At 38.6% G+C, this 72,089-nt stretch overlaps 5 protein-coding genes across 5 annotated transcripts; 3 read left to right on the top strand and 2 right to left on the bottom strand.

Annotated features, from left to right (window-relative positions):
• Nucleotides 1-16,680: 16,680 nt before the first annotated feature.
• On the bottom strand, nt 16,681-24,635 carry LOC100892114. The gene is made up of 6 exons (XM_030978398.1): nt 24,523-24,635; nt 23,621-23,785; nt 22,760-22,924; nt 21,200-21,340; nt 18,174-18,544; nt 16,681-17,192 (listed from the first exon to the last, which is right to left on the bottom strand). Exons 1-6 carry the CDS (start codon nt 24,610-24,612, stop codon nt 17,018-17,020), a joined length of 1,107 nt encoding a protein of 368 aa, XP_030834258.1. The 5' UTR covers nt 24,613-24,635; the 3' UTR covers nt 16,681-17,017.
• A 12,506-nt stretch (nt 24,636-37,141) lies between these two features.
• On the bottom strand, nt 37,142-46,184 carry LOC115921182 (NACHT, LRR and PYD domains-containing protein 3-like). The gene is made up of 4 exons (XM_030978397.1): nt 45,914-46,184; nt 41,016-41,314; nt 40,281-40,331; nt 37,142-38,748 (listed from the first exon to the last, which is right to left on the bottom strand). Exons 1-4 carry the CDS (start codon nt 46,006-46,008, stop codon nt 37,142-37,144), a joined length of 2,052 nt encoding a protein of 683 aa, XP_030834257.1. The 5' UTR covers nt 46,009-46,184.
• Nucleotides 46,185-49,200: 3,016 nt separating this feature from the next.
• Nucleotides 49,201-54,635, top strand: LOC115921406 (apical junction molecule-like). Its single transcript, XM_030978869.1, has 2 exons — nt 49,201-50,775; nt 53,476-54,635. The coding sequence occupies exons 1-2, from the start codon at nt 49,347-49,349 to the stop codon at nt 54,633-54,635; spliced, it is 2,589 nt and encodes an 862-aa protein (XP_030834729.1). The 5' UTR covers nt 49,201-49,346.
• A 28-nt stretch (nt 54,636-54,663) lies between these two features.
• LOC115921405 lies at nt 54,664-56,076 on the top strand. Its single transcript, XM_030978868.1, has one exon. The coding sequence runs from the start codon at nt 54,664-54,666 to the stop codon at nt 56,074-56,076; it is 1,413 nt and encodes a 470-aa protein (XP_030834728.1).
• Nucleotides 56,077-56,300: 224 nt separating this feature from the next.
• Nucleotides 56,301-58,247, top strand: LOC115921404. Its single transcript, XM_030978867.1, has one exon. It carries the CDS (start codon nt 56,301-56,303, stop codon nt 58,245-58,247), a length of 1,947 nt encoding a protein of 648 aa, XP_030834727.1.
• Nucleotides 58,248-72,089: the final 13,842 nt, after the last annotated feature.

Raw genomic sequence — 72,089 nt, 5'->3', positions numbered from 1 at the left:
ATATGGATTGTACGAATTCGTTCGTATGGGGTTTGGTTTGTGCAATGCTCCCGCCACATTTTCCAGGGTAATGAATTTGGTTCTCAGGGGGCTAACTTGGGATATTGCACTTGCCTTCTTGGATGATGTTGTTGTGTTAGGAACTTCCTTCTCGGATCACCTAGAGAACTTGAGGAAAGTCCTGGAGCGTTTCAAGGTTTCCAAGCTAAAGCTTAAACCAAAGAAATGTTCGGTCTTCCAGAGAAGAGTTGAGTTCCTGGGCAGGGAAGTAGATGCCAATGGTCTTCATCTCAAGGAGGATCATATCCAAGCTGTGAAGGATTGGCCTGTACCTACTAATACAAAGGAGGTTGAGCGATTCCTCGGTTTGGTTAATTACCATAGGATTTTTCTCAAGAATTATGCTAGTATAGTGGCACCTCTTTATGGTCTCACAGGGAAGCATGCTTTCCGTTGGGAACCGGAACATCAACAGGCTTTCAACGAAGTGAAAGAACTTATGACATCTGCCCCTGTTTTGACTTTGCCTAACTCAACAGATCCGTTCATCCTCGATACAGATGCATCTGCGATTGCGATCGGCGCTGAGTTACTCCAACTCCGAGATGGTCAGGAGAGAGTGATCGCTTATGGAAGTCTTTCTCTGTCTCCTGAGCAACGTAGATATTGTGTCACTAGGCGGGAGCTATTAGCAATTGTTAGATTCACCCGCCAGTATAGACATTATCTGTTAGGCAAACCATTCACAGTATTAGGACTGATCATGGTAGTTTAACTTGGCTGGTCAATTTTAAGGAACCTCAAGGTCAATTGGCCAGATGGTTAGAAGAACTGGGCCAATATGACATGACGGTTAGGCATCGGCCAGGTCGGGCACACCAGAATGCGGATGCGTTGTCTCGAATTCCCGAGACTAGTGATGTATGTAATGAGTACCGTTTAGGCGTCTTACCCCGGGATCTCCCGTGTGGTGGCTGTACTTATTGTCGCCGAGCGCATGATAATTGGTCTCATTTCATTGAAGTTGTGGATTATGTTGTTCCGTTAGCCAAAAAGTCGGATTCGGTCTCGGAACCCAAGTCAGGTCATGTTTCTAAAATTAAGTTAGATAATCCAGGAGATTGTAATTATAATTTGAGCCATATGGAAATTTCTTTTAAGAGCTCTATTTTTTCAATTAATGGAGTTAGTGTAAATGCCACTAATGTATCAGAAAAAGATCTTTCGTCTTCCGAGTTTGTTGTAAAGGAACAAAAACTGGATGACCAGTTATCTCATTTGTATGGATGGATTACATCCGATGATCCTGTTGATGACGGAGTATTAATGTTACTAAGTCCAGGAAGTAAATTCTTATGGAATAATAGAGAGTTATTTTTTGTTAAAGATGGCCTGATTTGGAAGAGAGACCAGGAAGATGACACAAAGGCTCAATTAGTGATTCCTATTTCCTTGCAGCAGGAAGTGATCCGGCTGAATCATGATGTTCCGTCTGCCGGTCATGCTGGTATTAACCGGACCGGGAGTAAAATCCGTCCTAGGTATTTCTGGTATGGCATGTCGAAGGATATTCAAAATTATATTCGGGCGTGTGCTCCCTGCAATCAGAATAAAAAATCTGTTAGGTATGGGAAACATCCCCTGATTAATTATCATGCTGGAGCTCCCATGGAAAGAGTTCATCTCGATTTCATGGGGCCGCTTCCTAGGACCTCCAGTGGGAATGAGCATGTCCTGGTAATGGTGGATCAGTTTACCAAGTGGGTTGAATGTGTTCCATTGCCTTGTCAGTCGGCTGAAGTAACTGCTCATGCAGCCGTGACACAGTTTTTCTGTAGATTTGGTTATCCCTTTCAGATTTTTACTGATCAAGGTCGGAATTTTGAGAGTAAACTTTTTTCCAATCTATGTCAGTTGATGCAAATTCATAAAGCAAAGACTACACCGTACCGACCGTCGGCTAATGGCCAGGTTGAGCGCTATAATCGTACGATTATGGATGCTGTACGGTGCTATATTGGTAAATCTCAAAACCAATGGGATAAGCATCTCTCTCAGATAGCTGGGGCGATTCGTTCAACGGTTAACCGAAGTACCGGTTTCACTCCCAACAAACTCATGTTGGGTAAGGAAATCAATATACCAGCTGATCTCATGTTCCCACTTCCGGCTTCTGAACCTGTGGCTTCATTGGATGACTATTCACTCCATTTGACTGAAGCTCTCCACAACGCTCATGAAGCCGCAAGGAAGACACTTCGTTCCACCCAGGAACGTATGAAGAGGGACTATGATCTCAAGGTGCATGTGAGGGAGTTTCAGGTGGGGGATAGAGTGTATCTTTTGGATACTGCTACCCTGAAAGGAAAGAGTAAGAAATTACAATCTCCTTGGAAGGGTCCAGCTGTTATCATTAAGAGGTATACCCCCTATCTCTATCGTGTGGTTTATCGCAACAAAGCACTTGTGATGAATCATGATAAACTTAAGAGGTGCACCGACAATAGTGCTCGTCCACAGAAGGTAGTTCAAGGGAAAGAATTATATTGTTTTTGTAAGAAGCCCGATGATGGGTCAGTCATGATTCAATGTGATGGTTGTGATGAGTGGTTTCACGGTCATTGTGTTGGAATTACCCCTGGGGAGGGAATGACTCTCGACAAGTATTTTTGTCCATTCTGCAAACAGCAGAGTGAATAATTTATTAATTTCTTTATTTTTGTCTGTACCTTTGTATCTCCTCTACAGGATGGATTCGGTGAATAATCAAGAGCAGAGTGAACCGGTTGCTATGGAAGTAGTAACGGATCTTGCTGCGGCGACCGCGAGCGTAAAACAGGAGGGCCCTGATCCGCTTCAGGATGCAGCGGTACTCCTGGTACACGAGGTCTTGGAGTCAGTGATGACGAACCCGCCTATGGAAGGACCGTCATCACTGGAGGAATCCGCGGATCTGCTTTCTGCAGAACCTGCAGTTCCTCACTCCATGTCCGTAGGGACGCAAACCGTCGGTAGGGGATCCCGGCGTTCTCGAAAGAGAAAGATCTCCAAGGGTGCTGAGGCCCTGCCTCTCGGCGGGCCAAGCAAGGCTCCTAAGGGTGCTGCGGCTCTGACTCCGGTCAAGCCCAGCAAGGCTTCTAAGGCGGCTGCTCGAAAGCAGCGGGGGCAGAGACACCAGTGGTGGGTTGACAGGCAGGCCAGGAAAGCAAAGCGTTCTGTACCGATGGCTACACCAAGGAACCCGCATTCCTGCGGTTCCGGTGTAAGTCAGGAACGGAATGTGCCACGTCCCGTTACCACCAGTTTTCCTGTTGTTGGTCGGGGTAGGGGTATAGCCCCTGTGGCAGGCTCGGAGTCCTCTCCTTTCTCTAGTGGTTCTGCTGCGGTTGGTCGGGGTAGGGGTATAGCTCCTTCGTCCACCGGCAGGAGTATTCTTGTTATGGGTCGCGGAAGAGGGGGTCTTGCCGATTGGTCTGGCTCGTCCCTTCCTGGGAAGCCTATTGAGCAGCACTCTGGGGTATTGCCGGAACTGAAGCGTCGCCATCAGAGGTGTCCTATGGTGGGATGTAAGCAGACCTCGCCCTACATCAAACGGCATATCCTACGCCATCTACCTGGATTTTTCATGGCGCAGGAGATTCATTCTGGCCCTGGATTTCAGGGAGTGCTGCGGCAGCGACTCGCTGCTTTGCGCCTTATTGCGCGATTTGTGATCGGAGAGGGAGCTGATGAGTTTGGGCTAGTCAGGCTAGTAAACTCAGGTTGGCAAGCAGATCGACCTCATGTGACTGAGGTTGATTTGCTAGAGATGAGAGCGATGATCGACCAGCAAAACTGGTCGAGAGTGGTTCCCTCTCTACAACCAGTGAACACGCCAGCGGCGTTGGTTCACTTCAGACCCCTGGTATTTCTGTTCAACCTACTCTCAGATATTCAGAGAAGGCAACTTCGAGAGTTAGCAGAGGTTCAGGCAGGAATATCTACTCCGCAGGTACCAGCGACAGGTCGACCTGAAGCGGAACCTCATAACTCACGGGTTTCCGCACCGGTTCCCCGGCCTGAGCTTCGGCCAGCTCGGGGTCGACCTGCAGGACCCAGTGATACAGCTACAGCGTTTCCTAGGGGTTTCGACGCTCACTTTCACCTGGACCGGATGCAAGCCTCCATCAATAAGTCGTCCAGGGGAAATCGTAACCCGCTGACTCCAGGGAGGGTTCCTGATCATTTGGTCCATGTTGAGGGGGGAGTGAGGAACTACTGTGACCCAGAGTTCTTTGCTAACCCTTTGCTGGGCCAGATGCTCGATAATCCTCAGGATGGAGCGCTGTGGCGGTTCGCGGTGGGGATTCATCCGAAGAAAGCCTCCATGTACACATCCGAACATTGGAGGCGGATGATGCACTACCTAGCTCATCCCCGAGTGGTTGCGCTGAGTGAAGTCGGGCTCGACTTTTCAGTGCACCGGAACCTGTGGGGGCCGCAGGAGGATCTCCTGCATCGCCTCCTGGATCTGGGGACCCTCGGGAAGGTGCTGGTCATGCATCTTCGAGGCCGGCGTGATGACCCCATGGGCTATATAGTCCACAGGATAGCTCTGAGGACACTGCGGAGAAAGTGCATGGTGAGCCAGAGGATCCACTTACATTGTTTCTCTGGTGATATCAGGTTGGTCCGTGAATGGGCCAATGCCTTTCCCCTTTGCTACTTTGGAATTACAGGTCTCGCAAGAACCCTTAACCGAGAGCAACGTGCCGCAGTGCGCGAGATCCGCGGGGATCGTCTTCTTTTGGAGACCGACTCCCCACACCTCAAGGTCCATCCCGAGTGTGAGTACCAGACTCCTTACTTCCTCGGTGATGTAGGCAACTTGGTGGCGGAGATCAGAGGGGTCCCTCTGGCGGAAGTAATGTCATCTACTTTTGCCAATGGACTGAGCCTTTACTGTTAGTCTCTGTAATTTGTTAATTCCAGTTCATTCCAGTTAATACAATCCTGTTCAATTATTGCTTTATTGTACTCAAATTTATAAAGCAGTGCGGATATTGGAAAGGTTATTCCTTTACCTCGGTTTACCAAGCTATACAGCTTCATTAAGTTATAGTCTTGTTTACTAAAGCATTCTAGGGAAGTGGTCTAGGACAAATTGTCCTTTATTTCGTAATAAGTCTTGTTTATTCAGCATTTTAGGGAAGTGGTCTAGGACAAATTGTCCTCGAATAAGTTTGACAGGATTTTCCATTGTTATGAATACAGGATTATTCGTTATATACATGTAACTTCAGGATTGTTTCGTTGTTACATCAATACAGGATTATTCATTGTTGTATGAATACAGGATTTTCTATATACTTTTTTATTTTGGAATGTGCCCAAGTCTCGGTTACTGGACGGTTACCTTGAGTTTAGTGTACTCGCCAAATTATGGATTGTATTAACGGACTGTAACTGGTTATATAGTTTGTAACTCTTTTTTTATATTTGGCTAGCTCGGATATTACTTTCCCCCGGTTTGTTTCTTAGACCCTAATAGGAGAGTTTTTGAGATTTTGCAATATCTTCAATATATGCTACAATCTAATGAACCGGGAGGAATGTTGTAAAATGGCATTTGTTATGCCAATTCTCTCGTTGTGTATTCGTGAACGCGTAGATACATGTGTGACCAGGCGCAGGTTATTTTACCAGAGCGCAGGTATTTCATATACATACACATATGTATGCATCTTTGATGCTCTTACGTATCCGTTCATCATCCTTTTACGGACGCGCGACTCGCGGCAATGATCCAACTTCCTAAGCACCGGGTCATTCGAGATCTTGAGAGCTGACGGTATGGGAAACCTACTCCAAGCCTAGAGACTGCTAGAATCCACACTCTTGACGTCACCCTCCGACGGATAGAGGTTTTAATATCTATACTACTATAGCTGAGCATCAGTAATTAGCTGAGCGTCTACTTCTACTTCTACTTTTATTCTGCTACTTGTTCAGCATCTAGACAAGCATCCAGTATCCTTTTACTTCTAATATAAGTTTAGTTTATCGCTTAGTCGGTGTCTTGTCGTGTCTTCTTCATTTCATACATTTCACCGCACCGTAAGTAAAACGGTGGTAACTCCGCCATCATTCATCATCTATTATATTATACTAACCACTGATTTTACTTCACAGGTAAGAAACATAACAAATTTTAAATCATGATCATTATTTGAACAATTGATGAAGATTTAGTTGATTTTTGGTATGGCTATCTCCACGCTGGAGTTACGGGTAAAAAATGGATACGAAAGTACACTAGCCTCCAAGATCTTGAACAATGGTAAAACGAATGAGGAAAGATTCTTGTTTGGGAAATGAGAGGTCACTGGTTCCAATAACTCCTAACATTCTCAACACTCACAAACGAAGGCCAAAAGCTATATCTGCATGTACCATGCTTGGTGTTCAGAAAGATTTCCGTTTGCGACAGCCACGTACGTACTCTAGCCAACATTCTCTCTTCTCTCCTTCCATTCCTCCTTCAATCTATTCATATTATACGCTTTTTACTCTGAAAGTCTCATGTACTTTTTAGAGAAATTGTAATGTGTTAAAATTAACATTATAAATAGGCCTATAGGCCCTACTAATTATTACCGTTAGGCCTAATACTAGTTATCAGAAGCAGGGCTGTCAACCCTCAACCCTCCCTCATTTGGAGGGAGTCTCACGCCACCACGCTCATTCTCCCGCCGCCCCAAAAGCTTGTAGCAGGAGACTCCCACCATGACTTCCTCCCACTCGCCCGCCAACGATGTAGAATCTCCCGATTTATGAAAAAACCTCCCGCCAAACCATACCGTATACCCCTCCCCCCCCCCCTTCCCCGGCTGGGTAAGTCGTAGACCGAATTTTTCTGTCTCTTTGATTTGGGTAAGGTCGGCTCTCTCTTTAGAGACAGAACAGCCCTATACGCTGTAGTGGCCGCGCGTTTGTACTAAGAAACGTTACACAAAACTTAGCCAAACTTAATCCCTAATTTTGATATTTTACCGGATGCATATCCGATATATTTATACTCAGGCCTTAAATTTCAATATTTTTAGGGCAAGGCCACTTTTCTGTAGGGCACATTCTTATATTACAGCACAAATAGGAAGAATTGGAAAGGGCACAAAAAATCTCCAAGGCCAATGAGAGGGGCATTGAGGCCAACCAAAGGGGCATCCAAGGCCATGGCCTTGGTGGCCTTGGATTAATTTAAGGCCTGTATACTCCTAAATTATCTAAATGCTTAACTACTTCGGTTCCACTTACCAACTTGACTACTTGAATCCGTTTAATGGTCCCTTTTCAGGAAATTATGGGTCAAGATCGACATCCATGAAAAAAATAACGCAACCGGGTCTCATTCCTTCTAGTCTACGCCGAAGGCAAAATGATTATAACGGAAAAACTGTGCACGAGCTACGAGTTCGTAATGACATGCGTTTCTTAGTACAAACGCTCGGCCACTACAGCGTATAGGGCTGTTCTGTCTCTAAAGAGAGAGCCGACCTTACCCAAATCAGAGGCTAACGAACGGAAGAGACAGAAAAATTCGGTCTAGGTAAGTCGTTGCGAAATTTTTCCTCAAAAACTGGCCCCCCAAAAATGTGCTCTCCCTCCAAACTTTAATACCAGATGGTAAATTTCTGTGCCTAAACTTAAGCCGTCGGTCCTATGATTGCTTACTAACAAGCACAGTCAAGTAAAATAACCACCACTAAACTCAACTAGATCTAGGTCTAGATCTATATTGGTTTTGTAAACCACGCGTTCGTCTGCATGCACAAGCTTGTGTGTAGACGTCTACGACTATGGCAGTATACTATGTATGGGTGCAGGAGGAAGAAGGAAACAAATCAAATGCGTGTGAAATCAGGTATATACACTCACCTCTCTGGTGAAAAGCAGCGCTACTAGCTGTGCGGATCGAATCGGAGCAATAGTGGTTTCCTGTACTTTTCACGCAAGTGTCATTTCTGTCTACAACTTGGCCCTATACTAAGACTATAGCTGGGCAGCTTGAATGATGGAAATCAGTGCAGTGAGAATACGATCCGTAATGCTACGCACCGTGTACACTGACCTCTACCATACCATGACCGTGTAGTATTTCGTGCGTGCGGGCGCGCGCGCTCATTACCTCACGGGGAATCCCCTACAATTTCTGCTCTTATGAGAGCACACAATCGCTATGTTTGCGTGCAGAGCCGGGGGTAGGGGGGGGGGGGGGGGGTGGAGGTCAACCTAGCTGGAAAGGAAACAATTTTTTTTCTCCAGTTAAATAATAGTTTGACTAAACAGAATTACAGTATTAGGCAAATATGGTTTTATGTCATTTATAAAGTAAACAGTATTTATAGAAGTCCTGAAGATAAAGGATGTTTATTATTGTGCATATATTTAAAAATCTTCATTTGGATTTTATGCAGCTTGTGCGGGTGACAAAAGTTAGTCTGTAGAATTTGATTTAGCCTAGCTTGCATAAAAGTTACAAGACACTATTTATTGACTTGCTGAAAAGGTTAAGCTTTGCATTTCTGGCATGGTATTTTGACTATAAGAATTGAAAGAGAGTGTTTATTCATTTGTAGAGTTCAACTCAGAAAGGCTTGCTGTAGTGCAGATGTGGATTATCGGAGTAAATTTCAGATGTAAATTACAGATAGTTTATTTTGTATAAAGTGTAATCTCTAGATTATTACTGGGAAACCTGGGCCACTGTGGTTAAAACAACTCTTGGTTGCATAGTTTTAGAACAAGTCAGATATTTAAGTTTAATTAATCAAACAGTGTTTAATTGAATGAAGACATTTTATAAGACAGGTTTTTTATAGGCGAGCAGAAGTATGCAAATAAAGTGCCTGTCAAAGTCCAATATTGAGGTTTTTAGCACTAATTTATGCTATGCAAATAAATGTGAATAATCAAGCTTGTGTATGGAGACAAGATAGAGATGTTAAACAGTTATTTTGGTTTGGCAGTAATCTGTTTAAAGGAAAGTCAGGTCAGTTTGAGAAACTCAGAAAATATGAGTTTATCAAAGTAATGCATATTAGAAAATGCATAAGGTTTTGTAGCCATTGGTTACTCTGATTTTTTGTTAGATAAGATAAGATAAGATAAGATTTTATTCGTCTTTCTTTCAAATGACATACAGAGCATAACATTGGATCATAACACATTTACAAAGCAAAATAACAAATTATGATAATGATAAAAAAACATAGCTAACTAAAAGAAAGACGAGGAGACCCTGGTAAAAGCAGAGCTTGTAATTATTAGGGTCCCCTCTGAACCGTATAAAACATGATGAATAGATATTTGTGACTACCTAAGAATACAATAGGGAAAAGGGGGTATAACAAAACAAGAAGTGTACACACACACAACAACAACAACAACAAAAAGAGAGACGAGACTAGACAAGACGGGAGAAAAGAGAAAATATGAGAAATAATAGAAGACTACAGCACATCGACAATAGGCACAGCACACAACGGGCACAAGACAACAGGGGGAGGGAATAAGAGGTTGACAATCTGAAAATATTCAGTTAGACACATATTAATATCAAGAAGAAAATTTACATTTATAGTAATACATAATATATCTTGGCACCATAATAACTACAAAAAAAGAAATACTCTATGAGTCACAGTATTTATCGAGAAGATAAACCTTAAGTTTACACTTAAATGAAGAGAGACTAACAGATTGCTTAACGCTAGAGCCTAGAGAGTTCCAAAATTTAGGTCCAGTAAAAACCAAAGTATTAAAAGTTAACTTTGTCCTTACTTGGGGTAAGTGAAACGCAGAGGCATTTCGTGTAGCATGGTCATGAACTTGACTATTTTTCTTAAAAATGCTGACTAGAGCCTGTGGAAGGACACCAGAATCGAAGTTGTACATTAAAGAACCCAGTTGAAGGTGATAAATATCTTGCACCTTTAAAATTCTATGCGTATAAAAAAGCGGATTAGTGTGCGTACGAAAGCTAACGTTACAAATAATTCTTAAGACCCTCTTTTGAATCAAATATAACTTTTCAAGGTTAGTTTTAAGAGAGTTACCCCAAGCAAGAACACCATAATTAAGATAGGGGAGGATTAATGTTGAGTACATTAATAGAAGGATGCCTTTAGGTAAAATTGATTTCAATTTATGAATTACGCCACTGTTTCTTGACAATGTCTTATAGAGATGATTTACATGAATTTTCCAACTCATTTGCTCATCAATGTGCAAACCAAGGAATTTTGTTGATGATACCCTATCTATCAATACATTATTAAATGATACATCTCCTGGAAGCACTTTGATTGTATTACTAAAAAACATATAATTTGTCTTTTGCAGATTTAAAGACAATTTATTTGCTTGAATCCACAAAGTAACTTTACTTAGTTCGAAATTAACCGTTTCTAACAGAGTTTGTGAATTTTTGTGTGAATAGTACAAGCTGGAATCATCAGCAAATAAAATGAATGACAAAATATCAGATGAGAAATGAAAGTCATTAATATATACAATAAACAAGAGCGGACCAAGGAGAGATCCCTGAGGAACGCCGCATGTGACATTCTGTAACCCTGAATCAAAACCGTTTAAAGAAACAAATTGTTTCCTGTCAGCTAAGTAGCTCTTAAACCAGTCCAGAGCTGTGCCCCTGACACCATAATGCGATAATTTCCCTAGCAAAATTTCATGATCTATAGTTAAAGGACGAGGTCAAGATTGACAGTTTACAAAAGCAAAATGTGTTTAAATGAATCTTTATAGATACAGTTAGTTGGTTTATTCAGATATTTTATAATATATCATGCATTCTTGTGTATAACATGAATGATGTACTAAATCTGTCATTGTTATTTTATCTGTCTTTACAGATCGGGGGGAAAAAAAGCTTAACAGCTTTGTATCTCCATAATCCATTTACAGCTGGACTCCCAAACTTTTATTTTTCCCTTTCTTCAACTATTCAGCTGTGATGTACGTTTACACATTTGATATGGACATATCAAAATATGAAATCCTTCCTTTCTACACAGAAAATGAAAACCTGTTGATTGCTTTATGGTTTCATATTCCTTTCAGGGGCTACTTTACTTAAAATGTGAAAGACATACCTTTGAGATCATGATTCAGAATTGAGACATAAATGAAAGTATGTCGAGCAAGTGTACTCTTGTGGATTGTAATAATTACATTATTGAACTTTTACATGTTTGTCTAGTTTATGTACATGGGGAGTGTGATTGTGTAAACTAAACAAGAGTGTCTATGTAGAGACCATTTCACAAATGTTTTCAAGCAATTCACGTCTCCAAATACATACATATAGCTTTAGGATTGATGGATATAGCAGCATAATTAACCTGTGATTCTACTCCTGATTCAGTCTCTCGTGAGCATGTAGCATTAGGGGGGGGGGTGGACATAGAGTTGGAGAGTTGAATCAAATACATTTGTGAACTGGTCAATTGTATTTGATATAGGCCAATTAGAGACATGGGGTTGGGCAGTAGGGGTGAGAAGGTGATATAAAGAAGATCAATTTAGCAATGAAACTAGGGAGCAAATACTGAGAGAGATAGAAAGAGAGAGAGGGGTAGAGATAAGAGTTGGGGAGGGAGAGATACTAAGGAAGGTAACAAAGAATGAGAGAGTGATGGAGATTAAGGTAGTTGATGCGGATGGGGAAAAGGGGGAGGTATGAGAAAGGGGATTATATGATGTTGTAGACAGTGACAGTATTACAAGGAGATTGAGGGATGCCGTGGAGAGCAGAGGGAGGGAGGTACAAAAGAGTTTAAATTTGAGATTTGGAGTGAGGGTTACAGAATGGAAGAGAAGCTATGAAATTACAGAAGAAAAGAAGGTCAGGAAAGCTGCTGCGATGGGAGCCATACGCGTACAGGGGGTGGATATGTATTATTATATTCATAACTCCACAATAGTTGTTAATTGTATGAAACAGCAAATTGCCAAATATCATGGATTCAAACAACTGGTGCTCTTAAATAATGAACATTACAAAGCCCCCCCCCCCCCTTCCTCATTCCCCGCCCTCCTTAGCATGCAATGTTGGCAGTTTTCTTCAAGACCCGACCTGGGTCGACGCCCCTTTCTTTAAAAATAAACTTTGTTTTTCATCCACACAATCAGCCTTTGCCTGCCACATTTGTTCATATACAAGACTAATATTTATGCTATACATGTATAGGGGGTCGTTGTTATTATGCGAGGGAATTTTGCAACCAATAAAGAAGACATCAATTTTGGAGTACGGCTGAAACTACGATTTATAGAGCACCTGTAAGAGCCAAATTATGGTATTTCCTGTGGTCCATGAAAAGAAGCACTGATACTGCTTCTCGGCACAAGACCTCAAAGATTACTATATTCCAAAAGCCATTTGTTATAAATCATCCTAACTATAACTGTGGGAAGTCATTTACAACATTCGTCGTTTTGAGTACAGGTTTATACTTTTTGTTTGTACATGTCTATTGTATCTCGTCTGGTATGTCATATTCTATTCCCCCCCCCCTCTCTCTCTCTTCTTCTTCTTTCTCTTCTATTTTCATCTCTCAACTATCTTCCATTTTATCTCTTTTCCCCCTCGGGCTTTCTCTCTCCCTTCTTCTTTATCCTCTGTTTTCATACCATTCTCCCCCTCTCTCTGTTTCTTCTTCTTCTTCTTTCTCTTCTATTTTCACCTCTCGACTATCTTTCTCTTTATCCTCTCTTTATACCTTCCTTAATTTTTATATTCTGTTTTATATCTCTTCCTCTCTGGCGTTCTCTCTCCCTTCTTCTTATTGTTTCTCATTTATTTTCATCCCATCCTCCCTCGCTTTAAATACAGCTTGAACAAAGAGAATATAACGTAACACACATTGCAAGATGGGTGTTTACACTTTATTCACATACAAAAATATACATTCTTATATATATTTGCAAAATACATTAAGATATAGAAAATGTTTGTGGAAAGACGTGAATGAATGCAATGTAATTCCTCAGCTGAGAACAGTATACATGTGACGAGCTCTGGACCAATCACATCTCGGTATCTGTCTAAGCTATCTAATATATATATATATATATTTACATAGTCAATACATTCCGGATATCAATAACACGTTACAGCAGTCCTGCAAATCGATGAACATTGGAAATATAACAACAAGAGGAATCCACACTTTGCTTTTAGATGATTCCAGATTTTATCAAAGCAAGAACAACAATGCTTTAAATAAAAACAGCTCGAACAAAGATAATATAACGTAACACACATTGCAAGATTCCACTTCTCTTTCCCATATTTAGGTGTGCTGCAAATCATCACAACTTGAGTAATAATGGAAACAATCATTACAAAATAGACATAAATGGAAATATATTTATAATAGAGTATACATGTATTAGATGTAATGGTTAAAACACTGTACAGTAGCTATGGGTGTTTACACTTTATTCACATACAAAAATATACATTCTTATATATAATTGCAAAAATAAATTCCTTAGCTGAGAACAGTATACATGTATATATATATATATTTACATAGTCAATACATTCCAGATATCAATAACACATTACAGCAGTCCTGCAAATCGTTGAACATTGGAAATATAACAAAAAGAGGAATTCACGCTTTGCTTTTAGATGATTCCAGATTTTCTCAAGGCAAGAACAACAATGCTTTAAATAAATACAGCTCAAACAAAGAGAATATAATATAACGCACATTGCAATATTCTACTTCTCTTTTCCATTGATAAGATATAATGGTTTATACACTATACAGGAGCAATGGATCTTTGAAATAAAAATTGAAAGAAATTGTCATGGTAGATAAGAATAAACCTTTGACAATTTATAAGATATCACTTGGGTCTATGTCCTATTCAGACCTACTGATCAAAGAAAAAATATAAACATAACTTACATAGCATCATTGTGATGGGAAATAGGCACACAATCTAATGATATTAAATAAAACGACAGTAATCCGGTAAATCAAGAGAAGTGTTCCATAAAACGACAGTAATCCGGTAAATCAAGAGAAGTGTTCCATCAAACGCCATTTTCCAAACCATTTTATTAAAGTTAGAAAAACATGTTCAATCTCAAAAGCAAGAATTGATTGGATATAACAGAAATAAGACTAAAACTTGTCTAGATCAAGTATACACTTTCTACACTCAATATTTTCAACAATCTTTCTTGATAATGGATGTATTGTTGGTTAAACAGGAAAAAGGTGATACAAATTACTTTACCCGTAGTGAATGAAATAAATCCTGGTATACCGGAAAGCTCCTTTGAATTCTTACAGAATACATGTATCACTGTGATGAAGGATATATCAACAGAACCTTACGGATTAGATTCCTGATGACCATGTTATGATTGTGCAATGCATTATATTATAATCATCATTACAGTATAGCCAATATGAGAGAACTCAAACCAGTTGGAGTTGTTATTAAATAATCAACAGAGAGTTTGGATTTGTTCAAATTCACTTCAGTTCAGTTCGGTTTATTTCATATTTCAGGTTACACATTTTCAGCTTTATTTACAAGAAATGTAATGATAGTTACAGTACAGGTATATTTTGAATACACGGAACTTCATAAAGTATATCAAATCACTTTGATGTTTTTGTAGTTACTTGTACATTAAGGACTTCAGCTTGTCGGTTGTAGGTTTTATATTGTATGCTGCAGGTTGTATTGCATAGATTGATTTAAAGCCCCACTGCACTACTTTAACTACTTGCGCCCTCTATATAGCAAACCATGCCTAATTGGTGCCTGTTGGTCCTCCATGATCCCCTTTTTCTTTTGTTAATTGAGAGCTGATTTGATAAGATAACCACCTGTCAAAGACCTTTCAGGGAGGTCTAATCCCTCCTGGCTAAACAAGTGCAGACAGGCTTTAACATAATAATCCATCTTCACCAGGAAGCCTCTTTTTTATTATATTGAATGATGAGAGCACACAAGGCATTGAACCTTTATCTTGGAGCTCCATATGCTCCAACCATAATTATAAAGTTATTCATCAAAAGATTCAAGACATGGTATAATCAATAATTGCTTAAAGCCCCACTGCACTAGCTACTTGCGCCTTCTATATAGCAAACAATGCCTAATTAGTGACCATTCGCCCCCCATGCATGGTCCCCTTTTTCTTACGTTAATTGAGAGCTAATATGATGAGATAACCACCTGTCAGTGGCCATGCTGGGAGGTCTAATCCCTCCAGGCCAAACTAGTGCAGATAGGCTTTAAGATACTGTATTCCATACATGTTAACTCTAATGATCCTTCAATTAGTATACTAGTAATTAGTTATTTGGGTAGCCTGGTTACATCCACATTCGACAGGTTTCATTTTCAAGGCCGTAGTAGTCTGCTGCCATCACGTGGTCTGATGAGGGTCACCTTCTAATGTGTTAAAAATGTTGCTTGATGGCGAAACCACATTACTTGATCGTTATCTTCCATTCATCAATCTTCTTAGAAATTCCTAAGAATACAAGAAAGTAGGTGTAAATGAAGAGAATATAAAAAGTACCATTCAAAGAAGCAATGGATGATTTGCTATTAAATTTGGCATTTGTAATTTCTATGATATTGTGAATTTAATTAAAAAAATTAAGCTTCCGGAGATTGTAATTTTTTGGGGTCAGATTTCTATTTGTGTTAACGAATAGATCATGCACAATCGTTTTTATAGAGATGTTTTGTTTGATTTTATTTAACCTTCAGTCATTAACAAAAAAGGTAAGGCTTAACAAAAAAATTGTTGCATTGCCCTTTGCGACCGACCCAAATTTTTAAAATCTACTGTTGGCTTTTTATTTATTTTTTGAATTTTTTTAAAGATTTTTTTTTTAATGAATAAGAAAATATGTATTATATGTATTATGTTTGTTTAAATGGGATATAAATGCATAAAATCATCAAATTATTCCCAAATTCTCACTCATGTTCTGCCCTAGTTTGAAATCCTGCTAGCGTAAACAAGTAGACCCCGGTCTGGCCTCATGTACGTGTATATACAATGCAGTGAGTTCAAACATTCATGTATTTGAATTGTTTAAATGTCTTGTCAGATTTGACTGATTTCAGACTCAAGAAAACGTACGCTGGGAACAATCCCCAGAACTGAAACAGGAATGAAGAGCGAAGTGGGCCAGTTTAAATACAAACATTTGTAATTATAGGCTATGATTTGAACCTCTTGCATGCAAAACTGTCTGGCTGTCTTTTCCTGTGTCAGTTTCGGTCCCTTCTTTGGTTAGTAAAAAGACCACTTTGTGGCCGGGACTACCTGTAAAATGTGCCAACAATCTTCACATTGCTACCAAGTTTTACAGGTAGTTGAAAACCAACTTCGTCAGCTGGGAAGCACAGAGTGTCGTCTCAAGACAACATTGTAAACCATAGTTTAATATGAGGTGAAAAGATATGAATGGAATGATGTCGCTGAAACACATGTATTAACATTCAAAACTGAGAAATATCAGCCCAAAGAGGGAAAAAGCAACCAACAAAAAACACAACATTTGGCTGACTGACCCAGGTACTAAAAGCAGGGCAATACAACATATATTTTTTCAATCATATATTCAAATTGATTACATAGGCCCTAATAATTCTAGAGTATTTGAGTAAAGTATTTCAAAACATTGGTGAGGTATTTACCGAAAGGTACTACAAGCTTTACATTTCAGGCAGGGAAAATTTAATAATATGATCTCAATATCATGACTGTTATATCTATGTCTGTTATATTTCGGTTTTCATATACCGTATCAATACACAGATCAACAACGAACCTATTGCTAGACGTGATCAATTTAATCAGGCCAGAATAATAAATACATAAACCAAAGCTTAAATTATGTGCATTGTTTATTCTTGGGTAACCGATTGGGCAGGTTAAATATGAATAATTAAAAAAAATAGCCTAATTTGAATCGATGGAATGCCAGAAAAAGGGAGAAGAATCAGTCGGAGAACGGACATGTAATCTAGTGTTATATCTTACCGGACCATGCATCACGGTGACAGTCACCTTGCCTTCACTGTTCACCTCAGAAATCAGTGGATCCAGATCTACGTTGGTGAAACACTCATTCAACCTATAGTAATAAAACAGAACATTTCGGGGGCTCAATGCATGATCATTTAAACAAACCTGACGTACAATACTCTTTTAAAAAGCAATCAGAGATGTATGCTATGTTGTGTGAGATTAGATAACAATAATTACACATCCAACCTTGCATAGTATCGCTCTGTATTTATATTGCATGACTGCAAATAACCATGGTATCAAAATTGTGTATGTAGGATACATGATGATGAATAAGATAAAGTATTGATTTACATTTATAATAAGAAAATCATATTGATATTAATATATCCTAAAATTAAGAGATCATCAGATTAAAGAAACTATTGTAAAAAATCCCCTTACAGCACCCCATCATCTAATCTTTTAGACAACCCATTCATGTTTGCACTTTCTAAACCATCTGAGATTCATTTCAAAACGTTAATGCAGTTACCGCTGACCCCGCATAAAATCAAATTCAGTGACAATGAAGATACGTTGCTTGTTGGGCAGAGTGTTTTGCTAATTCAATTTACTTTTGATATCAAGAACCAACTGTGTTAAATCAACGCTAGTTTTCTTCTCATGAGATCAAACCTAATCAGGTATCCCATTTGTATCAATACCATGTAAGCATACAGCATAAGTTATATGCTTACAGGTTTGTATTGTGCAGTAAAATACTTTAAACCATCTTTTTTTTTACAAAAAGTCGTTGTATGATAGCGAAAGAGGCAATGATAAAGAGATTGAAAGAGAGGAAATGCTGGAAAGAGAGTAAATGCTGGAAAGAGAGTGGGAGAAAGGGATCAAAAGAGAACTTAGTAAAGAGAAAGAAAAAATAATTAAACGAGAGGGGTGGGCGAGAGAGAGAGAGATAGAGGTAGCAATGGAAGAGAAGAAACTCAGAGTATGAGGTAAACCGAAATGCATTCCACGATAAATACAAGTAATATTTTGATTATACTGTGGCAATCATTACCCTGTTAAATCAAATTAGACTCACTCTATGCTTGTCAGGTGTGGATGAGTCTTCATGAGTTGGATGATCTCGGCTGCCGTCTCGTTGTTCAGTGTAATAAAGGTAAAGGACAGCTTGGTGAGTCGAGGACATGATGTTTTAACCGCATCACAAAATGACACAGGATCATTCAGTGGAGTAAATGCATACCTCTGGTTTACCTGGATGTGAAGGTGAGTTAGATGACGGAATGGAGAGCAGGCCATGGTGAAGATTCCTGATGAGACATTCTCCTTGTTCCGGTAGTTCAGTTCGAGTTTTTTCACTAGGGGACATGCTGTATGAAGTCCAAGATTCCACAGGCTGATCTCATTACCATTCACAGAAAGCTCATCTACTGAGGATGTTTGACGAGTCTACAAGAAACAGCGATGCAAAAAGGCTCACTATATATGATATGAATGGAAACCCACGCTGATGTAAGAAATGATATTGAATATCCAGACACATTATTGTGTTAATATAATACTTTTACTGTTCATATCATGCTTGGTAAATTAATTCACAAATATACAATAATAAAACCTAAAGGGTTTTCATAATTTCAATGTAAGTTTCCAAAGTAGAAATAAACAAACAGGTAGGTTTGGGGAAAATGGACAAAGAATACAAAAGTTTTGAGCTTTGATATCAAGAATCTTCTATTGGCATTACAGTCACATGCGATATGCCGTTCCAGGGCCCTGTCTTACAAAGAGTTTATATTAATCGCAATTATATACCTCATACATAGATTGTCATTCACTGATTGCTCAAAACTATATCTCATGACAACTGACAAGGAGCATTTTGATCTATCATTGCGTCAGAGGGTTTGATAGCTACTATCAAACCCTGTGATAGAACTCATAACCCCTCCGCGACTTTTGCGCAAAAACACAGCGTACAAGATTTCAAATGCGCTCTCAAGCCATGCAATTTACGCTGGGCCGCAGTAACTGCATTGCCTTACTGCAGTACCTGTAAACATGTATAGATTGGATGTCCGTATGTTGGATTTCTTTTAGCGTTGGATATTTGAAATTATATTCCACATACTAAGAATCTTGCTCTACGATTGGTCAAAAGTAAATCACGTGATGAACGATAGTTTGCCCATCATTGAAGGGAGAAGAAAAATTTGTTGCACTGTGTAGATAGTAGTACTATCTACACAGTGCAATGCACTTTCACTGAAGATAGAACTACTATCTACACAGTACAACGCACTTTAATTGTATACGCTGCGTACTGCTCTCCTCTTTAAGCGCTTTTAGTGTTGGTACGCGAACTGGGTCACACCACCATACTATCGTATCGTACACCGTTTGCTAGCTGTTAATTGATGACTTGTTGCTCTAAAATGACGGAAGAAGTGAAATGTTTCCGATGTGGAATATAAAGCAAATAATCACCTTTTTTTTCAGGCGATGGCAAACTAACACTTTTTTTTAATAATGTTTTAATTTAAAAAAAATGAGAGTTTAGAGTAAACTGACAAATTTTTTTAAAATTTAATTTCATGATAAGTTTCATGAAATCCTGCTTTCCGGTAATTACCGGAAAGCATGGCTATGGCAAAATCATGCGTCCGGTAATTACTGGAAAGCATGATTTGCCATGCACCCGGTAAATTTGTAAAATAACAGATTTTTGTATTTTTGACGATTTTGGGGGGCCCTATTTTATAAAACAGATGATGCACAGGTTTAATTTGTGGGTCGGTGGAATTGTGTGCACGTGGTACCTTTGAATTTGGTCTAAAACCATTCAAAGGTGCCTTGTGCACACATTTCCTACCGACGCACTCAAACCTGTGCATCATTTGTATACTGTTTTGTGCTTCAAAATACTGTTAATATATTACTGTGGTGAGCATATAGACTCTTGATATAAGATTTATTTTCTAGACCTATTCATGAATCAATGAAAAGGATGAGGTATATAAAATAAATATAGACTGCTCTGTAATCGGATGGTAGAGGAAATTATCACTCCCTCGGTGGAGTTCATATCGGCCCTTCTATCACCTCGGGGGTGCTGATAGAAGGGCCGGTACAAACACCACCCTGGGAGTGATAATTCCCACCATCATCCTCATGAGCAGTCAATATTTATATACTATGTACAAAAGAGATAGGAGATTGCAAACTTGCGATTGATTTGGATCAAACACAACTCTTTGTAAGACAGGGCCCTGATGAACTACCTGTATAACTGATTTCTTTTTCCAAAATATTAAAAATACCTCCGTTTTCCATTTTAGTGATCCAGCAAATTATGTTCCATTAGGCCTAAACGTGTATTGCCATCCATTTAAATAGAGGTTTGTCTATCATAAGACTTTGGAAAAGATATTTTTTTGTATTTTTGATAGAAAATATTAAGAGGATTTCCCCCTGTATGGCATAACACATCCTGATCTCATTGGCGATATTCTTTGTCCGCTTTTTCTGAAACCTTTGTTAAAAAGTTTTTTATTTTGTTTTTCCACCAACATTATTATTATTAATGAGGGTTAATACCCCTTTTTCAGTGGAAGATGACAGGATTTTTGTATTCATTATCATCTTTTTTTATTGTGATATTCGTCTTTTTTTGTGATCATCTTTTTTATTGTGATATTAGTTCAGCTAGACTAACAAAAAAAAATCAATAAAATGACTTCACATTACTGAAAGTTACAAATTTGATGATTAAGAAAATAAGCAACATGATTCTCAATAGGAAATAACAAATGCAATCATTGATCAATCGATAATTAATGAGGTTTAACAAATATGTGCAAGATTAAACTTCATCCCAAGTTGAAAAAACTATAACTGTGCATGTTTGATATATAAAAACCATCCATCGATTTACTAAACAGCCCGTAGTATGTAAATTTTAACTTGATTTCAAAACAAAATGCATTATCCTTTTGGCAATTCCTTTATCATTCATATTTAGTCTGTTTGGTTTTTCCGAACCCTTTCCTTTTGAGCTTGGAACAAAGATTTTGACTTCAATCTTGGAATAGTAAAGGTACATACCAGTGTCTCGATATCTCCATCGTCCATGTCAACTCGTTTGATATCCCACAAGGTGAGTGACTGGAGGTGTGGTAGCGAGAGAATGGAGTGTAGTCTCCGTGGAGTCATCATGGAAACATCCTTCATACTCAGCGTCTGGATCTGTGCCAAGACAATTTATCAGTTCACACCAAAGTGAAATCCACGATGCAAACTAATTATTGTCTTTACTAACAACACCATTTCAAATCACATTATCTCCAGTGTACATGCTATATCTCCTTGAGACTATTGACAAACTATAAATATATATTTTTTTAATGCAAAATTCTATTTATAGAATACATGTTTTAAAAACAACCATTTGTATGAATGTATACCATTATGACACTAAATCCAGTATATTCACATGACTCATGCTTCTTACTATCAGTATTGTAAGAGTATTATATTGATACGAGCATAATAGTGACTAATGATAGGAAATTATTTCTAATTTTTTTAATGTGAAAAAACATTTATCCACATATGTTAAGTTAAAAGATTGCAAAATCTGTTGGGGCAAAAACAATAGTATTTGGATATACCTTTGATTTTGATGCCTCAGAGGCCATCGTTGAGTAGAACTCATCACTCAGCTCTACTCCTGACAGCTCCAGTGATTGAAGATAAGGCATTGAGCAGAGACATCTCGCGTAATGAGAGGATGCAGCAGAACCCAGATCTGCGTACCTGTGCTTTTGCTCCTCAATCTGGTGATATGACAGGACATGTTGAATAGAGTGAATAGTAGTATCAAGTATAGACGACATGTCTGATTTAAATATTTTTCATTGTCATTAATGTAAACATCATTACCCTCTAAATAGACTTCTAAATAAAGTAAAAGACGAAATGAGAGGATCAGAGAAAATGAGAGAGAGAGAGAGAGAGAAGGAGATAGAGATAGAGAGAGATAGAGGGGCTAAAAAAAACCAAGAGAAATGGGGTGATAAGAATAATGAAAGACAAGATAAAGAAAGAAAAAAAAATAATGAATTATGAATAGTTATTTAAAAAAGGGAGTGTCTGTTCAAGCAGAATAAAGATGCTATTTCTTTCTATTTACAGTGTACATGTAATATCTCCTTGACACTATTGACAAACTATAAATAATTTCAAAAAACAAAATGCAAAATTCTATTTATAGGATACATGCTCTAAAAATGCGCATGTATATGAATTTATATCATTATGGCATTCAAATCCAGTCTATTCACAAGACTCGTGCTTATATAGATAATTTCTAAAAATATAATGCTAAAAACTATTTGAAAGATGTGTGCTCTAAAAATATGCATTTATATGAATTTATACCATTATATCATTAAAATCCAGTCTATTCACATAAATCATGCTTCTTATAATCAATATTTTAAGAGTATTATATTTATATGAGCTAAACAGGTGATAATAATAAATAATTTCTGATTTTCTTTTGTCAATGTGAAAAACATTTATCCACACATATTCAGTTTAAAGATTGCGAAACAATTGGGGGAAAAGAAAATTGCTTCCAATATAAATTGAGTTCGGGTATACCTTTGATTTTGATGCCTCAGAGGCCATCGTTGAGTAGAACTCATCACCCAGCTTTACACTGTCCAGATGTAGTGATTGAAGATGAGGCATGAAGCAGAGACATCTCGCGTAATGAGAGGATGCACCAGAACCCAGATCTGCATTCAAGTGCGTTAGCTCCTCAATCTGGTGATGTGACAGGACAGGTTGAATAGAGTGATTAGTGATATCAAGTATAGACGACATGTCTAATTTAAATATGTGTTATTGTCATTGATGTAACATCATTAACCTCTATTTAGACTTTTAAAGCAAGGGAAAGGGAAAAGGAGAGAAAGAGAAAGAGAGAGAGAGAGAGAGAGAGAGAAAGAGAGAGAGAGAGAAGAGGGACAGAGAGAGAGAGAGAGCGGCTAAAAAGCCCATGGGGAATGGGTGTGGTAAGAGCAATGAAAGACAAGATGAATACAAACAAAAGTGATCAATTATAAATTGTTGGAAAATGAGAGTCTCTGTTCAAGCAGAATAAAGATGTTATTTATTTCTATTTACAGTGTACATGTAATATCTCCTTGAGACTATTGACAAACTATAAATAATTTCTAGAAAAATGCCAAATTCTATTTTATAGGATATTCCCATTTACATGAATTTATATCATTTTGAAATTAAAATCCAGTCTATTCACATGACCAATGCTTCTTATTATCAGTATTGTAAGGGCATTATACTCATATTAGGATAACAGTGACTAATGATAATAAATAAAAGAATATATAAACAATTAATGTGAAAAAACATTTATCAACATTTTCTAAGTCTGAAGATTGCAAAACTATTGGGGGAAAAAATTGTTTCCAATACAAATCGTGTGTTTGGGTATACCTTCGATTTTGATGCCTCAGAGGCCATCGTTGAGTAGAACTCATCACCCAGCTTTACACTGTCCAGATGTAGTGATTGAAGATGAGGCATGAAGCAGAGACATCTCGCGTAATGAGAGGATGCACCAGAACCCAGATCTGCATTCAAGTGCGTTAGCTCCTCAATCTGGTGATGTGACAGGACAGGTTGAATAGAGTGATTAGTGATATCAAGTATAGACGACATGTCTAATTTAAATATGTGTTATTGTCATTGATGTAACATCATTAACCTCTATTTAGACTTTTAAAGCAAGGGAAAGGGAAAAGGAGAGAAAGGGAAAAGGAGAGAAAGAGAAAGAGAGAGAGAGAGAGAGAGAGAAAGAGAGAGAGAGAAGAGGGACAGAGAGAGAGAGAGAGAGAAGAGGGACAGAGAGAGAGAGAGAGAGCGGCTAAAAAGCCCATGGGGAATGGGTGTGGTAAGAGCAATGAAAGACAAGATGAATACAAACAAAAGTGATCAATTATAAATTGTTGGAAAATGAGAGTCTCTGTTCAAGCAGAATAAAGATGTTATTTATTTCTATTTACAGTGTACATGTAATATCTCCTTGAGACTATTGACAAACTATAAATAATTTCTAGAAAAATGCCAAATTCTATTTTATAGGATATTCCCATTTACATGAATTTATATCATTTTGAAATTAAAATCCAGTCTATTCACATGACCAATGCTTCTTATTATCAGTATTGTAAGGGCATTATACTCATATTAGGATAACAGTGACTAATGATAATAAATAAAAGAATATATAAACAATTAATGTGAAAAAACATTTATCAACATTTTCTAAGTCTGAAGATTGCAAAACTATTGGGGGGAAAAATTGTTTCCAATACAAATCGTGTGTTTGGGTATACCTTCGATTTTGATGCCTCAGAGGCCATCGTTGAGTAGAACTCATCACTCAGCTCCACCTCGTCCAGCTTCAGTGATTGAAGATGAGGCATGGAGCAGAGACATCTTGCGTAATGAGAGGCTGCAGGAGAATCCACATATGCCCACGTGTTAAATATCAACGTGTGATCTAGCTCCTCAATCTGGTGATGTGACAGGACAGGTTGAATAGAGTGATTAGTGATATCAAGAATAGATGACACAACTAATTTAAATATTTGTCATTGTCATTAATGTAGCATCATTAACCTCTACTTAGACTTTTAAAGCAAGGGAAAGAGAAAAGAAGGGAAAGAGGAAAGAAGGGAAAGAGAAAAGGAGGGAAAGAGAAAAGGAGAGAGAGAAAGACAGACACAGAGAGATCGAGAGATAGAGAGAGAGAGGGGGAGAGAGACAGACAGAGAGAGACAGAGAGATAGAGAGAAAGCGAAAGAAGGAGAGAGAAAGACAGACAGAGAGAGAAAGACAGACAGACACAGAGAGATAGAGAAAGAGATAGAGAGACAGATATATGGAGAGAGGGAGAGAGATAGAGAGACAGACAGACAGAGAGAGAAGTTTAGAGAGAGAGGGACATTTATAGAGAGAGGAAGAGAGATATAGAGAGAGATAGAGAGAGGGAAAGAGATATAGAGCAAGATAGAGAGAGGGAGAGAGACAGACAGAGCGATAGAGATATAGAGAGGGGCTAAAAGGTCCAAGGGAAATGGGGGTGGTTAGAGCAATGAAAGACGAGATGAAGAAAGACAAACAAAATGTGATTAATTATGAATAGTTAGAAAAGAAAGGGAGTATCTGATCAAGCAGAATAAAGATGCTATTTCTTTCTATCTACAGTGTACATGTAATATCTCCTTGAGACTATTTACAAACTATAAATAATTTCTAAAAACAAAAATGCAAAATTCTTTTTAAAGGTACATGCTTTAAAAACACACATTTATATGAATTTATATCATAATGACATTAAAATCTAGTCTATTCACATGACTCATGCTTCTTATTATCAGTATTGTATGAGTTTTATATTTATATGAGGATAATTGTGACTAATGTCAATTAATTATTTCTACTTTTTGTTTTAATGTGAAATACATTTATCCCCATATGTTCAGTCTGAAGATTGCAAAACTATTGGGGAAAAAATTTGTTTCCAATACAAATCGTGTGTTTGGGTATACCTTTGATTTTGATGCCTCAGAGGCCATCGTTGAGTAGAACTCATCACTCAGCACTACATCTGACAGCTTCAGTGATCGAAGATGAGGCATGGAGCAGAGACATCTTGCGAAATGATAGGACGCAGCAGAATCCAGTTCTGTGTAGTCTTGCTTTAGCTTCTCAATCTGGTGATGTGACAGGACAGGTTGAATAGAGTGATTAGTGATATCAAGAATAGATGACACAACTTATTTAAATATTTGTCATTGTCATTAATGTAACATCATTAACCTCTACTTAGACTTTTAAAGCAAAGAAAAGAGAAAAGAAGGGAAAGAGGAAAGAAGGGAAAGAGAAAAGGAGGGAAAGAGAAAAGGAGAGAGAGAAAGACGGACACAGAGAGATCGAGATAGAGAGAGAGAGAGAGAGGGGGAGAGAGACAGACAGAGAGAGACAGAGAGATAGAGAGAAAGCGAAAGAAGGAGAGAGAAAGACAGACAGAGAGAAAAAAAGACAGACAGAGGGAGATAGACAGACAGACACAGAGAGATAGAGAAAGAGAGAGACAGATATATGGAGAGAGGGAGAGAGATAGAGAGACAGACAGACAGAGAGAGAAGTTTAGAGAGAGAGGGACATTTATAGAGAGAGGGAGAGAGATATAGAGAGAGATAGAGAGAGGGAAAGAGATATAGAGAAAGATAGAGAGAGGGAGAGAGACAGACAGAGCGATAGAGATATAGAGAGGGGCTAAAAGGTCCAAGGGAAATGGGGGTGGTTAGAGCAATGAAAGACGAGATGAAGAAAGACAAACAAAATGTGATTAATTATGAATAGTTAGAAAAGAAAGGGAGTATCTTATCAAGCAGAATAAAGATGCTATTTCTTTCTATCTACAGTGTACATGTAATATCTCCTTGAGACTATTTACAAACTATAAATAATTTCTAAAAACAAAAATGCAAAATTCTTTTTAAAGGTACATGCTTTAAAAACACACATTTATATGAATTTATATCATAATGACATTAAAATCTAGTCTATTCACATGACTCATGCTTCTTATTATCAGTATTGTATGAGTTTTACATTTATATGAGGATAATTGTGACTAATGTCAATTAATTATTTCTACTTTTTGTTTTAATGTGAAATACATTTATCCACATATGTTCAGTCTGAAGATTGCAAAACTATTGGGGAAAAAAAATTGTTTTCAATACAAATCGTGTGTTTGGGTATACCTTTGATTTTGATGCCTCAGAGGCCATCGTTGAGTAGAACTCATCACTCAGCACTACATCTGACAGCTTCAGTGATCGAAGATGAGGCATGGAGCAGAGACATCTTGCGAAATGAGAGGATGCAACAGAACCCAGATATGCCGACTTGTGATCTAGCTCCTCAATCTGGTGATGTGACAGGACAGGACAGGACAGGACAATATTTTTCATTGTCATTCATGTAACATCATTAAACTCTACTTAGGCTTTTAAAGCAAGAGGATAGACAGAGAAAGAGAAAGAGAGAGAGAGAGAGAGAGAGAGAGAGCAAAGGTCAAACGAGAAATGGGTGTGGTAAGAGAAAAGAAACATGAGATGAAGAAAGTCAAATGTGATTAATTATGAATAGTTGGTAGAAAAAAGAGAATGTCTGTTGAAGCAGAATAAAGATTGTTATTTCTTTCTATCTACAGTGTACATGTAATATCTCCTTGAGACTATTGACAAACTATAAATATTTTCCTAAACCACACATGTATATCAATAATACTTTGTCACAATAAAGTCCAGTCTATTCCCATATGATTCACTTCTATTTTGTCTGCATGGTCAGACTATCATATTGATATGAGCATGCTTCTGACTCATGACAATAAATTATTTCAAAAAAACTTGCAAACTACTATTTATAGAATTAGTGCTTATAGAGAGGTAATGCGTTAGCTTCTCAGTCTGATGATGTGACAGGACAGGTTGAATAAAGTGAATAGTAATATCAACATGTTTAATTGAAGTATTACTTATGTTCAGTACTTTAACATCATGATGGTATGTCATCAATGTATATACGCTTAGACCTTAATGGGCTTTTTTTTTAAAGCTAAATCAAAAGAAACACACAGAATGAGTACATCAAACTATTTTTAGAAGAATGACATTGTGTACAGGGAAAGGATAGTAAAATGGATCACATAATCTCATTTTTTTCCTTCAAATAAAGTTTACTTATTGCATGCTTTTTGAAGTTTTCTTTCACCTTTTTTCAAATAGAAAGATAAAAAGAGTGTTCTTCCATTCAAGTATAAAAACTCAATAATATTAATAGATATTAATCAAATCTAGAAAAACAGAAGAGAATAATGTGCGAGATGATGAAATACAAGTAAAAGATCAGGAGAATGTATTGATAATTGATAATCATTACATAATTGTTCTATTAATTGTCATATGCCATATATAAACATAAGAGCAAACTGATGTATTAATAGTTCCTACTTAGCATTTTCTTTCAATTCAATAGAGAAATGAGAAAAATACAGCAATATGGGGGATATTGACGATGGCCGAATAAGAAAGAGAGAGTGAGAGAAATAGAGAGAGAGAGAGAGAGAGAGAGAGAAATAGAGAAAGGGGGTGTGGTAAGAGCTAAGAAAGAATGATGAGGTGAGAATGTGATAGATACATTATGTGCATTTGTGATACATACATTCAGAAAAATAATAAAAGAGAGGGATAGGGTCTGTTTGAGCAAATGAAACTTAAAGCCTTCTGCACTAGTTTGACCAGGACGAATTCCCTGCGTGGTGACTGACAGGTGATCATCTCATCAAATCAGCTCTCAATTAACAGAAAACAGGGATCATGGGGGACCAACGGGTACCGCTTAGGAATTGTTTGCTATACAGAGGGCGCAAGTACCTACAAGCAGTGCAGTCCCGCTTTGATGCGCTATTCACTTATTATGAAATGAAATGTAATTTCAGATTCAAAGAAAAACTGGATATTCAAATAACAAAAAAGAAACCATATTTCCTACAAAATGCTGGAGATAAATATTAAGAAATTAAATTTCCCTGAAGGAAGAAAAAGAAATGACATTTCCATTTACTGAGGAAATTATGCATAGCAGAAACATTCTTTCTCATTTTCTTATCTTATAAAGCTACTTTCATGTGAGTCTCTATGTATTCATGAGATACTCAGCTATATAGATACCGTATTAGTCATAATGTTTTATCCTCTCAATATGCATGACCTGGTACAGTGTAAGTAAAGTAAATTTAAATTCCTTTTCAAGTTAATTTCTCATTCGTTAACATTGTAGAAGAAATTTGCACAACAGTACCGTTACTCGTTTGCCAATTAAGAAAAACTTAATGCGATATGCTGTAAGAAAAGCCTAAAATGCGTCAGAAACAGAATCAGAAGCAAAAACAGAAATCTTGGTGTGGGGGGGGGGGAATCTGAGCCAATGGTGATCCATTTATTTCAGCGTGAGATTCACTTTTTGCACCCTAATTTACGTCGCCGGGGTGGGGTAGGTTAGCAAATGATACTGTTTTATCCTCTCTCCCTTGTTAATTTGACAGTTATTATTATTGTTATTTTATTTGGCAAATCAAGTCACATAAATACAACAATATAACAAACATGAATTGAGACAAAATCAATAGAAAGCATATATAAATAAGGAAATAGCAGGTGCATCCGGTCAAGCTGCCCGGGTGCGAAATTTTTATTCCCAAACAGGTTTGCAATTTCTTATATTTCCGTTCTTCTCAATGGCCGATATGTTCTACGTCATTAGCAGCTTGGAAAGAGGTCACAAACAATTAGACTTTGATTTTTGTATTGCTTTGCCTCACTATTTATAAAGGCAAAAAAAACGGAATAAACTGAGACTTGAACCCACAACTTTATGTTTGTATTGCGCTGACCTTACCGATTGAGCCAACGATGGGTTGATGACAAGTGAATCTGCATGATTTCTATAGTCCTATCACTCACCCTAACGGTTACGTCATTGCTAATTACGTAACATATCAGCCAATCAGATGACCGGAAATATTAGCATTGGCAAACCTGTTTGGGAAAAAAAAATTAGCTGCCCGGGTATGGAAAAAGTTAACTAAATAACTGTGATCCGCAGACCTTCCTCCCCAGTTACAGTTATATGATTACAATATGAAAGTTATAAATACTGTAATACCACTAGTACAGCTGTAAAAAATGGATAATTAGGTTCAATCATGATCATAATTAGAGACTGACTTTCCCCTCTAACATAAGAATAACCGTGTCAAGCTTTATCTATTGGGCTATATATATAACAAGAGATGTGAATCCAGTTGCCCCTTCTCTTTATATTTAAAGTTTGGCTTATATATCACCAGAAAATTTGTGAGAACATTTTCACAATTCAAGAAGTTTCTGGCAATAATTTGACTACCTTCAATAATTCCCAAGTGAAATGAAAAAGCAAGTTATTTTCTCTGTTAGACTACCCCGTTGCCCTCTTTACATAGGCTAGTGCGAAGAGGCTGACGTACTATTATCTGGTACTGATGGGGAGGCTTGGCGCTGCTGCCCTCTGTACAAGCCCCCTTCGATCAGGAATTCAAAATATGTGGCGCCAAATAAAGCGCAAACGGCATGCGTTTTGCAAGCGCTTGGTGTAGGAGGGGATACTTGCAACCAGGAAGCTGTAATGAATAGAGATCTCGTCCAAGATCCCCCTTTGAAGCCATCCGTGGCACCGCGCGTCTTTTGTGTCCCCTTCCGTAATCCCCTTAATCCCCCTCCGAAATCGTACAGCTCCCTAGTATCACGAAGTCCTCCCTTTCCACACACAGCCCAGCCCAGCGAGCACGGCGGCTTTTGCTTTGCCGGCCCGTATTTGGGTTGAATAGTGGTGATAACTTGACAACTTCTAGCCCTCAATCAATAAATGCGCAAACACATAACACAATTTCATTTAGTTCTTTAGGAAGATAAACCTTTGGACTACCTTCCTAGCTATGTACAAATTTCGGAAATTTTCGGGAAATGTCAATAATTAGATGAGAAAATCATGATGATGAAAACGTTTAGTCATTGTAATGCAAAATGATTTAATTACAAGAAATGAAGAAGAAAAAACGAACCTACTTGAAAGCAAAGCTTGTTAGATGTAGGTTCGCACAATAATAATTATACTTTATACATTTATAACTTAATTTTGAGAAAAAAATTACGGAATAAAAAAAAAAACACGACAGACAATAGAAAAACAAACAATTAAACGAGACAAAAACAAATCAGAAACATTAGCAGAATGACAAGATGATGATGATAAATGAAGAATATAAGAACGAGAGAGTAAAAAACAGAAAAGGGGGAAGACATGCAGGAAGATAAAAAGAAGACAGAGAGAGGTGGTAGAGGGAGACAGAGAAAGAGACAGAGAGGGAGAGCCGGAGAGGGGAACTACTTATTCTGATTCGTTTGCAACAAAAAGTGCTTGAGGGCATTTTTGAAACCACTTGTGAGGGCTTTTCTTGTAATGTGCCAGGAAGGGCATTCCAATATTTTGGGCCAGTGAAAGTGAAAATCCTGCTGGAAAATTGCGTTCTTGGTTTTGGTAGGTGATAACATTCGCTCTAACTCACGATTTCCTTGGTCGATTTTGCTGGTTGAAATGGCCATGTTTTCAGTAGAGCTATCCGAGAACGGAAATAGCATTTGATGACTAATAGAAAGTTGCATTAGTCATATGTTTGAATTCTGGGTCTTATATGTTATAGCTAAATACATCTTCACTGAACATGACTTAATTTGTCAGTGCCACGCATGGCTTCAAAGCTCGATGCTTGCATATTTTTGCAAAAGAGTGAATAGAGAACTTAGGGGAGCAGATGGCGTTGCGTAAAATTTCGTACTATTTGGAATGCCAGAGAGGGATTGTGCATTGATATGGACAGCTGTTGATGGAAATGATGACTGGAGAGGGTTACATTTCTTTTTGTTAAGCCAGGTTAATCTTGAATATTTTTCCCTTGGAAAATTCTTTCGAGACGGTATCTCCATTCATTACAGCTTCCTGTTGCAACCTAGCAGGATGTGTGCGTAACAAAATGCTCTGACATCCGACCGGTAGGCTAGGCGCGCCGCAGCAGAAATGCAGAAAAACCAAATGGTAACGATGATAACTTGGTGATTATTTATTATCATGCGTTTTGTTTGGTAGGCTGTCTTGAAGAATCTCAAAGCAAAAATGTATCAAAGTTGAGTTAAGTTCCATGATTAAACCCTTTTTATCTCATGGACATCGGTACTTCATTTCATCTAACAATTATCACAACTTCTTAGGGCCGTCTTGAAGAATTCTGAAGCGCAAATTAATCAGTGAGCCGATTATTGTTATGAAATCCTTCCTTATCTAACAATTATCACAACTTCTTAGGGCCGTCTTGAAGAATTCTGAAGCGCAAATTAATCAGAGGCGAATCGAGTTTCATGGTCAAGACCTTCTTTTTCTAGTCAACCTCAGAACTTCCTTTTTTTGGAAAAATTTTGAAATGCAAATGAATCAGAGGTGTGCTGATTTTTATCATAAGCACTGTTCTTTATCTAGCGAACATTGGACCTTTCCTTTATCTTAAAGAATTTTGGAGCACAAATTAATCAGAGGTGAGTCGAGTTCCCATGAAACCCTTTGTTCCATAACAAACTTCGCAACTTCTTAGGGCCATCTTGAAGAATTTCCTCAAAAGAAAAAAAAAATTCCTTTGCAGCGCTTTGTATCCGCAAGGAAAAGGCGCTATATCAAATATATTTTTGTATTGATTTGATTAAAAAGGAAAGGGGAATTCCTTTCATACCCCACCCAGCCGCCTTTACAATAGGCACAATATCATGATTTTTTCTTTCAAAACTATAAGGGAAGATATAAGATGGGTGAAATAGTACTGCAAAAAGATGCAGCAATTCTGGGGGGTCGCTACAAGATATATCCACTGGACATTGTTGTAAGTGGTCTTCCTACCCATGAATAATAAAAAAAAATAATAAATTAACTATATTTGTATGACAAACGAGTTCAAGGCAATGTGACATACTATTCAGATCCTGAGGTCGTCTAGAATGCAAAGTTTCACTATTGAAAAATGGAAAATCTTCTCTTTCTGTTGATTCACTTTCTCGCATGATAATTTGACTTTAAAAAAGAAAAGAAATTTAAGCCATTGTTATAACATAATTAGAGAGGACCCCTTCCCTGAAAGATATATCTGTGGTTTAAAATATTCCAAAGTACGAAACGTAAAATTGTCTAGAATTTTCAACATAAAATATGTAACTTACCCATGGAGTAGATATACTGTGAAATGTCTATGAAATAGAAAAGCTGCATAGAATTTTCATTTCAGGGAAGGGTGGATACAGCCCCCCCCCCCTGCTTTCCGACAGACTGACACCGGATCCCTTTCTGGCTCAGCTCTCTCATGTCTGGGTCATTACGCTAATGAGCGTGTGTGTATATCAACTAGAATAGCGGTAGAAGTATAGGGGCGCACTGTGGGCAATTCACTGTACTGGGCTATTTTGAGCACCTCGTGACTGGGGGAGGGGGGGGGGGGGCTGGGAGGCCCCCCCCCCCTATGATCTCGGCCGTCGAAAGTCCGATGAACACGAAAATTTGCATGTTTGTAGATATTTACGTAAGGCCAAGATGGTATAATTAGTTTTTTCTTATATGCACATTTTTGTCGTTATAACCTAATTAATTATGCAAAATGCTAATTTTATGCATTTTACAGAAAACTCTACGTATCTATCTGTAGACTTTTGAAAAATCTTGAAAATGTATTGAATAAATGTTTCCTTCATCTCAAATTCACGAGATTTCATTATTTCTATGATAAAAAGAAAAATTTTATTGGTTTGTTTCTTGATTTGAGTAAGGCTTTTGATACTCTAGACCATTCAATTCTTTTTCATGAATTAGAAAATTATGGTATTCGTGGTATTCTTTTAGATTTATTTCAAAATTATTTAACTAATCGTAAACAATTTGTAGTTGTCAATGGTAATGAGTCTTATTTGAGTGCTGTAGGATGTGGAGTGCCCCAGTGATCCATTCCTGGTCCACTTTTATTTCTCATTTATATGAACGATATTTGTGCATCATCTCAAAAGTTGGAATATATTTTATATGCCGATGATACCAGTGTCTTTTTTTTAATCACCCTCTCAAACAACAATATAATACTGTATTATGCTTTATTACTGTTTTGGTGGCAGCACCAATAAAGCCTTTGGCTTTCCTAGCTCTCTCCACAATCATATATATTTTTGTTGTTGTATTGTATTGTAAATGTTTCTCTTTAACTTGTATGCTATGTTTTGTATTTTATATGTTTGTTATGATGTTTTTATGATGAATGAAATAAAGTTCAATTCAATCAAATTCAATTCAATTCAATATTTGAAAAATGCATAGGTTACTTTGCATAAATTATGAATACGCATCCATGAATATCAAATCTGGAAATATACAGGGAACTAGAATCATTACAAAACTTGTCAGACTCCACTTTTTGAATGTTAATTGAAACTCATTATACATATGAAACTTCTTTTCTAACACAAAATAGTTATTATGTAACTAATAATGATAATTATGCAAATTTGATGCGATTTACAAATATTTATTTTCTTTTGTATTTTATTGTTTTTTTTATTTCTTATTATATCTATTGTTTTATTTCTAATGTATTCTTTTGTTCTGGAATACATCCAAGTTACTTTGAGAAACATATAAAAGCAATTTGATATCAATTCATATCTCCCACTTAGGAAGAAATACATCTAAACCTGTATTCACATTTCTGCTTGTACATGAATATATGCAATTATTGGAATTCAAAATTCCAAGCGGTTGCGGCGCGATCTCTGAAAATGTCGAGGGGGGGGGGGCCTGGGAGGCCCCCCCCCCCAGTACAGTAAGGGTTAAGGGAACATTTGTTCCAATCTAAACCTAATGGCCCGAATTCATAAAGGAGGTTTGTCGACAAACCTTGGTTTTCGTGCGTCATTTGACGCGTCTCGACACATTTTTACAAACCAGGTTTGTAAAAAAATGCGTCAAAACGCGTCATATGACGTACATAAACCTCGGTTTGTCGACAAACCTTCCTTTGTGAATTGGGGTCATAGTGCGTGGAGTGGTGATTACAACCAATATAAACTTATATCCCTGATGGAAAATCGTCAACAAATTTTAACCTAAATAAACAAAAATATGAAGAAGAAAAAAGAAGAGAAAAAAGATTGTGAAATTTATTTCTTCATAGATTGGAGGGTGGCAAAGACTAAGGGTCACATTTTCCACCAATGTCCAGAACACCACCAAATTGTGACAAATTAAGAGAAAAATGGCAAGGGAAGATACATATTTAAGAAAAAAGGAAAAAAAAGAAAAAGAGGAGAGCAAGACCCTTTTTCATTAAGGCTATTCCACTCCCAAAATAATTTGCTTTTAAGAAAAACAAGAGAAACAGAGCAAAACAAATTTGAGTAAAATTGGATAACTAATAAGTTATTATTTTTTTTTTTGAGTATGAAAAACTATGGAACTTAAAAAATCACTCAACAAATTGCCAATTCAGTTATCAGTTTGTGACGTCATTGCCTCACTATTTATCAATTGCTTTATATATTTGTATCCAATTAACTTCCCTTTTTATGCCCAAAAACTTGATTTCCACAGGCCGTTGCCCAGGTTATATGATTTGTATCATATTGCATGCATGAAATTTCACAAAATCTTCTATGCACTTAAAAGAATTGATACTATTTTCTGAATATTGTTTATTCCTAATAATTCATTTTTAATTCCAAAGTTTCTCAAAATTCACATTTGTCATGATTTATCTGAAAAAAAATTACTCTATATTAGTGCATCCACACCAAAACATATCACTATCAATATAACTTGGATGCTGGTGTGAGGAAATAAGATTTTTAGGGGGAAAATTTATATTATACTTTTTGATTGGTATGTCTGATTTTTCTGCTTCTATTGAAACTAAGTAAGTTTTGGAGTGGACTTGCCCTTTGATCCTTTGATTTCCCACCTTTGAGAAAAGCAGTGAACGAATTTATGAGTGTGAAATTGTGAATAACCAAATTTTGTTCATGATTGTATTTTAATTTATTAAGCAACAAATCAGGTATGCATTGATTAAGAAATAATGGTAATTATGGTTTAGGACTCATCAATGTAATACAATAAACAGGCCCCTGATACCTTGGACTGTGAAGCTCCGGCAGACATTCCTGTGTAGAATCCATCATCCAGGCACACATCTTCAAAGGCCAAGATTCGTAAGTTCGGCAATGTGAAAAGACCTACTGCTGCTACACGTGACGATGATGCGTTAGCATCAAAGAACTTGCTAACACCCAATGTTTCACGAACCGAAGAACTTCTTCTTACCTGTACAACAAATATAATAAATCGAATTTTAGTATTCGATCTGTAAATTTTATTTCCGATATAATTTCTGTTTAAACTTTAAAGTAGTTTCGCATGTGTCCATTTGAAATATACAATTAGAAGAAAAAAAATAGACCATGGTGTATATTATTTTCACCACAGACAGCGAACGTAAATATACTAAGACCAAGAAAAGAATGAATCAAATGTTTGAAAAATATTAATTGAATTAAATTTGAGTTATATATAATCATAATGTGAATGTCAGAAATACTTTAACAAACGATAACGAATAAAAAATATTCAAATATAACATGACCTACATCAGATATTTAAGTTTGTTTGGTTGGGTGATCTATTTCCCGTGAAGGATGTGACTGTGGGTGTGTGTCCGTGTGTGTGTGTTTCATTGCTCTAAAATTGCCATGTGGTATTGTTGTCCTTCCTTCTTCTTTTTTTACAGAAAGTCAAGTTTTACACTTATATGCGGAAGAGGTAAAACGATGATATGACTCTCGCTCTTGTATGAGACTATAATTACACCTTGCAGCCTGCTATAATACCCAATAACAACAGGAGAACATGGCAGGTTCTAAAAGATTATCGGTCAGTAAAACAGAAAAAAAGACAACATATTGTGTAGGTCTCTTGTATTTGTATTTTCTATGTAGCAAAATTTGCATATAAACACTGGCGGCTCAGCAGATGACAGTATTCCCTCAACATCTGTGTTGACAGTATTCCCTCAACATCTGTGTGTGTCAGTGTGTATTGTGTTTTTACATACGTGTATCAATCAGATTTGATTATTTACATCTGGGGACAGACCTTTAAACGTCACCATCCGAAAGACGTGATTCAGCTTCAAACCTGCGTCCTCGGCTGAATCACTTTGTAACTTACATTGTTAGCTGGATTACAGGCGCACGCCACGACGCCTAGTTATAACATTTCACAACTATATAAATGAAAATGAGATACATCTATAATTCTATTCACGGAACTTACTACTTCTTTCCCTATTGGCTCCAGTGTGAAGACAAGTGCATTGATTGAATGATCTAACACAAGATATGCATTTGTCTTCAAAAGATTCCTGACGGGATCAATGGCTTCTGAATCATGACATTCAAAAGCAACCTTAAAGATGAATCCCATGTCATCAACTTTCTTGCATAGAGCTTCCAGGACCGACTTTCCTACTTCACCTCCATGAGCTGCAGTGAAGTACAAGACATATCTGAATTCCTCGTACCGGTCGTTTTTCAAAAGAGTGTCTGCCATGATTCTGTTGAATTCTCGACAATCTTTGTGGAACAGCGATGCAAGGTGGAAACTTGCTATGTACTCCTGCAGCAACTTATGAGGAAAAGAGAATTCCTGGATGAATTGCTTTCGCTGACTTTCTCTGATTTGCAAGGGTGCTGGCCTTTTTTCCATGCTAAGAATCCCGACCTCGCATGCAGTCGTTGCAGCTTCTGTGCATAAGCCAAACGCGTTTTCATCAAAGATGAGCTTTTTATCCAACAGACCTTGAAATGCGATACAACCAAGCTCTTTCATACTTTCATCAGCTTTTTCCATGCGGCTTCCATAGCCCTCTTCTAATTCATTTTGTTTGGAAGAGTATTGCTCTTGAAGTGAGAAGACAAGACGCTTCAAGAGTTGCGAGAATGTTTCCATTGCCTGAATATTTTCCCGCCCAGATGGCGTTTTCCACAGGCAACATAGCATACAGCAGAATATCGGGAACGGTGCCATGTACTCAGAAACCACTTGGTTTGTATTAATGAAGTCAATGAGGGTCGAAGCAGACTGAGAATCATCTTTGAAATAGTTTTTAATATATGTTGACATGTTTTTCTTTGTGAAGCCCTTAACCTTACCAAACGTATAGTGGTCATTAATCGTCACGATGCTCTTGATCTGATCAGCTCCAAAAGGACGGGTTGTGATGACAACTGGGGTATCAATGAATCGATCTCCTCTTACGATCGATACGATAGCGTCATTGCAGTTTGGCTTTTTGATGTTCATATGTGCCTCATCTAGTCCGTCCAAAAGGATTAGAACTTTTCTCGGATTTTTCCTCACATATGCGTCGACCCGTTCCCCTTTTATTTCTGAGTCATCTGGGAAATGGGCCATGACAGTATCCCCAAAGAATCGGCTCTCTTTAATCTCTCGAAATGATTCAAGAAAAAGCAGATTGATTTCTTGAAGAATTTTACCCTCAGCCCAATCAAGAGCTATCTTAGCAAACAGCGTCGATTTACCTACACCAGCTTCTCCAATGAAAGCTAATCGTGTTACAAAACCTTTCGGTGTGTCAGTTTTTATAAAATTAAACAACCCATCATAATCTATTGGCTCCTCCTTTTCCCCTTCCAATCCCAAAATCAGGACGAGACTGACATAGATGTGCTGAAGCCATGTCCGTGACTCAGAGTCCACAGGCGATGTTTTGATCTGACCAAATTTCTTGCGATATCTTCTTTTCAGTTGTTCTCTTAATTTCATCATGTCCCTTGGCATCGCCTCATTGTCACCTGAGGAAAAAGAGAAGAGCATCATTGCAAAATAATGATGTAAGAAAATTCGATTCTTGGTTTGAAATCACTGCCAAGGAAGTTGATAATGTATTGCTGTTTCTGTAAACAGGTTCTGCTGATTAAGTATGGGCTAAGGATAAACCTGGCATACAGACCCCCTCCCCTTAAAATTAATAAAATCAAATTTGCAGTGGGTATGCAGGGCTGTCTTCAGCAGCCAAGGTTCTAGCTTTTTTTTCAGTCGGGTGGGATTCTCTCTTGGTTTATCAATCTAGCTGGATATGCCACTGGCTCAGATTTATATGCGTATAAGTTAATGATCGTGGGACTTTGCTTTTAAATGCGCAATTTCAGAGGGGTAGGAAAAGAAAAGCAAGGACAGTGTGAGTGAGAGAATGGTTGTCAAGACGCCATGTGTATGGACATTTTGACCAGTTATTGACTGAAAACCAGAAATAACAGTTTCTAGGGAGAATTGAACGGTAAATTGTTTCTGAAAGCTCTTACTAACATTATGGCAATACTATGTAAAGAGACTCTTATCTACCCTTATGAGATAAATTATCAATAATGGTGTGTCATTTGTTTCACCGTGCAGTGTGAAAGTAGGACTGTAGGAAGTTACTAAAAACTTACTTAAACAAGTGAGTTTGAAAAGTAAGTTTGAAAAGATTACATCTGACAATTTAATATATTCCCAAATTTTAGTTTCAATTAATTATTATGGGGAAGGTGGCTGAATAATAATGACAACTTTACAAAACCGTATTCAGAGGAAAAAACAGCAGAGAAAACACATTAAATGGGGAAAATCTGTTAAATCCCCAAACAAACATTTCAAAGACGTCAAATCATGAAAGGTATCCTGCTCAACAACGCTATAAAGGCAATTATACTGTTAAAAGTACAATTATTAAAGCAAATACAGGTGTCAAAGTCAGAAACTGTTCACAAGCTAAAAAATATGAGCATTGTCCATTACATTATACCTAATATGTGTTATCAATTGATTATTTTTAACAATAATGAGAAATTTACAGCGTTGGGGGCCAAAAGTTAAAAAAAAAAAATTGAACTCATGATCTTGATGGCAAAATTTCACATCAATTCTATAATGATGTGAAAGAGGACGTCATTAAACACACACTTCTGCAAAGATTTACCCCTAAAATGTTTTTGAAGATGAATATTGTTCTGGAAAACATTGACAATAATTCCGGAAGTGCCTCGTCCATAAATTGCGCATTCACTATCTTTCGTAAATAAAGCTAGATTGGATCAAAGATAATTTTGTTAATATTATCAATATTACCTCACATAATTTTTTTGTGTTAACTCGATGATAGAAGGGGTTAATTTTTTTAAGCCAGTTTCTTTTGTAATAATTGCATGTGCAATCAAACGGAGTGCTCCTCTCTGGACTGCCGTGAGAGCAGTTTGAGCTTTGAAATAGATACTCAGATACAAAGAGAAAATGTTTTACCCTTTTTTAACATTCAGTTATTATAAAAACAAAATAGATTTCTCACCTTTATTTTTGGAACGGTCTTCTGTTTGTTGTACAGTGAATTTTGCAGATTCTGCTGATGATATTTAAAAAAATAACTTTTAATAGTACTAAATAACAATTTCTAATATTGTGGAAAGGTTTGAATATCTTATTATCATGTACTTGGTGTAATGATTCTCTTGTATCTCTGCCTCACAAAAAAGATTCAATTGAACTATGACCTGAATCTTCTAAAAGAGGTTGATATTGTGAACAGTAATACAAATTTGATATTTTTGTGGTGTTTTTTTTGGTTAAAACTACAACCAGCCCTGACAACACTACACTTGTTTACTTTTCGTTTGGTACAAACGAAAGATCAATATTCTGAGTAAATATGATTTATTTAAATTATCATGACGTTCTTGATTGGAAATTGAAAATAATGATTTTTGACAGACAAGACATTTTACTAACTCAGATTTGCTGAAATATTTTAATTTTGGACAAATATGTTACACGGAAAAAGTGCCCTGAAGGAGTCATTTTGAAAGATATTCAAGGGCCAAATCTGAGAGGTCTCAACATCAAGTTTTCCTTCGAAAATGTTTGACTACCTGAATACCAAATTTGATACTTTTATCCCAAGATGCACAATTGGCCTTAAATTTGACGTTAGGCCGCCCCACTATCATTTCCATGATCTGCTTTGGTTGTTGGCTTATTTTCTGTATGAAACACATTATTGAACCATTGTCTCTAAAGAATCTCTTACCGGGTACGGAAGTGCTTAGATATTGGTCTGCCAGGTTATCAAATCCAGCTTTTACTAGTGCAGACCTCAATGCCACCTTTTCAGTCGAAGGTGTGTGTCTATTTTGCCACATCCTGAGCAAATCCAATGTTCCCATATAATTCCCTCCTTGATTGGTGTTTTCTTGAATCGTGCGACCAATATCTCCAGGCCCAAATCCCAAGGCTTTTCCAAGATCATCGATGTCTGAATTTTTGTACAGGGCCTTGGCTATCTCCTTCAAGATGTCGTCGAAATCAACATTGGCCACTGAGCCCATTCTGTATATAGAATATGTATAGGTAGGAAAGGAAACCGTGTTGATTATATATAATCGTTACATAGTAAAATTGCAACATCAACAAGATTTTAGCAAACAGTAACTGCAGCTGCTTTGTCGCTTCCACCTCTAGTAAGCCCGCCTTTTTTGGAGCAGCTCTAAAAATAGGAAGTTGCTTGGATGGTTTGACTGTCTCTGCCCAGTTCTGAAGCATCATCACATTACCATTACTTGTCTTTCTACCTCCTGCCCAATTCGTATCTAATGCCAGTTTGTTATCAGGAATCTGGACTCCAAGCTCAATACCAAGCTTCATTAAATCACCATCATCTGATATAGTGTTTGCTACTTTGATGATATCATCGAATCCATGTGTTTGACTCAATGTTTGACCGCTGGAATATAAAAAGCACAGAATTAAAGCATTTTAAACTTAAAGTTATACTACACAGATAATCAAGCCTTCTATTCATTGGTTATCACAAATTCCATAACGTCAAAAATTTAACAAAATATTCTAATCGATTTTCAACTCCTTCCTGCTTTATATTTTATGTCACAGGTTTTTGAAGTCATTAAACAGAGTTAACCTCTCTTCATTTCCAAATTAAACCTTATGTGAGCTGGTTGTATTCTTGGATTTAATGACTATTTCAATACTTCAAATATACTTAATCAGGTTAGTGGTGGTTTCAATCAAATAGAATATGAAATATTTTAACTGAACCATTAATTCATGTTTTAGACTGAGAAGAATTCTACTCTTTTAACTGCAATGTCGTTCTCTTACGATATAGAATACGATCCCTTCATGGGGCTTTCTATAATAAAAACAGCTAGTTTTTATATAGCGCTTTTCAGGACCGAAGGCCCTCTCAAAGCGCTTTACAGATATATATATTATTACCCCGGTCATTGGATTCAGGCTTACCCGCACACAGTATATGCACATTCTTCACTCCCTGGGAAGCATTCCAGCCAGGCGTAATTTTTACAAGCGCACACTTGCTAATCTAAGCATATTAACTTTCGCATCCTACCGGGTACCCAATTAACATCTGGGTGGAGAGTGGCAAATGTAGATCAATGTCTTGCCAAAGGACATTAGTGCCGCGGTGGGACTTCAACCGCGGACCTTGTGATCCACAGTCCGGTGACATATCCACTCGTCAACGACACCTATATATATATATATATACATACAGGGTGTATATACGTATATCCTTTCTTACATAGGTGTCATTAAAAGACGTTAAAAGATGGGAGTTGTTGCTACCTTGTTTGGCGTTCAACAATAAGGGATAGAGCAACGTCGATCTGGCGCTGCTCAGTGGCTGCCGGGCTCACGATCAATTGGGCAAAAAGAATTTCCGTTTCGGTTTAATAAAATTTGGAGTGGACTATTAGGCTATTATAATGATATAATAGACCAGCCAAACATAACAAAAAGCCTCTAGAAAAAGATTCCATGGCATGTTATGGTAATGCATGCAGGGTTGGCAATTTCCCGAGAAATACTGGGAAATACTGGGAAATGATCATAATGCGAACAAACACTATTGTACAATGGGTATAGAGGGCAATCATGTCACTGATGGCAATATCTCTCATCTCACTAAATTCCATTTTTCAATTAGACTTCAAATGTTTCTTAGTTGTCAATTTTCAATATCTTCAAATATTTCTTTCATCTCACTAAATTCCATCTTTCAATATCTTTACATATTTCTTAGAAGTTAAATTGCTCGTTTGTACATTTTATTCAACTTGTAGGTACTTGCTCCCTCTATATAGAAAACAATTATGCCTCAGCGGTGCCCGTTGGTCCCCCATGATCCTCTTTATCCTATGTTAATTGAGTGACCACACTAGGAGGTCTAATCCCTCCTAGCTAAACTAGTGCAGACAGGCTTTAAAAGATATGAATTCAAGACGTGATCTCCTGTTGGCTGCCCATGATTTCTCAATCTCATCGCAGTGGATGAAAATCATATCACTCTGAAAAGTTTTGTTTTTGAATGTTCTAAAACAGTATACACAGTCAAAGATAAATTCTTGTATAGCTAGTACAACAATGTACTATACATGTACATGTATATAATTACGGTCAGGCTCCATTTTACAAAATACATCCAAACTATGACTCAAGAAAACTTAGTTAAAGAACAAACAAACAAACACCTATTTCTGATGAGCAACATACAACTGAACATAGATAGATAGATAGATATTGGTTTCCACGATATCTCATTTACAAAGAGTGTAACAACATATTGAAAATGATTATAATATACATGTACATATATTACCGGTACACACTATTCAGAATATTGTCCATTAAGTTGAACTTAAGAGATATAGTGGCGGAGCCTATGGAAAAGCAGAGCTTGTTGTGGATAGGCTCCTTAAACTACAAATGACATAATTAACTAAAGTAGAGTTTATAAAATACAAATACACGCTAAAACAGGGAAAGTGAGATTACAGGGATACATGAACCGATACTCACAACTAACTACAAAAGACAAGGAAAAGGGAAGGGAATATATCTGCAGCTTATTGAAACAATATTACAATATAGTTTGTTCTCGATATGAGTATATTATAAACATAGTTGGTATAGTCATACCGTTAGTTACTCATTGTAATGAACAAAAGTATACAGCTTGGAGACAAGAATAGTCAGGTATGAGGAATGACAACATGTGTTCAAATAATAACTTTTCAATTTTCTTCTGAATACATGTACACTTACAGACCTTTCAATCACAGAATCGAGAGAATTCCAGAACTTAGGACCTGTATATATTAAGGTATTTTGAGCAAAGCGTGTTCACGTTCTAGGAAGGTGATAGAAAAAACACCTGTCGGGTAGGATATTCGTGGACTTGATTTCTTTTCTTAAACAAATAAGATAGTGCCTGGGGCAGTTCGTTGTTATTCAGCTGAAACATGAGGCAGCCTAATTGTAAATTAAAAATATCCTGAACTCTCAGTACTTTAGTATTAAAAAAAAGAGGGCTCGAGTGATTACGAATAGGAACATCGCAAATAGGTATGTTGCAAATTGTTCGTATTGCTCTTTTTTGAACAACCAAGATTGTTTGTCCAGTTGAAGTTTCAATGAACTACCCCAGGCAAGAATACCATAGTTCAAGTAGGCAACATAAAAGTAGAGTACAACATTTGCAATACATATGATGGAAACACAGGTTTCAGTTTGTATATCACACCAGCATTTCTTGATAGTAATGAACACAAATAATTTGTATGTATTTCCAGGACATTTTATCATCGATAAACAGGCCAAGAAACTTGGTCGATTTTACTTTCTTAATTTTAACATTGTTGAAATAGATATCTCCAGGTAAATCGGAGATTGAATTGCTAAATAATATAAAATTAGTTTTTTTCCAAGTTCAGTGACAGTCTATTCGCAAAAATCCACTGTGCAATATTCTCAAGTTCCGAATTTACAGTTTCAACAAGAATTTGAGGATTCTGATGAGAATAAAATATGTTTGAGTCATCTGCGTATAGTATAAATGACAATAGTCCGGACTAAAATTTGAAGTCATTTATATATGTTATGAATAGTAGAGGCCCTAAAAGAGATCCATAAGGAACATCGCACGTGACAGGCTTGACACTCGATGCAATCCCATTTAATAAAACAAACTATGTACGACTACTGAGGTAACTTTTGTACCACTCCAACGCCTTACCCCTGACAACAAAATGCTGAAGTTTTTAAAACAAAATGTTATGATCAATTGTGTCAAATGCCTTGGAAAAATCCAAAAATAATCCTACAGTATGACAGCGGTCGTCAAGAGCGGACGCAATTTTATTAATAAAAAGTAGTATAGCATGAGAAGTAGAATGATCACATCTACTTTCGAAAAAGAAACTCAAATGTTTGGATTACATAATACTTCATTGCCTTGTTCACACATTGAAATAGGTGACGCATAAGGCTTTTGACATTGCTCGAGGTTGATTTTTAGAAAGTAGTTACAATAGCGTTGTACACAGCTATGTAATAGACCCTCTATAGTTCATAACAATGGCAGATTGGGAGGAAGAGGCATAACTAGCTACATGTAATGCCCCCTCTCCCTCCAGCAACCCAAGTCAAAGTGGCATACTTTAACTACTCAACCACCCACAAATGTCCTCCTTCAAAATTTTGAAGAGAATGGGGTAACTGTGCTTTCCTTTGTTTTGTTTGCCTGCTCTTCAGATATGTTGTGTACCCCTCAAATCCCGGATCCTATAGCACTACATGCATGTGCATGTACGTCCAATGATAAAAGTGGTATACTGGGTAATTCACACGACCCTTAAAGCCCCAGTGTCCTACTTGTAGCTAATTGCTCCCTCTATATAGAAAACTTCCCCAATCGGTGCCTGTTGGTCCCCAATGATCCTCTTTTTCTTATGTTAGTTGAGAGCTGAGTTAATGAGATAGCCACCTGTCAGTGACCTCGCTGTGTAGTCTAATCCCCTCTGGCCCAGTCGTATTGACGGTCTTTAATCCAAGGGTTCAGGGGGGGGGGCCTTATACATGTATCTAAAGTGCAGCTAAACATGTCTGTACCTTTCACTTGGTGTGTCATCACTCGAGGGTTCAGTCATCTCTTCGGTTCGCAGCCTACATGCATTTCCCATCGTGCTGAGGAGAAATGTCAACATATGAATACGTATATGAAAAATATAGAGAAAGTATAGAGATACATATATGAAAAATAATCACAAACATGGGCTACACCATATGGGGGTTCAATGTTTGTCTGGGGCATATGCATGTACACTGTTGGTCAAAATGGTGGAATAATTATTTTTACCCCAATTTATGGAATGATTTTGCCAATGATTTATTCCTAATAGATCTAAATAATAGTACACATTCTCAGATTTTATTGAATAATAATCTGTGAGTGTTTGTTTTGCGTGACTGCTAAAGCATGTGTGTGCTACTATGCCAATAATAATTACAGTGCTTGTATAGCGCCTAACACTTACTTTGTCAGAAGTCTCTAAACGCTCTACAATAATGCAGCATAATTACCCTGGCTTTAGCAGTGCAGCTGTTACGCGCGCTGCGTTTCAAGGAATAAATTCCTACCAGGTACCCATTTACCTTACCTGGGTGGAGTGTGGCAAATATAGATCAATGTCTTGGGGACCTACTCAACTTGGGGACCTACGTCCTTAGGTCATAACTGACAGTAATGAGGATTAATGCCTCATAAAATGAGGGCACTAATAAATCATATCGACACGGTTTGATCCTGGGGGCTCAAATAAAGTAAATAAAATAAAAGTAACGAGGCCACTGCTTAGCCAATGAATCCTGACTGTATACAGCGGCTAGGGTACTTTGCCACTGCACTGCATGCACTCGATAGGGATTGGGATAGGGATTTACAGCCACTCTCACACAGTCTCAAAGTTAGACTTCATTGTGAAAACTTTACTTTGAACGATTGAACGATTATACAAATTTATTATACATGGCCAGAATAACCACAATCCAAGCTTTGGTAATTCTCCGGATGCTGCCCAAAGTAGAGAAAAAGCCTGGAAAGAGAATAGTTACGCATTGTTAGTGTTAGGGTTAGGTTCAGGCCGTGAGAGTGGGTTAGGGCACTGGCGCACTGAAAGGGGGGGGGGGGGGCTGAGAGGGCAGTTGACTCCCCAAATGAAATTCAAAGGTGGTTTACTTCTAATTCGATACCCGTGATTTACAAATGTTGCTGAAATGAAATGATTTTCCGGATTTTTTCTCACTTTTTTATAATGTAAACTTTTGTATGTGTTTGTTGAACAATGACTCATTCCCAAGTATACAGTCGGGCAAAAAATATGCTTATTAAGAAGCCTACATGTCAGGACCTGCGGAACGGCGATAATCGGGGGGCTAGAGCCCCCCTCCTCCACTCACTTTTTTGAAAAAGAGAAATGGAAAGAAAGAAAGAAGGAATAGCGACCTGCCAGTGTCACAAAATAATGAGGTATCAGAAATGCTCATCTCGGACCGTAATTTATTGCCTAAAATCCCTGAGCTTCTGAAAGGCTTCGCCCCTGTACCCCAAGCCAATTAGTGACCTGCATGTGTCACAAATAAGGTATCAAAATATGCCCATCTGACCGTAATTAAATGCCTAAAACCCCTGAGCTTTCGGGGGCTCCGCCCTTTGACCCCCACCTGGGCTTTGCCCCTGGAGCCCACGCCAATTTACTCTCCACCCGCTTCGCTTGCTACGCTGTTCCTGGGCGTAAATACTTTAGCCCCCCCCCCCCCCATAAGTATAAGTTTGTTGACCTGAAATGACCTTTGACCGTGACTTTGTGACCACAAATTCTACTCACATGATTGAGGATATAAGCTTTGGTTTCCCAGTCACTATCTGATTTTTTTTATTTGACATTTTGAATCTGAGTTTCATTATAATTGTTATATATGTGTTTATTTATTATTATCTAAATCTAAGGAAATTTATACTAAAATAGACCAGTATGTTCACGGTTAGCACATTACTGCAATGACCCCGAATATCCACAGATCTTCAGAATATGAAGAGGTCCCACTTTGTACATTTTGAAATAATCACTCCTACAGCGATGGAGGTGCTATATAAATCAATTAGCCTTTGTTTCCCCGTTTCAAAGAATACTTCCACCTGTGTATCATAGAGTGCACTGAATGTGCAGGAATTAATAATGTGATAACTTTCATGAGCACGTATCCATTATTTCGTCTCCGTGTATTTCTGAATTTGTTCTGCAATGACCTTTATCTGCTCATGCTCAGACTGCAACCGTGAACTGGCTTATTAGGAGCTTAAACCAAACGATAATTGACCCACAATGTTGGAGATCTCATTCATGAAATTCGAATGTCAAGCAGAAAAAATATATATCGAAGCCTAATGTAGCCCTTGCCTTACTTTTTTTTTCATTTTTGTCCCCAGCGATGGTGGTTGTGATTGTGCGTGAAGGGGATCGCTTTGCTGTGGGTGTGTGTGTGTGTGCGCGTGTGTGTGCATGTGTTTGTGTATGTGTTCTTTTGCATTTGTGGGGGGGGGGGTGTTTTGTTAGGGTTGGGTAGTAAGGGCAGGGGTTATAGTTTCTTTCTTATCATAGCTGATTTCATTCCACACAAAAATCGATCGTTATATGTAAATTGTACTTGTATTGAGGGAATCGAATTATGTTATTATGATGAAAAAAAATGTATTTCGAAGAATTATTTGTATTGTTCCAATATTTAATAAATTTTAAATACACGTTACGGAAAGCAAAAATGAGAATGTGTGGGTGTGTGCCTGTGTAGTGACACACCAAGCAAACAATCAGCGAATCCTGACGTCCTTTTGACATTTGTTTTCAAGATGGAAATTCCTGCAAGACTCATTATTATATTTTAGTCTGCCAATGACATTGTGTGTAATTACTGTAAGGATCAAGATATAAGAAGCCGAATTTAGTTTTTGTTTTGAGGATACCGTAGATTGACTGGACTTGTTGTACAAACGTAGCTAGGCTTGTCACATGGAAACTACAGATTTGATATGATGTGGGCACGGATTCAAGGAAGGAAAACTTTGTTTTACCTACTAAACTACTACTACTATTGCTACTTTGTACATTCCGGTGTATGGAAATGATTGCAGTTCAGTTGAGTGTTAATAAACAAAGAACCATGAAATTACCACATTGTCTCAAGGATCATATGTAGATATCTCTACATTAGTAAAACACAGTCGATTCTTCAACGGATACTGCATGGATGAAGGAATTCGACACGGCAAAGCCCCCGGGCGTGATACTCGCGAACACCGCACAAGTACTAAAGTCTGACGTGACGTGACCATAGACGTGACGTGACACAGTGAGTAATTCAATGAAATGAAACTCAGAAGTGAAATCGGCTGAATGAAATGAAACTTTGAATTAATGTCGGCTAGACTCTAGCTCTACACGTTACTGCTGATTTGAAAGGAATGTTTATCAAGTAAATTGCAATTATGGATGGGAATACTACTCCCAAATCCCCAGGTGGGAAAGATAAGGAACTGAGCAATGCCAATGGCAATGATATTGATCATGTCGTGAAAGATAAGAAGAGTGGTGCAACAAGGAGCTTTACTAGAGAAAGAGATCTAGAGAATGGGAAAGATGATCGAGATGACTCAGAATCCACATTGTCATTATGTGGATCATCGGCCTCTTCTGCCAGTACTGCAAAGAAGAGAGAAAGAGAGAGAAAGAAGGAAAGACAACTTAAAGCAAAGTTGATAGCCTTACATCAAACGAGTGAACTTGAGAAGAAACTGAGAACACTTCAAAAACAACATGAAATGGAACGAGCCGAACAAGAAATACGAATTGCAAAAGAAAAGGCTGAGAATTTGAGAAAGAGTCAGCTTTTGAAGGATGAAGAAGCGGAGATTGAAAGACAAAAGACTGCTATTCTCTTGCAAGCAGAATTGAAGCTTCTACAACAAGACTCAGAGGAAGAGCTACAGAAATGGAAAGTGGAAGGTGATTCTTTCCGTGATCGTGGACAAGAACGAGATCAAGTTAGAGGTGACTCTTTCCGTGATCGTGGACAAGAACGAGAACGAGTTAGAGGTGATTTTGTCGGTGATCATGGACAAGAACGAGATCAAGTTAGAGGTAACTCTTTCCGTGATCGTGGACAAGAACGAGAACGAGTTAGAGATGATTTTGTCGGTGATCATGGACAAGAACGAGATCAAGTTAGAGGTAACTCTTTCCGTAATCGTGGACAAGAACGAGAACGAGTTAGAGATGATTTTGTCGGTGATCATGGACAAGAACGAGAACGAGTTAGATATGATTTTGTCGGTGATCATGGACAAGAACGAGATCAAGTTAGAGGTGACTCTTTCCGTGATCGTGGACAAGAACGAGAACAAGTAATAGGTGATTCTTTCCGTGATCGTGGACAAGAACGAGAACGAGTTAGAGATGATGTTGTCGGTGATCGTGGACAAGAACGAGATCAAGTTAGAGGTGATTCTTTCCGTGATCGTGGACAAGAACGAGAACGAGTTAGAGGTGATTTTGTCGGTGGTCGTGGACAAGAACAAGCCTTTCGCAAGGAACCTGTGAGCAATGAAGAAGGAGCCACCAAACAGATGCTTAGGGAGATGATTAGATTCACTGCAGAAAACAGTCTACCATCGCCAGATCTCGAGCCGTTCAATGGGGATCCACTTGATTACCTTACCTTTATAAGGAATTTTGAATATGTGGTTGAAAAAAGAACTGATGAACCTTTCAGAAGACTAGAGCTTCTACTAAAATACACACGAGGAGAAGCGCATGAGCTTATTCGAGAATGCCCCCACATACAACCAAGTAAGAGGGCATATGAGACAGCCAAGTCCATGCTACACAGAGACTATGGAAAGCAGAGTAACATAATAAATGTGTAGAGATATGAGTGTGAGGTATTGTGAATGGATATTTGAAAGCGTGTTCACTCGTCACACAACATAACTCTTATTTTTATTTTAGCTACGAGGAAACAAGGTTGCACTGACAATAAAATGCATAAAAGAAAGTATTCCCTTTTCGTTAGTTTATTGGGTACTGATGAGGCTGGCCGTACACTTGCAAAGTGTAGCCAAGCACAAGCCGAAGAATCGGTATGAAAATGCATAAATGGTGAATGTGAATATTGCACGGAGATTACATAATGATCAATGATGATAATGAACATGAATAAATGCAATGTACATAAATAGAGCTTACGACAATAGTAGAAATGAAGTCGAAAGTCCAATGAAGATGAAGAGAGTTGAGAACGAAAGAAGGGGCTCACGCGATGAAATGTGCGGAGGCTTGATGGCGGAAACGCGACTTCGTTGACGTGGTTGAAGAACCGTGAAGAACGCTATGTCGTCGCCGACGCTCGTGATGATGATGAATGTAGATGGAGCTCTCGGGCGAGAATAGATCGAAGAGAAGAGAAGAGATGTGTGGCGCTCGATGACGAAAGCAGTGAGTCGCTTGATGTCGGAGGCCAAAGAAGAAAATGCAGACATCAAAGCCGGTAGTGGTGCTGAGACGGTGAGTCGCTCGATTGATGAGCCGAACTTTGATGGTGAATGTTTAGATGAGCTGCGGTGAGTCGAGCTCATGTGAGTGAAAGACTACCGGTGAAGAAACTGGCAGCTCCCAGCGGATAACCAAGCACCATATATGTCGGAACTAGATTTAACTGTTCCACTGGAAGACTGCAGCCCGATGAACACGGCAGGGAAAGTGAAGATGTGCCGATAGAAGTGATAGGCACAGTAGAATCAAGCCCGGAGAGGAAATCATGCAGAAACGTGTTGACTCAACTGAGATGTAAGCAGGAGTTGTTGACTCGACTGAGGTGTAGGCGGGAGTGAAGAAAACCTCGTGGTGATGAAAATACGCGGGTGAACGATGCGCGGAACCACGATGCTCGATTGGAGGAATGAACACACGTGGTACGAATAATGAATATAAATAAGTACCGTGATGGAAAAATACAGGAGACATGAATGTACAGTGAAAGTAGGGCATGTAAGAGCCGCTACATTACTCCCCTGCCAGAATTGAAGCTGTGTATGCAATACACAGATGAGAGGCGAAAAAGATATAAAGGAGCGAAGTACAAAATGTCACAAGAATCAATGGCTGATAAATATGTAAAAGTGCATGTATTGTATAGCGTATGCAGTAATTTACAACAGCCCAGGAAATGTACAAGCATGGCATGTTGAAAGAATGTAATACAACAAGCATGGTATGCGAACGGCTGTTTAGTTGCCAAAAATAGAACAGTGAGTACTGACATGGTATGCATCGAATAAACGTGTATAAATGCAAGCATAAAAAACATTCAATACATAATCCAGAATGAAGACATTGTATAAAACATTGCTAAGTCCAAAAAGTCAGGGAATAATAAAATCGTACAACCAAGCTTCCAAGTATCACGTCGGGGTCACCAATGTAGAGATATGAGTGTGAGGTATTGTGAATGGATATTTGAAAGCGTGTTCACTCGTCACACAACATAACTCTTATTTTTATTTTAGCTACGAGGAAACAAGGTTGCACTGACAATAAAATGCATAAAAGAAAGTATTCCCTTTTCGTTAGTTTATTGGGTACTGATGAGGCTGGCCGTACACTTGCAAAGTGTAGCCAAGCACAAGCCGAAGAATCGGTATGAAAATGCATAAATGGTGAATGTGAATATTGCACGGAGATTACATAATGATCAATGATGATAATGAACATGAATAAATGCAATGTACATAAATAGAGCTTACGACAATAGTAGAAATGAAGTCGAAAGTCCAATGAAGATGAAGAGAGTTGAGAACGAAAGAAGGGGCTCACGCGATGAAATGTGCGGAGGCTTGATGGCGGAAACGCGACTTCGTTGACGTGGTTGAAGAACCGTGAAGAACGCTATGTCGTCGCCGACGCTCGTGATGATGATGAATGTAGATGGAGCTCTCGGGCGAGAATAGATCGAAGAGAAGAGAAGAGATGTGTGGCGCTCGATGACGAAAGCAGTGAGTCGCTTGATGTCGGAGGCCAAAGAAGAAAATGCAGACATCAAAGCCGGTAGTGGTGCTGAGACGGTGAGTCGCTCGATTGATGAGCCGAACTTTGATGGTGAATGTTTAGATGAGCTGCGGTGAGTCGAGCTCATGTGAGTGAAAGACTACCGGTGAAGAAACTGGCAGCTCCCAGCGGATAACCAAGCACCATATATGTCGGAACTAGATTTAACTGTTCCACTGGAAGACTGCAGCCCGATGAACACGGCAGGGAAAGTGAAGATGTGCCGATAGAAGTGATAGGCACAGTAGAATCAAGCCCGGAGAGGAAATCATGCAGAAACGTGTTGACTCAACTGAGATGTAAGCAGGAGTTGTTGACTCGACTGAGGTGTAGGCGGGAGTGAAGAAAACCTCGTGGTGATGAAAATACGCGGGTGAACGATGCGCGGAACCACGATGCTCGATTGGAGGAATGAACACACGTGGTACGAATAATGAATATAAATAAGTACCGTGATGGAAAAATACAGGAGACATGAATGTACAGTGAAAGTAGGGCATGTAAGAGCCGCTACAAATGCATACAAGGAAAGGGCAATTGCCTGGGAGCAGATACGATCAGGAGATAGGCAAGGATTGCGAAAATTCGCAATATACCTCAATAATTGCTCGCATGTTAGAGCAGCAGGGGACTTAGGAGGCATGGATAGTGAAAGTTTTCTGAGAGTTCTGGCAAGCAAACTACCCTTGTATCTTCAGCAGAAGTGGATATCACGAGTAGGCCTGACTCGTGATATTGCTAATAGGAATCCCACCCTGGAAGATCTTGCACAGTTCGTCATACAGACTGAAAGAAACATTAACGATCCCATGGTACAGGGATTGGGATATCAGAGGACTGAGAAAAATGCTTCCTACAATAAAGATGAGAAAGAAAAACTACAAAAATCAAGAAGCACAAAGGCATTTGGTACAGCCACACAACAGGATAAGGAACAGAAGGACAAGAGGGAACCAAGTTGTACTTTCTGTGGTGCCAACTCGAGGCATGTCATTGACGAGTGCCGAAAATTTGAAGCCTTGTCAGTTGAAGAAAGATCAGAGCAATGTAAAAGGAAAGGCCTCTGCTTCCGATGCCTGAAACCAAAGCATCTGAATAAGGAATGCAAGAGTCAGATCAAGTGTGATGTCTACGACAGGATGCACAACACTTTAATGCATGATCCCAGGTGGATGAAAGACGGAGAAGGAAATACAAGGAAAACCACCAATGATGCTTCAACATCTACCGATGTGCAAAGTGAAGCTGGAAGGATCTCTTCAGGGTCTACCAATGTGAAGAAAAGTGTTGGAGGAAAACCCCAGACATCGACGTGCATGACGATAGTTCCAGTCATCGTGAAGCACAAAGGAAATGACAGATGCATATCAACTTATGCATTCATAGATAATGGATGTGGAACAGTCTTCTGTGACACAGAACTTACCCAAAGGCTGCATGCAAGAACCAGGAAAACCAAGCTAATAGTCAAGACATTGAATCTTGAAGAAGTGATAGATACAGAAGTCACTGTAGATGAGCTGCAGATCGCAGGAGTAAAGGAGAAGGAATTCATCAATCTTCCGCCCATCTATGTCAAAGATGGTATACCAGTGACAGTTTCAGATGCTCCAACTCAAAAAGATCTGAAACGATGGAAACATCTGAAGGACATAGAATTGCCCGAAATAAAGTAACAGGAACTCTATTCCAAGGGTAACTCTCATGATTGGAGCCAACGTTCCGTCGGCATCGATGCCTCTAGAAATCAAAGCTGGTGACATCGAGGAACCATATGCTATCCGCTCAAGGCTAGGTTGGCTCGTGTATGGTATACAAGCTCAAGAGCAAGCAGATATTCACAAAGTCTGTTTTTGTAAACAGGAGGAAGTTTCCATCATTCCTAGACAAGAGGAATTAGAACGGAAATTCAAGGACTTCTGCAATATGGAATTTACAGAGAGACTAAGTGATCACAGAGGGGGCCTGTCAGTTGACGACAAGAATTTCTTGGACATAATGGAGAAATCTATCACTAAGAAAGACAATCATTATCAGATAGATCTGCCCTTAAAGCAGAGAGATGTGGCTATGCCTAACAACAAGGACCAAGCTGAAAGATTTCTGGAAAGACAAGGACAGAAGTTATCAAAGAACAAGGAAATCCATGAACAGTACACCACATTCATGAATGATCTGGAAAAGCAAGGCTATGCAGAGAAGGTTCCAGAAGCAGACTTGGACAGACATGATGGGAAGGTATGGTATATCCCTCACCATGGGGTGTATCATCCCCAAAAGCCAGGAAAGATTAGAGTAGACTTCAATTGTCCTATCAGCTACAAAGGAAAGTCTCTTAATCAGGAACTCCTACAAGGACCAGATCTAACCAACAGATTACTTGGTGTTCTCCTCAGGTGGAGGAAAGAGAAAGTGGCTATAATGGCAGATATACAGTCTATGTTCTATCAGGTGAAAGTTACACCAGACCAATGCGACATGCTGCGTTACTTGTGGTGGCCTAAGGGGGATATCTTCAAAGAGCCAGTAGCATACAGAAAGCTAGTCCATCTTTTTGGGGCTACATCTTCTCCCAGTTGTTCGAATTATGCCCTGAAAAGAACAGCAAAGGACAATGAAGGTTGTGCAAAGGAAGAAGTCCTAGATGCCGTACAGAAAGACTTTTACGTTGATGATTTTCTGAAGTCAGTATCAACACCCCAAGAAGGCATTGATCTAGCTGAATCATTAAGACAATTAGTGTTGTCCAAGGGAGGCTTCAAGTTAACCAAATGGTCAAGCAACAGACGAGAGGTCTTAGATTCCATTCCAAAGGAGGAACATGCCGTTGAATTGAAGGATTTGGACTTACAAAGGGAAGTTCTTCCAACTGAACGAGCTCTTGGTGTGAGATGGGATCCAGAAAATGACCAGTTAGGCTTCAAACTGAAAGAAATGTCAAGAAAGGCTACTCGCCGAAACATCCTATCAGTAATGAGCTCAGTCTATGATCCCTTCGGGCTAGCAGCACCATTCGTTCTGAAGGCTAAGATAATTCTGCAAGAATTGTGCCAAGCTAAATTGGACTGGGACCAGTCAATCCCTGAAAAGCAGAAAATGGACTGGGAACTTGGATGAATGAGCTACAAAATCTTGACCAGGTGAAGACTGAAAGATGTCTAAAACCAAAGAACTTTGGTAAAGTAACAAACAGACAGCTGCACCACTTTGCCGATGCTAGCATGGATGGCTATGGTGTTGTGACCTACTTGAGACAGACAGATGAGAATTAAGAGGTTCATGTGGCATTTTTGACAGCCAAAGCCAGGGTTGCCCCACTGAAGCCTCACACTATTGTTAAGATGGAGTTAACTGCTGCAACACTCGCAGTAAAGCAAGACAGTATGATCAAGAGGGAAATGAATATGGAGTTGGATGAGACAGTATTTTGGACGGACAGTCAAACAGTTCTGAAATACATTGCCAACGAAACTGCCAGATATCCAGTATTTGTGACAAACAGACTGAGTATCATCCGAGATGGATCAGAGACAAATCAGTGGAAGTACATTCCTACCAAGTTAAACCCGGCAGATCATGCATCCAGAGGATTGGGTGCCAGTGAACTAACCAAGAAGAGGGAATGGTTTGAAGGCCCAGAATTCCTAAAGCAGTCTGAAGAAATATGGCCATCTGAGGGTGTGAAAGCTCCAGCAAGAATGGAGAAAGCTGATGATACTATGTCAGGAGATTTGGATGAGACTCACATTCATGCCACAATGATAAACAAGGAGGATCCAATAAGTGCACTCCTGTCGCACTATTCTGATTGGGATAAGCTGAAACGAGGAGTTGCCTGGATATTGAAGTTCAAGAAAATGCTACAAGGAAAGGGGAAAGGAATAGATGGCAATTCCAGTGAAATGTTCAGCCTGACAAATAAGGACATTGAAGATGCCGAAGTTGCAATTGTTAAACAATTGCAACTTGAATCATTCCCAGAGGAAATGAAACGACTGGCTGGTCACAGAGAAGAGAAAGGAGTACCAAAACGCTCTACCCTTAGTAACCTTGATCCAGAATTGAGCAATGGGTTACTTCAAGTAGGTGGAAGGTTGCAGAATGCCCAGATTCCAAGCAGTGCTAAACATCAATACATCCTACCAAAGAAGTATCATGTAACCACTCTTTTAATGCAATACATCCATAGGAGAGTTGGTCATCAGGGACAAAATCACATGGTAGCTGAATTACGACAGAAATTCTGGGTGGTAGGAGCTGGAGTTTTAGCACGAAACATAGCAAGGAAATGCATCATTTGTAGAAAGAACCAAGGAAAGGCTGGTCATCAGAAAATGGCAGAACTTCCAAGAAGTCGAGTTCAGAGTGACGAGCCGGCGTTCACCAGAGTTGGCATGGACTATTTTGGTCCTTTTGAAATAAAGTGTGGAAGAAGCATAAGGAAAAGATATGGCGTAATCTTCACATGCCTGTCCTGCAGAGGGGTGCACATTGAAGTTGCATCGAGTCTAGACACAAGCTCCTGTATTGAGGCTATTCGTCGCTTCATCAGCCGCCGAGGACCTATGAAAGAGATGTTCTCGGATAATGGTACAAATTTAGTAAGAGCTGAAAGGGAACTGAAGCAGGCATTAAAGGAGCTGAATCAAGACCAGCTGATCAACTTTCATGCAAACCATGGCATGAAATGGCATTTCAATCCTCCTGCTGCTTCCCATCAGGGGGGAGTATGGGAACGCCAAATTAGAACAGTCAGAAAAATACTGTGTGCAGTCATGAGAGAGCAGTATCTAAAGTCCTACCAGAATGAGGAGCAGCTCCATACATTCATGTGTGAAGTGGAGGCCGTCATAAATAGTAGGCCTCTTACCCGATGTTCAGACAACCCAAATGATCTGGATGTAATCTCACCAAACAGCTTGCTGACTATGAAGGGTTCAACGACGCTACCTCCAGGGATCTTCGACGACAAGGACATCTACGCAAAGAAGCGGTGGAAACAGATGCAGTACTTGGCAGACCTATTCTGGAAGAGGTGGGTGCGAGAGTACCTGCCTTCTCTACATCGCCGACAAACGTGGCTGCAGCCAAGTCGTAACCTTCAGGTGGGGGACATTGTACTCGTCATAGACGAAACAGCGCACAGATGTTCCTGGTCCATGGCCCGAGTGCAAGAGGTTATGCCAGACAACAAGGGGTTCGTCCGCAGAGCGAAAGTGAAAACTGCAATAACATCGCTAGTAAGGCTAGTAACCAAGTTGTGTATTCTACTGGAGCAGGAAATTTGAATGGAGTTTGTCTCAAATTTATGAAAGGATCTACATGTATAATATGTGAAAGTGCCTTTAAATGGATGTGCTTTGAATCATTATTGGAGGAGGATACCAAGCAAATGAAGCAATTTGTGTTTGGATCAAGCGAACAAGTGGAATTCAGAGGGCCAGTGAAATTTTGTGTTTGTGTTGTAGAGATAAGAGTGTGAGGTAATGTGAATGGATATTTGAAAGCGTGTTCACTCGTCACACAACATAGCTCTTATTTTTATTTTAGCTACGAGAAAACAAGGTTGCACTGACAATAAAATACATACAAGAAAGTATTCCCTTTTCGTTAGTTTATTAAAGAATAAATATGATGGACTAACACTTGCAAGTGAAGTCTGGTGAATAAATGATTCGGAATACTCTCGTGATGATGATGAATGTAGATGGAGCTCTCGGGCGAGAAGAGAAGAGAAGAAAGTGACGCTCGACGATGAAACAGTGAGTCGTTTGATGTCGGAGGCCAAAGTGGAAAATGCAGACATCAAAGCCGGTAGTGGTGCTGAGCAGTGAGTCGCTCGATTGATGAGCCGAACTTGATGATGAATGTTTAGATGAGCTGCGGTGAGTCGAGCTCATGTGAGTGAAAGACTACCGGTGAAGAAACTGGCAGCTCCCAGCGGATAACCAAGCACCATATATGTCGGAACTAGATCGATTTAACTGTTCCACTGGAAGACTGCAGCCCGATGAACACGGCAGAGTAAGTGAAGATGTGCCGATAGAAGTGATAGGCACAGTAGAATCAAGCCCGGAGAGGAAATCATGCAGAGACGTGTTGACTCAACTGAGATGTAAGCAGGAGTTGTTGACTCGACCGCGAGGTGTAAGCGGGAGAGAAGAAAACCTCGTGGTGATGAAAATACGCGGATGAACGATGCGCGGAGGTAACCCGACACATGCTCCGCCGACGATTGCTCCGCCGACATTTACTCCGCAAAACGCGACAATTGCTCCGCGACATTTGCTCCGCGACATTTGCTCCGACGTCAAATGCTCCACCGACAGTTGCTCCGCTGACAGTTGCTCCGCCGACAGTTGCTCCGCCGACGATTGCTCCGCCGACAGATGCTCCGCCGACAATTGCTCCGCCGACAATTGCTCCGCCGACAATTGCTCCGCTGTCAATTGCTCCGCAAAACGCGACAATTGCTCCGCCGACATTTGCTCCGCCGACATTTGCTCCGCCTGAAGCGACACTTGCTCCGCCGACATTTGCTCCGCCGACTTTTGCTCCACCGACATTTGCTCCGCCGACAATTGCTCCGCCGACAATTGCTCCGCCTGAAGTGACAATTGCTCCGCCGACATTTGCTCCGACGACATTTGCTCCGCCCAAAAAGTGTCCCATAAACTACAAATGCTACTAGTACTACGACAAATGCTTCGCCGACAATATTTTCTTTACACCTATTTTTTTCGTTTCTTTTTTTCTTCTTCATTTTCTGAATGCATTTCTTGAAATAATGTAGATGAAATGAAATGAATGAATGTTGATGAAGTGGGAGGAAAAAAGGAGTTACCTAAAAGACATTTCGAATATACTGAAATAACTTTCCATCTATCACTGTACGTCCCATATAATGTATACTAAACACTCATTACATGTCGTGGGAAGTTTTTAAAAAAAAGTAGAGCAGCAAGCCACATTCCCCAATACGCGCATACCTCCTAGTTAATTTCAAGTAGCTCATCAATATGTAATACCTGAAATTACCTCGATCAATGCATCTTACTATGTAAAGCATTATACAGTGTACTAGGTCATCATGGAAGTTTAGAAAATAAGGGCACTTATATACGTAAGGAAGAGAACCCATTCAGACGGGAAAATGAGATGGCAGCCTTTCTGCTTATTCACATTTATACAAATCATTTTGTTGCAGTTTGATGTTCTTCCAGTGGCTTCGTGAGTCCCTTAAATTATTCAGTGAAAACAAAGTACTCGAATGAAACGGAGTGTTTTACACACTAACATATATATATATTAAAGCTACATACACTTAACTAAAGGAAAGAAACCTTTAGAAAATGGACTGGATATTATTGAAAATATTATTCTAAACAAGAATGTACTACATGATTGTATTACTTTACGTTTCAATTTCACGAGAGAAATAGAACTCGAGAGGGGGAGCAGAGAAAAAGTGATGGAAATGAAAGAAGACTAATAGCATGAGAGGAAAACGGTGTAAACAGGAAAAGGAGGAGCATGGGAGAGAGAGAAAGAGAGAGAGAGAGATAGCCTTGAGCTTTGGATCAGCTAATGAGTAATACATGAAACAGATTTTGAGCGGAGTAATTATCTTTCGCCGGAGAACTTGCGTAAGGAGCTATAACTTTATTTTTTATTTTTTTAAATCAAACATGGGGAATAGCAAAAAACGGTTGTCTTCTTTGCTCTTTTCTTTCCTCTCATGTTATTAGTCTTCTTTCATTGAGGTAATTTCAGGTCTTACATATTGATGAGCTGTTTGAAATTAACTAGGAGGTATGCGCGTATTGGGGAATGTGGCTTGCTGCTCTACTTAAAAAAAAAAAACTTCCCATGACATGTAATGAGTGTTTAGTGTACATTATGTGGGACGTACAGTGATAGATGGAAAGTTATTTCAGTATATTCGAAATGACTTTTAGGCAACTGCTTTTTCCTCCCACATCATCAACATTCATTCATTTCATTTCATTTACATAATTTCATGAAATGCATTCAGAAAATGAAGAAAAAAAAAAGAAACAAAAACAACCCGTGAAAAAAAAATATTGTCGGCGAAGCATTTGTCGTAGTACTAGTAGCATTTGTATTTAATGGGACACTTTTTTGGCGGAGCCAATGTCGTCGGAGCAAATGTCACCGGAGCAAGTGTCGCTTCTTGCGGAGCAAATGTCGTCGGAGCAATTGTCGGCGGAGCAAATGTCACCGGAGCAAAAGTTGTCGCTTCAGGCAGAGCAATTGTCGGCGGAGCAATTGTCGACGGAGCAATTTTCGGCGGAGCAATTGTCGGCGGAGCAAATGTCGTCGGAGCAATTGTCGGCGGAGCAAATGTCACCGGAGCAATTGTCGCTTCAGGCGGAGCAATTGTCGGCGGAGCAATTGTCGGCGGAGCAAATGTCGGCGGAGCAAATGTCGGCGGAGCAAATGTCGGCGGAGCAAGTGTCGCTTCAGGCGGAGCAAATGTTGGCGGAGCAAATGTCGGCGGAGCAATTGTCGCGTTTTGCGGAGCAATTGACGGCGGAGCAATTGTCGGCGGAGCAATTGTCGGCGGAGCAATTGTCGGCGGAGCATCTGTCGGCGGAGCAATTGTCAGCGGAGCAACTGTCGGCGGAGCAACTGTCGGCGGAGCACCTGTCGGCGGAGCATTTGACGTCGGAGCAAATGTCGCGGAGCAAATGTCGCGGAGCAATTGTCGCGTTTTGCGGAGTAAATGTCGGCGGAGCAATCGTCGGCGGAGCATGTGTCATGGAACCTGCGCGGAACCACGATGCTCGATTGGAGGAATGAACACACGTGGTCCGAATAATGAATATAAATAAGTACCGTGATGGAAAAATACAGGAGACATGAATGTACGGTGAAAGTAGGGCGAATGTTAGAGCCGCTACAGTGTTAAAGTGAAAAGTAAATTATTAATAGCCCTTTGGCTAGTAGTTGGTAATCATTTGTGATAATGAGCCAATACAGGATTAACACATGTTTAATCGCGAATTTGCATTGGATCAACACATGTTTAATCGCGAATTTGCATTGGATCAACACATGTTTAATCGCGAATTTGCATTGGATGAACACATGTTTAATCGCGAATTTGGATTGGATCAACATGTCAAGTCGCGAATTTACACAGGATGATTTTGTCAACACGCGAATTGCAAGAGAGCAAAGTTTTACGCGATTTTAAGAGAGGACACTTACATGAAAGGATGTCAATTTAAGACATTGAATTATGATAAGTCAGCACCTAATATTGTTTAGTCTTTGCAAGAACGATAAAGGATATGAACATGAACTGGAACGAAGGAGTGAACTTTCAAACTGTTTAAGTTGAACTCTGTGAAATGCTATTCATGACTGAAAGGTTTGTTTTGAAATTTGATGTTTTATACTCATACATGTACATGTATATATGTAAGTTTGTTGAGTTTCAATATTTCTTTGTGTTATCACAATTGGGATGTTTAAATTGAGGATGATTGAACATACATGTACACAAATAATTAAAAGAGAATATTATGTTAAAAATTTGTTCAAGGTAATGATTGAATTAGCCTCAGAGTTAAAATCAGATACATTTTGTTAATATAAAACATTCCAGAAAGAGAGAACTCAAATAGGGTTAAAGGGAGAAAGTGTATTGAAAACAGTGTATTTGTTCACATAGAAAGTTAGAAATTTCATTTCATTAGGTGTTCAGAACATTAACATGAATGAAAAGATTTAAATATATGTGGCTGCACTCTGCAGTGTAGAGCATTATAAGGAAGTTCAGATTGTGTTATATTAAATTGAGGATTAACATGTTTAAGTGAAGTAAGGAATGTTATTTAGTTTTATGTGCAAATGGCAAGGATATTTGCATGTGCTTAGTAGTCAATCCACAATGTGACTTCAGTCATGCAGGTAAACTTCGGACAGGTTGATATATGCAAATAAAAGGAACAAGGTTAATGTTCAAGCGGAAGTACAAGAGTCATGTATTACATGTATGAAGATGGTATTATGCACAATGCTAAATATTTCCTTTTCTCTATTGTTTGAAAGTACATGTACATCTACGTTATTTCGATGTTCATTTAATGTTGATGTGCACGTACATCAGTTCAGTTCAATTGAAGGTGTTCAGAAATTGTTTTATGTTTAAGTAAAAACAAAAGGGAAAATGTTAAAGTAGTAAATATAGCCACTAATTATTCTTGTTTTGGAAGAACAATTCTTGTGTTTGGATTTCATATTACTGGTTTATTTCCAGAGTTATTTTTTGAAAGGCAATTATAACGAAAATGGTGTTTTTGATAATTTAATTACCATAGATATTACATTTTGACAAAAGTTTGACAAAAGTTTGACAGCTATGAGTAAACATTGAAAATATTTTGATTTAAAGTTATCATTGATTCATGATTATTTTGTATTGGATGCTTTTGTTGAGTTGATACAAGAATGTTTATAGGCCCTGTCTTTCGTGGGTTCAATGAGGTGTTGAGATGCAGAGCGGAGGGATCGAGTGGGTATGTAAGGTGTAACAAGTTCAGATATGTAGCTGGGACAGAGTTGATGAAGTGCTTTGAAAGTTAGAATGATGACTTTGTACTGGATTCTCTGGGATACGGGCAGCCAATGGAGTTCCTGTAGAGTGGGAGTGATGTGCTCTTGCCTTGGTAATTTAGAAACTAGTCTGGCAGCTGAATTTTGAATTCGCTGAAGCTTGGCGATGTCTTTATTGGGGAGATTGATGAGGAGACAATTACAAGAATCGAGAAGAGAGGTGACGAAGGAGTGGACAAGGATCTCAGTTGTGTGATTGTCGAGGAGATTTCTTATCTTTCCGATTTTGTAGAGAGATAGGGATGCATTCCGACAGATGGAGTTCACATTTTGACGTAGAGTTAAGTGATTATCGAGCACAACTCCAAGGTCTCGAACAGTTGTGCTGCTAGAAATGCTGGTGTCACCAACCGTGAGTGGAGACAGTTCCTGATTTGAGCCACGCTTCCTGGATGATGTTAGATGAAGCATTTCAGTTTTGCCATCATTGATAACAAGCTTGTTATCCTTCATCCAATTGCGAATCTCCGTGATACATAACTCTAGTCTTTCTTTTGACTCGTGTCTCGTAGCAGGAGTCATAGCTGTGTACAACTGCTACCGTAGATTGACTGGAATTGTTGTACAAACGTAGCTAGGCTTGTCACATGGAAACTACAGATTTGATATGATGTGGGCACGGATTCAAGGAAGGAAAACTTTGTTTTACCTACTAAACTACTCCTACTATTGCTACTTTGTACATTCCGGTGTATGGAAATGATTGCAGTTCAGTTGAGTGTTAATAAACAAAGAACCATGAAATTACCACATTGTCTCAAGGATCATCTCTACAATTACTTTCATGATTTGTATAGCGGGAGAGTGAATCAACTTAACATTGTGCTTAAAGTAGATCATTGGTATGAACAACATGCGGCGATAGACCATGTTGACGTGTAAGAGGGATGATTTTAATATTCTTTAAAATTACTTTAGCCATGAAATAATTATGTCATTATTACATCATGTAGGAAGGAGGCTCTCTACGTTAAGTTGAAGACAAAATCACCACCCGACATTTGACGATTCGACAAGTGACTTTGCTCGCAGCCTTACGATTTTTCTTCCCTAAATCAAAATCATTGTGTTCTGTTACTGATTTTGAGTGTAGTGTTTTTTTTCCTTCTTCTTTGTATATATTTTGTAAAGGATATAGGTTTGCTCATGGACCCTGGATTTTTTTTAAGAGAGAGAGAGAGAGAGAAAGAGACAAAAGAGGGACTTTGCCTGGCAACCACACAAATTTATGTCCGATCCCCATTATAGACATGCACGATGTACGGACTGGCACACTCTTTATATCATGTCACAGAATCGTAGGAGACTAACGGCTGGGCTTGCAACAAGGGTAAAAGAAGAAAGAAAAACGCATTTGAAAGGAATATTGTGAAGGGAAACGCACCTTGATTGAAATCATTTGTAATGATGTTCACGCTGGTAGGTTTTGCATTAAAAAAAAAATTATGATCACTGATTGTGACCTGAAGCGCGTGGGTGCCTAGAAGCTCAAAACATGTTTGTCGAATAAATTCTTTAGAATCAAATTACAAAGGAAAACTATTTGAAGTCTAAACATGTCCAAATTTGGTATTAATTCGTTCCGATTTGATACAAACATTCCTCGCTGAATAATAATAATAATAATAATAGCCTAATAGTCCACTCCAAATTTTATTAAACCGAAACGGAAATTCTTTTTGCCCAATTGATCGTGAGCCCGGACATAATAACAGACATATAATACTGGAAAAATTAAACATTACATTGTCCTAGTATTCAAATTATGCAAGGTAACCCGTTTACCTTCTAGACTTCGCTGTCAGACACTATTGAGTGACTGAATGACATATTTTATCTTTGGTAATAACATATATAAAATGAGCTGTAACAGGTACATGAGCATTTGCCAATAACCATGGAGTTACTAAGCTAACTCCATGCAATAACCCACTACTTGTAATGGTCAAAATTAACCTGATTGAATCTGTGTGCAGCACAAAAATTACGACTATTCGGTAAAAAGGTCTAAAAATCAGATTATTACTCAGGTCGTTATTTTCCAACTAATAGCAATTTTCAAGCCCTTTCATTTTGAGGTAAGTTCTAAATTAGTATTGTCTTTCACTGAAAGCCGTTGGATTTTAACCTTTTCATTTTGTTGGCCTGCAAATGGGACATAGTACCTTTATATTCAGGACCACCATCCTTAACAAGATTTCGCATATACATATATGTATTAATTGTGAAAACCCTAAAACGTAAATACCGAACTACATTTATGTATTTAGGTATGGCATGCTATACTTTAACCTAAGAGGGCTTTTAACAATTAAGCCGAAGTTGAATAGATTCTGAAAACCTGAATTTTATAGAAACATTTCTTTTTGCAGCGTTGTACATAAGTAAAAGAATGTCAAAAGTAGACAAAGTATATCTAGGCATAGATACCATGTATACGGTGAAAAACACATGGGTCCATATTTCAATACATCCCTTGTTGCCATTTGAAATGGTCAGATTACATTCTTCCGTTCTCGATACGAAATACACTGTTGCTCTTAAATTTGGAATATTTTTTTAGCCCTAAGTTATGGAATTATTTTGAATATGATTTATTCCTAATAGATCTAGAAATAGTATACATTCTCAGATTTTATTGAATAACAATTTGCCAGTGTTTGTTTTGCGTGACTGCTAAAGCATGTGTTTGCTACTATGCTTATCAACTTGGGGACTACAAAAGGGCACTAATATAGCACATCGACACGGTGTTGATCCCGGGGTGTTGATCCTGGGGCCTCACAGTTACGAGGCCACTTGCTTTGCCACTGAACCATGACTGTACGCAGCGGGGGCTAGGGTAGGGGGGCAATTCCCACAAATAAAAAAGGAAAAAAGAAAATGCTAACAATTATCAATAATTCATTGCATTTTTGCCCCGACCCCCAAAATCAGAAATCCTCAATGTGGGCATGCCTTGAACCATAATGCATGGCCCTACAGAGGAATCTTTTAGGTTGGGGGTCGTGGTAAAATGCAATGAATTATTGATAATTTATTGCATTTTCTTTGTTTTTTTAAAGATACTTTGCACGTGACTGACCTGGAATTATACCAAGCAATAATCACATAATGTGAAACTATAATGGAAGGTAATTAATATGGTGTCAATATTCTTGATAACTACTCCGAACTTTACTTGAACTTTAGTACCTATACATGGCATTAAATTACAAAATAAACATCAGAAGTGAGTCCTACTCCCTTCAGAAGCTTGTAATACACCCCGGCCCCCCCCCCCCCCCACTCAGTGTTATTTAGGGTACGCATATGCTCGTACCCTCTTTTTGAAAGCACCCCCTATCTGAGGACTGCCAACATTTCCGAACCCCCCTTTCGCGGGCTTTTCGCGGGCTTTTTTTGCATTGGAGACCCCCCTAAATCAGAAAAAATGCTCAATGTACCCCCCTAAATTCGGAATAATTTCTCAGCAGTCCAAAGAGATGAGAGAAAAAAGAAAAACACCCCCTTTTTAAAGAAATCTCCGGGTGAAAAGTCAAATACACCCCTTTTCTTACAATTCTCGGGCCGGACTTTGTCGCACGAAAAGTACCCCTTTACTGGACATTTTGGCAACACGCATGCGGTCATTCCGACCTCTGAGTGGGGGGGGGGGGGGCCGGGTAATACACTAACTCCAAAAAGCTCCGACGCCGACGCCTGAAAGATCTTTTCTAGGTTCATTAAATGCAAAGTCCACTATCCTACCGGAGATCTTTAGGGAACCGCTTCGAACAAGATACGTTACCAGTGTCAAAATGTCTTATTCTTGCCTAGGTTTAGACTTAAGAAACTTAAGACATCGTTTGATCATGGGTTCTGCTTATTCATCTTACGACGGAGCGCGGGAATACACACAGCTTGACAAAACTTGAAGTTAAAAGGATTCATCTTTGTAAGAAATTTGCCCATGCCCTCACGAAATCTAGCCACTTCAATAGCTGGTTACCCCTTAGGAGACAATATGAAGGTTCCCGATCAATTAGAAATAAAACCATCTACCAACAAATGCGCTGTAGGACAGAAAGGTACAGAAAAAGCACTATCCCTTTCTTTATTGACATACTAAACAATACCTCATGAAAATTCTAATAAGACTGATCATAATAATCATATGATTGCCTTAGATGATATCATGTACGTGGATACTGGTATCAATGTAGTTATAATCTAGGGATGATGTTCGGTTTACCCATATCTTAGATTTGGATATTGATGAATTTGGACTTTCTCTTTCACCTCCTTCCATTTTCTCTCTTTTACTATATTACTCATTCCTCCTTTCTGTTATTCGTCCTCTCACATACTATTTTTTCTATCTTATTCCCCTCTCCTCTCTCCCCTCTCTCTCTCTCTTGCTTTCTCTCCCCCCTCTCTCTCTCTCTCTCTCTCTCCCACTTCATCAACATCCTATAATATATACATCTGCCTATGCATTGTTGCATTGCTATCATATCGCGGCTTGAGATATTCTTCTCTCACGTACAATTACTCTTATTTTATCCTCTCTTTCTCCCTCTCCCCCCTCTTTCTCTCTCTGTCCATCTTTCTCTCTCCCTCTCTATATCAAACTTCCCCCTCTCTTTCTCTATCTTCATCTGTCCCTCACTCCCTCTCCCTTTCTATATCTTCCTCTTTGTCTCTCCACCTTCTCTCTGACTCCCAACTTTTTCTCTCTTCCTTCTTGATTCTCTCTCTCCCTCTCTCAATCTAATCATCTATTAATCTATGTGCCTTTATACCATCTAATAAAGTCGAGCTATTTCGGTTTAAAATGTAAAAGAATATTTGTGGAATATATTATTTTTCTAATTTTTTAATGCAGTTATTATTTCATGTAATGCTTTATACAAGGTTCATTATAATCTCATGTTTTTGTGTCACAGAATTGTAAAATATCGTGCAATTCAGTCTTCGGCCTGCAATGTGATTTCTGAATAAATAAACTATTATATGCTAATGTGGGTATAGTCCACCTTCTCATCGTTCTCACAATACAAATAATATTTAGTCAAATTGTGTATGATATTTACTAAGAATTAGGGTTTTTGCTTGTTATACATGGATTAAATGTAACTCTATTCAGATGAGCTTATACAGTGGCTGTTGATGGGATCAACAAAATTTAGAGGTAACGATTCAAAAATGATATATCATACTCACTGTTTGCCTAGATCCTGCTAAATGCGAAATGAATCGTGGAATGAGGCGTCGAGTCCTCTCCTCAGAAATAGTTATCCAATTATAGCCAAGCTAAAAGGATTCACATATGATCTTACACAGTTCAACTAAAAGTAACTGGCAACAAGTGACATGAGAGGTCTCTTCTAGAACCTGTTATAAAGGCGTTTTCAATGTTTCTTTCGCAAGATAAGAGGAGAGTTTGACCCAATGCAGGCCACGAATCCGGGTTGAAAGATGTCAAAACATGCAGTGTGTCGAAGAAAATGATCTAGAAATCAATCTAATGCAGATTCCCTTAGAATCCCTTTGCACAAATGTGCATCGTTCCATCAGATTTTCATGTATAAGTCACGGATAACCCGTATGAAATGAAAAACATAGGCTGCGTAAGTCTGTATTTCACCGTCTGGTGACTTGACATTGAGCAGGTACCTGGTGCAAGTCAGTTGGATCATATTATGGTCCAAAAACGAAACCAGAGCAAAATACATATAACTAGAACTAACGAACCAAACAAAAGAAAACATATTTCGATCTCGCTCATCCGTGAGTTGGTCCTGATGGGCATTGTGCTGCAAATAATATCATGTGATTAAGTGGTAGGGCATTCCGCTCAACAAGAAGAAACCTTAGTCTGTTGCCAGACAGAAAAGAAACTACTTTGAATGACGATGGGGGGGGGGGGGGGCTTCAATATATATCAACTGCCATTGTATCTGATCTGAGTATTTTCCCCACAATTCAATCATTTAAATCTACTAGGCCTACACTAGCGAATTTGAACAATTCCAAATCTTCTGTTGCAGGGGGGGGGGGGGGTTAATGGTTTGCCAGGCTCTGGTTTCCCGGTCACTATTTGATTATGTTTTGAATTTTTTACATTTGAGTTTCGCTTTAATATAATTGTTTTACAGGTGTGTTATTTATCATTATTTAAATCTAAAGAAATTTTTACAAAAATTAGTAATTTAAACTCAACGATAATTGCCGCACAATAATCGATAAGACATTTATGAAATCCGAACGCAGCAGGAAAAAAACCCGAAGCGTAATGTAGGCCTAGCCTTACTATGTCTCTTCTTTGTGATGTCCCCCTCCATGTTGGTTGTGAGTGTGCATGAAGGGAAACGCATTGACGTAGTGCGTGTGTCTGGGTGTGTTCTTTTGCATGGTTGGGCTTTGGGTAGTAAGGGCAGGGCCCGGCCCCCCCCCCCCCCCCCCCCCCCCCCATTCCGGGGTCGAAATAACCGCATGCGTTTTACCAAAATGTCCGATAAAGGGGTACTTTTCAAGCACCAAAGTCCGGCTCGTATACATACACAAAAATAGGGACTTTTAGATTTGCGTGGACTGATACGTGTGACGTCCATTCAAGGCAGTGCATTAAAAGGACGTCGACCGTATAGCAATCCACATTGTCTTCGTGCAAATCTAAAAGTCCCTATTGACTTTACACACCGGACTTAGGGGGTGTTTTCAAAAGGAGGGAACACGCATATGCGTACCCTAAATAACACTAAGTGGGGGGGGGGAGGCGGAGGAGGGGTTAAAATTCTTGTTATGATATGACATACTTCATTCCAAAAAATAACCGACAGTAATTTGTGATTGTACATGTATTAAGATATTCGATTTTTTTTATTATAATGAAAACGGATTATTTGTATTGTCCTAATATTCAATAGAAACATGAATATAAATTGCGGAAAAGCAAAAAGGAGAATGTGTGGGTTGGTGCTTGTGTAGTTTATACGAACATGTATTATGTTTGCTGTTCCAAACACAGCAAGCAAACAATCAGCGAATCCAGACGTCCTTTTGACATTCTTTTCAAGATGGAAATTCCTGCAAGACTCATTATTATATTTTAGTCTGCCAATGACATTGTGTGCAATTACTTCCCTGACTTGTAGCGGGAGGGTAAATCAACTTTTGTGCATAAAGTAGATCATTGGTATAAACAACATGGGGCGATTGCCCATGTTGACGTGTAAGAGGCATGATTTTAATATTATTTATAAATTACTATAGCCATGTAATAATTATGTCATTATTACATCATGTAGGAAGGAAGATCTCTATGTTAATGTCAAAACAAAATCACCATCCGACATTTGACGATTCTACAAGTGACTTTGCTCGCAGCCTAACGAATTTTCTTCCCTAAATTAAAAACATTGTGTTTTGTTACTGATTTTGAGTGTAGTGTTGTTTTTTTCTCCCTTCTTCTTTGTATACATTTTGTAAAGGATATAGATTTGCTCATGGACCCTGGATTCTTTTTTTTAAGAGAGAGAAAGAGAGAGAGAGAGAGAGAAAGAGACAAAAGAGTGACTTTGCCTGGAGACGACACAAATTTATGTCTGATCCCCGTTGTAGTCATACCGTGATGTACAGACTGGCACACTCTTTATATCATGTAACAGCATCGTAGGAGACTAAGATATGTCACGCGGCTGGGCTTTTAACAAGGGTAAAAGAAGAAAGAAAAACGCATTTGAAAGGAATATTCTGACAGGAAACGTACCTTGATTGAAATCATTTGTAATGACGTTCACGCTGGTAGGTTTTCCATTAACAAAAAAAAAAATCATTTTATGATGACTGATTGTGACCTGAGGCGCGTGGGTGCTTAGAAGCTCAAAACAGGTTTGTCGAATAGATTCTTTAGAATAAAATTACAATGGACAACTATTTGAAGTGTAAGCATGTCCAAATTTGGTATTACTTCGTTCCGATTTGATACAAACATTCCTCGCTGAATAATGTAGGGGAAACTAAAACTGACGTAATATAATACTGGAAAATGGAAACAATATTTTGGCTTCTCTTTATGACACCTAAAGGTACTATGTCCCTTTTGTAGCCAACGTCAGATTCTGTCGAACTTTGCAGAAATTATGAATATTTCATGTATGTCTGTGAAATTTAATCATTACAATTTTCCTAGTATTCAAATTATGCAAGGAAGCCCGTTTACCTTTTAGACTTCGCTGCCACAGTGCCAGACACTATTGAGTGACTAACTGACATATTTTATCTTTGGTAATAACATATATAAAATGAGCTGTAACAGGTACATGAGCATTTGTCAATAACCCACTACTTGTAATGGTCAAAATTAAACTGATTGAATCTGTGTGCAGCACAAAACTTACGACTATTCGGTAAAAAGGTCTAAAAATCAGATTACTCAGGTGATTGCAATCACTTAAGTCGATTCGACAACTAAGGGTCGTTATTTTCCTACCAATAGCCAT

Source organism: Strongylocentrotus purpuratus, unplaced genomic scaffold (genome assembly GCF_000002235.5).
Source record: "Strongylocentrotus purpuratus isolate Spur 01 unplaced genomic scaffold, Spur_5.0 spur5_scaffold_1, whole genome shotgun sequence".
Taxonomy (NCBI): Eukaryota; Metazoa; Echinodermata; class Echinoidea; order Camarodonta; family Strongylocentrotidae; genus Strongylocentrotus; species Strongylocentrotus purpuratus.
The sequence above is the reverse complement of the archived record's forward strand: the minus strand, read 5'-3'. Positions and strand labels throughout refer to the sequence as shown.

Bases quoted from the DNA above. Each gene is read 5' to 3' on its own strand.
- LOC115921406 (XM_030978869.1), top strand. From the start codon at position 49,347: ATGGATGGGAATACTACTCCCAAATCCCCAGGTGGGAAAGATAAGGAA. The intron at 50,776-53,475 runs ATGTGTAGAGAT...GAGCCGCTACAA, and splicing joins AAAGCAGAGTAACATAATAA to ATGCATACAAGGAAAGGGCA.
- LOC115921405 (XM_030978868.1), top strand. From the start codon at position 54,664: ATGATTGGAGCCAACGTTCCGTCGGCATCGATGCCTCTAGAAATCAAA.
- LOC115921404 (XM_030978867.1), top strand. From the start codon at position 56,301: ATGGAGTTAACTGCTGCAACACTCGCAGTAAAGCAAGACAGTATGATC.
- LOC115921182 (XM_030978397.1), bottom strand. From the start codon at position 46,008: ATGTTGACATTTCTCCTCAGCACGATGGGAAATGCATGTAGGCTGCGA. The intron at 40,332-41,015 runs GTAAGAGATTCT...TATCATCAGCAG, and splicing joins TCTAAGCACTTCCGTACCCG to AATCTGCAAAATTCACTGTA. The intron at 38,749-40,280 runs GTGAGAAATCTA...CTTTTTCCTCAG, and splicing joins AGACCGTTCCAAAAATAAAG to GTGACAATGAGGCGATGCCA.
- LOC100892114 (XM_030978398.1), bottom strand. From the start codon at position 24,612: ATGCCTCATCTTCAATCACTGAAGCTGGACGAGGTGGAGCTGAGTGAT. The intron at 23,786-24,522 runs GTATACCCAAAC...TCACATCACCAG, and splicing joins CTGAGGCATCAAAATCGAAG to ATTGAGGAGCTAACGCACTT. The intron at 18,545-21,199 runs GTATGTACCTTT...TGTTTCTTGTAG, and splicing joins ATGGAGATATCGAGACACTG to ACTCGTCAAACATCCTCAGT.